The following is a 72089-nucleotide window of genomic DNA, read 5'->3' as shown; positions in this document are numbered from 1 at the left end:
CTACATAGTCACTTCAAAGAAAGATCAGATATTAGTTATGCTTTCAGAGAACAATTCTTTGAAAGCATGAAATGCGCAAAGTGGCTCATTGAAAGCCGCCAATTATTGTGATTCCTTTATTATTCCTGGAACACATTCACTACATGGGGTGATTCAAGATGTACCAACATGTCTGTGACAATAATTAGGCCTACTTATTCTTCTTGGAAAGGAAACCAGTGCTTTGTACAAATGGAAATTGCTACATATCACTTCACACAATGTGTCTATTCTTTCTGAATAACTAGCATTGAATCTGCTGTTTCTCCGACGGTAGTTGAACATAACTTATACAAACAAAAAAAACCATTTTCAAAAAAATGTAAAAAAAAAAAAAAAAGGGATGACACCTGAAAAAAAACAACAAAAAAAGGTAGGAATGACATGACATTATGATGCCACAACATGACATCACAATCCTCTTATGGATTACCATCACAACATCCTTTGCATCTTTTGACATTTTACTTTTGTTGTGGGGTTGTGATGGATGAAGAAGAAGAATGAAGAATAACATTGACGAATGACACCACATTATGATGCCGCACTACAACACCATAATCCTCTTCTGCTTTTGCATCACGATATCTTTTGACATTGTTCCATCACAACCCCACAACAAATATAAAATGTCAAAAGAGTTGATCATGGAAAATCGCATCATATAATGCATTGAATCGCTTCGCGCTGCTGATTTGAAAACTATAGCATTTACAAAAGCGATGTATACAATGATTCGTCGGTATGAAGATGAAGCTTTCGATGATATGAGTGAGGAAAGTTAAAAAAAAAAAAAAAACATTTTGAGCGCTTTATCGTTAATAAACTGTTTCGGCCTGTTCCATCTCAAGGCATTGTTGAGCAGACCAAACAAAATGGTGAATTAAGACCCCAGTGAGGGAGAGCAAGGTAACCGTGGATGCACCTGATAAAGGACATAATTATGTTAGGTCATTAATTATTTTCTAAACAGATGTTTTAATATACCCAAACAAGCAGTTTTCATTCATGTACCGCCTTGGAGTTCCCTTTGCATGCATGCAAAGTTTCAGGCTGATAGGTTTCATGGTTTTGGAGTTATGGAGTTATGGAAGACACACACCACACACACACACACACACACACACACACACACACACACACACACACACATTTATTAGTATCGATTACAAATCAATATTAATACTGATCATATCCCCCTCCCCAAGGGGTTTTCCTCCTTGAACAAACGCCATGTTAACTTGCATAAATCATTTATCGTGGTATTTCTAGCCTGAATCTACTGTAATCTATATACCCCAGAGAAGATAATAATTTGACCCTGCCACTGCAGGAAGGGAATGAATGCAAATGCTATATAGGGAATGGATGTACTAGTCTTACTGATTCCATCATTAGTGGGGCAACTTAGCGAAATATAGCATAACAATTGTGCATTTTGTGAGGAAAGCACCAAATTTGCCACACTAGTAGCCTATCATATTATCAACAGATTTTGATATTGGGCCATCTCAAATTCAGCCGCTGATGGCTGTGGCAGCCATTTTCCACTGCCATCAAAAATTTTGAGATGGCCCAATATCCAAATCTGTTCATAATATGATAGGCTACTAGTGTGGCAAATTTGGTGCTTTCCTCACAAAATGCACAATTTGTTATGCTAAGTTGCCCCACTACTTCCCGATACTGAGCATCTGACATTCAGCCCATTGCAGACCTCAGTTGGAGTCTGCAGACCTCAGTTGGAGTCTGCAGACCTCAGTTGGAGTCTGCAGACCTCAGTTGGAGTCTGCAGACCTCAGTTGGAGTCAGACTAATGGGTGGTGATGTTCAACTGCCGTCAGCGAAACAATGGGATGGGTTGAGTGCTGAACACTGGGATGACATGGATATTTTGCAAGTTGCATAACTGAATTGGAAAACCAACTATTTTTATACGGGATATGATCGGGATACGATCAAAAGGTCAGAGGTCAAACTTCTAAAATCATCCAATTTCATCTGAAAAATCGTAAATTTTCATCTGATTAACCTGAACATTAAGCAGCAATTACATTGTGCATTACTGAATTAGAAAAACAACTTTTTGTAAGATCAAAATGGTAAAAGGTCAACTCAAGGTCAAACTTATTAAATCATCAATTTCAATCTGAAAAATAATCAATTTGCATCCGATTGACCTGAGCTTTGATGAAGAATGTCAATTTTAATCTTAATGAAATGGACAATTTGATGCATCCATGGCAACCATTGGAGAGGAGGGGTGGATTTTGCAACTATCGTGGTCTGCAAGACGTCTTTTTCTTGTTACTTGCAAAATCGAAGATTTTTCAAGTCCATTTATCAGTCGATTTTGTTTTTCTGTCTGTCTGTCTGTCTATCTGTCTGTCTGTCTCTCAGTCAATCACCGACAGGTCACAATTCCAAACTGACGTCATGAAACTTTACCAAGTTGTAGAGATAGCGTCAACAGAGAAGCCTTTTGATTTTGAGGTCAAAGGTCAAAGGTCATCTTGAGGTCAAATTTCCAAAATCATCATTTTTCATCCGATTGACTTTAAATTTGAAGACGATTTGCATATTACATTACTGGATTGGGAAACCAAGTATTTTTGAGGTCAAAATGTCAGAGGTCAACTCAAGGTCAAACTTCTAAAATCATCAATTTTAACTGAAAAATCGTCAATTTACATCTTATTAAATTGATAGTTGAACAGGATTTGCATAGTCCATCACTTAATTTGGGGAAAAAAACTAATTTTGAGGTGAAAACGTCAAAGGTCAACTTCAGGTCAAAGTTCTAAAATCATCAATTTCAATCTAAAAAACAATAATTTTCATCTCATTGACCTGAGCTTTGATTAACATTTTCAATTTTAATCATAATGAAATGGACAAATTGATGTATCCATGGCAACCTTTAGAGAAGGAAGTGGATTTTGCAAGTATCATACTCTGCACGACTTGTTGTTGTTGGTTTGTTTGTCCGCACAAAACTTTCCAGTTTTTTCTCCACAACCACTTGTCTGATTGAAACAAATTTTTCACCATACGAGCCACGATTCATGTTGAATGTTTAATTGACAATTATGACATCAAAGGTGACGTTGTGTGGCAGCCATGTTGGAAAAATGGAAAAACTTTAGACCTCTGGATCTCTGAAACTGCACAAAGGAAAAAAAAAATTAAACTTGGCACGTGGCAAGTACTCATTTGAAACAAGAAAAATAGCAATCAGAGATTGCAAACCCTTGCCAGGACTTCTTTTGAGTGGTGTATTATTTATAGATTTTAGGGTAAATCCAATATGGCTACCAAACCATGTGACCAATGACATCATTTGTGTGGACCTTTTGTTCCTCATGGACAGGCAGTCATGCATGTAAAATTTTGCCTCGATCTGCTGAGCCACTTCAGAGAAGAAGTTTTTGAAAGTTTTTTTCAACAATATGGCTGACGAATCACGTGACCGATCTTGTCATCATGATTTTTTTTCTGTGGACGATTTTATCCCTAAATACCCCTCAAAAAGTTTCATACTGATTGGATGTGGCATTCTACATATGCAATTATGACATCATAACGAGGGCACCTATGATGTTGTAAAATCGCACTCATTCCACATGAGGACTACTTGCTATCTGCCAAATTTCAATTTTTTTTCTTAGTGTAGTTTCAGAGATACAGAGGTCCAAAGTTTTTCCATTTTTCCAATATGGCAGTCACATCACGTGACCTGTGACATCATAATTATCATTATAACATTCTACAGAAGTAGTTGCACCACTGGAGAAAATTTATTCTCAATCCGACAAGTGGTTGCGGAGAAAAACATGAAAGTTCTGTGCGGACAAACAAACGAACAGACAGACAGACAGACAAACAAACGGACCCAATACCCACTTCAAATCCTTTGGCGAGGGTAATAACTGTGATTTTTCATGACGTCATGCGTGCCTTTGTTATGATGTCATAATTGCATATGTAGAATGCTACATCTGATCGGAATGAAAATTTTTAATGGTCAGCTCGGGATAAAATGGTTCAGAAAAAAACAATTGATGATGTCATCGGTCACGTGATGCTTTCCAAAATCGGAGATGGTTACTGCCTGCGCATGGGCTTTCTGCATATACTTGGCAAGTTAAACGAAGATCCGATGAAAACTCTGGGTTGTGAAACAAAAAATGTCTAAAAATAGGAATGACGTCATAAAAATTGATATGACATCATAGTGATGTATCATATGTACGGTAATTCATCTCTCCTAATGCCCTGTTCGATTCCCTCAAACAGAATTCAAAAAACTTGCCTAGTTTCGGAAATAATTTTTTTTAGGCGATTTCCATTAGCGGAGATATTTTAACGTCATAACTTTTTTTTCTGGGAGGAATTTTCAAAATCGGAGATGGTTACTGTCTGTGCAGGGTATTTTTACATATATATGCCAAGTTTCAGGAAGTTTTGATGAAAACTGTAGGCTGTGAAACAAAAAAAGTTCACAAGAAGAAGATGAAGAACAACACCGTGAGTAAGACTAAGTGATCTTCCACGAGGATTTAAAAATAGCTTGACAGGACAGGCATTGACAAGAAAGGTTCATTAGAATGGCTAAGAAGAGGTCAAATAAATTTGGATGGAGAATGAGTCATAATCAATACCCAAGACCAAGGAAATTACACAAATGCTTTTAAGAAAATGGCGGATTGAGTAAATTGGACAAATGCAGGTTTTCTCGGGAAGAAACAGAAAGTACCAGCCATCTCTTTTCAGAATGTAAAAAAAACTCATGTTGGATCGCGGAATTTGAATCTGGATGGCCAACAAGCTTCAACAAGACACTAACCAAGAAAGTGACCCTGATGACTTTGATCAAAAAGAGCATCAAGCTGGATGGAAGGCCAGTATATGATACCAAATTGATCTACACCCGAGTCATATGTCTCCAACAAAACAGGAATATTGATATTAAGGATGTCCTCTCTTACGAACTGTCCCCTGTCCCAGCCTCCTTGTCTGATGAGAGCAGTGCAATGCGGGCTCAGTCAAAAGCAATCCTGAAAGACGAAACTCCAATTTGCGCAATCAAGTCGAATCCAAGGTGTTCCAGATGCTGTCATCATCGATGGATGCGCCATGTTATGGACTGTAAATTGGCCCACAAAATGGTACAGTTGAGGATTATGTGATCAACTTCATGGGAACCATCAAATACCACCTGGAGTGTTGTGACGTATACCTGATTTTCGACAGGTACATCAAAATCAGCACGAAACAAGTTTTGAGATCCAGTCGTGCAGGTCATGATTCAAGTCGAAAACATCAACTCAACTTACACACAACACTTCCAGTGCAAAAAGTGGTCCTAAATGTAGCCTACAACAAAGTACAACTGATCAATTTGATCTGTCAGTAGATGATGACCCACATTGTGGACAACCAGACCAAACTGGTGATCACTGGAAAAGATCCTACACCATTACAAATATGGAGCAATTCCACTCTCCAGAGACAGGATCTGAAAACACACCATGAAGAAGCAGATGTCATCATCATCCATCACTTAGTTAGAATTGTGTCGGGTGTGAGTGGTGACTCACACATCAAAGTGGTCTGTGACGATACAGATGTCTTTGTCCTGTTGATTCATTTCTACCTCGAGGATTAGATGACTGTGGATGTCAGCATGGAGCGTCTGTGTGCTGGGAGGGCGAACGTAGACATTCGTCAAACAGCACTGAAACACAAAAGCATCGTCGTATTTGTTTGGCATTGAAAAGGCCACAGCGCTGAAGGTACTAATGGGCAGACATCATCCCACCTTACTTGGTCAGCTGGAAGGAGACGAGGAAAAGATGATATCTGAGGCAACTACCTTCATTGCTGCCTGTTGTGGTTCCAAATTCGAAGGTGATATGTCCACACACCAGTATCAGTTGTGGAAGTCTCAAATGGCCAACTCCAAGATTACCCCTGCTCCGAAATTGAAGTAATTGCCCCCATCACATGATGCCTTTGTTCAACATGTACATCGCACTCATCAACAAGTCATATAGAAATCGGCCAATCAGTCAGACCCTCCGAACTTGGATCCCATCAAGTATGGATGGCAAGAAGGTGAGGACGGTGCGATGTTGTGTCCAACCACACTTCCACCTGATGAGTCTGCTGCACCAGTCACCATTCTGCAGCTGATCAAGTGTGGATGCTCCACCAGCCGGCCATGTTCCACTGGGACGTGTGGTTGTGTGGCAGCACAGATGTCATGTTTGATGTTTTGCAGTTGTAATGCTGGATCAGACTTGTTACGAACAAACAAGGGCAGTAGCTGCTAATCACGACGCCGATGACAAAGATTGAACATAATGTAGAACATTGCATCCCTAACAAAGTTAATATTTATTTGCCCAAAAATAAAAGGTAATTTCAAAATCATATACATGTACATACTTACTTTAAGACATAACCCAAAGTAATAGTCAACTATCCACGTGTATCCGGATATATTTGTGTAAAAATCGTATTCCAATATAATCATCAATTCATTAATCTTTGCAAGTAAGTTACTTCAGCTGTCATTGACTATTATTGTACGTAGTATTAATATTTGAGGGTTAATCAAATTCAATCTCTTACTCGAAGTGATCAGTGAAACTGCAAAATAGCTATTTTTTCATATTAAATTGGAGGCCATCTTGAAAATATGAGACAGGTCTTATATATATATATATACACCTTCAATTTTATCATTATTGGATTCCTTGACCATGAAAACATAGCAGTGGACACCAAGATTGTGTTTGTATGTGCATTAGAAGTGAAGTTATAGCCCAAAACAGAATTTATCGAAAGTCGGTGGTGGCCATTTTGTTTTTCTCCTCGAAAAAAAATTCCTCAAGGTTGCGAGTCTGGCACCTGGCTGATTCTGATTCAGGATAGCTCAGAGATGATGAATCAACCAAAAAAAAAACTTAATAATGACGCCACAACATGCTTTTTCACATTTCCGCTGGACTAGAACAATCATGGAAACACAAATCATATTCAATCCTCGAAAATGAACAAGTAACTCACGTGTGACAAGATGACACCATCAAATGTGAACATTGTAAACAATGCATTGCGTCCGCACATGGTGCTCAAACACAAAAATGAAAAAAAATGGCATTGTTGATCAAGGTTTCGGTTCCTAATGACTTTGGACTAAATGCTACAGAAATCAGGAAAATGACCAAAATATGAGGATCTGAAAAATGAGGTCAAGAGGATGTGGAAATTGAAAAAAAGCTGAAATTGCACCAGTGATAGAGGTACAAGAATGATGAAGAAAACCATTACTGAGTATTTAAAAAGAATTCCTGGAGCATCACTACAAATGAGCTTCAAGTGGAAGCTGTCAGAGGTTCAGTGAAGATTTTGAAAAGAGTCATTAGAAAGAAACTATGAGAACCAAACTTCACAGTTTGGTTTATGAATTACGATCCTTTACCAAAAAATATGAGGTGGAGACTGAGTTCTGGGAGAACTCCCTCCCACCTCATGAAACCTGAAAATGGAGATAACCAAGGAGGACCCTGTCGGTAACATGTAAAAACTAAATAACTGTCTTGGCAACCACTGTATGTTGTGTGCCTTTGTCTATAGATCTTGTTCTAAGAACCATCACAAATTCACATCACAAACCCAATCTGATGCCTTGCACATTGCTGATGTTCCCAGGACTATTTTATGGCACAAAAGGCTGATCATTCACCACCACAGCCTTTCAAGTTACCATGGTTGAAACTGGTGATCTCTCCTCTGATGCATTTTTCCAACTTCCTTGTTTCCCATGTCCTGCTGCTTTCAGCACTTTTCCAACAGGCCTCACTTGTCTCGTTTTTAATCCATCCACTGCCATTTGGTTTTACTTACTTCCCTGTGTTCCTTAGCTCTCCTGATGACCCACGGCATTGTAATTAATGATCATCATTGATTATTTATTATTCTGCATCATTTATTTCTGCTCTTGTACACTGAAAAAAACATGTTTTTTTTCACATCAAGGTCGTGTTACTACTTCGAAATTAGGTTCTTAATTGAAAGTAATTTCTAAAATGAAGAGTAGGTACTTTCTTGAGCCAATTTGGTCATCGGAGCTCACAATTACAATTTGAACTGTTATGACAACTGGTATCAGGAGTGGGATCATATCACATGTGTGGTAATGCATTTGTATATACGGTGCCTACAGAAAATCGACACCTTCTTTCAAATTTTTCACCTTTTGTTGCTTTACAGCCTGAAATTCAATTGCATGAAATCAGATGTTGTCCACCTTTATTTACACATCATAACCAACAACTTCCAAGTGAAAAACAAATTCTACAAATTTAAGAAAATAAATTAAAAATACAAAATTGGAATATCTCGGTGAGATAGGTGTCCACCCCCCACCCCCCTCCCCCTCAAATAATAGCAATTGTAAATTCGCTCAGGTGTGACCAATTACCTTTAAAATCACACAGCAAGTTAATTGGCCTCCACCTGTGTTCAATTGTAGTGACTGTGAATATTTCAAAATAAAATCAGCTGTTCCTGTCGGTTTCCTCTGCTGGGTAGTGCATTTCAGAACAAAGACTCAACCATGAAAACCAAGGAGCTTTCAAAAGGGTTCCAGGATGAAGTTGTGGAAAGGAACAGATCAGGGGATGGGTATGAAAATATTTCAAAGGCCTTGAATATCCCTTGGAGCACAGTCAAGACAATCATTAAGAAGTGGAAGGCGTGTGGTACCAAAAAGACCCTGCCTAGATCAGACCGTCCCTCCAAACTGGATGACCAAGCAAGCAAGAGACTGGTCACTGTGTGCATGTGACAACAATAACTGAAGCACTCTACAAGTCTGGCCTGTATGGTAGGGTGGCAAGAAGGAAACTGTCACTCAAAAAATTCCACCTTGAGTCCCATTTGAGGAATGCAAAACACCACTGTGGAGATTCTGAAGCCATGTGGCAAAAGTTTTGTGGTCTGATGGAACCAAGGTGGAACTCTTTGGCCTAAATGCAAAAGATTACATTTGGCCCAAACCCAACACAGCACTTTACCCAAAGAACCCATCCCTACTGTGAATAATGATGATAGCAGCATCATGTTATGGGGATTTTTCTCATCAGCAGGGACTGGGGCACTTGTCGATGAAGAAGAGAAAATGGATGGAGCAAAATGCAGAAAAATCCTGGAGGAAAACCTGCAGCTCTCTGCAAGAAGGCTGATATTGGGACAGAAGTTCACCTTTCAGCATGACAACGACCCAAAGCACACAGCCAAAGCTACACTAGAGTGAGTAAGGGCCAATAAGATAAATGTCCATGAGAGGCCCAGTCAGAGCTCCGACCTCAATCGAATCGAAAATCTTTGGCATGACTTGAAGATTGCTGTCCATCAATGTTCCCCCGCACCTTGACTGAGTTTGAACAATTTTGTGAAGAAGAATGGACAAATATTGCCCAATATTTGGGCCAAACCACCAATACTCCAGCGACGTGGCCACACCAAGGTGTGCGAAGTTGGTGGAGACCAATCCCAACAGACTCACAGCTGTAATTGCTGTCAAAGGTGCTTCCACCAAGTATCAACCCAGGGGGGTGGACACTTATCCAACCTACATATTCTAATTTTGTATTTTTAATTAATTTTCTGAAATTTGTAGAATTTGCTTTTTCACTTGGAAATTGTGAGTTAGAATGTGTAAGGTTGTAAAAAAAAGTCTGATATAATGCAATTTCATTCCAGGCTATAAGGAAACAAAAGATGAAAAATTTGAAAGGGGGTGGAGACTTTGTATCAGCACTGTATATATTCATTTATTCCCCCTTTTATTTTTCCATCCCTTTTGGCCATGAGGGCTTATACTTTCAAGTTTATCTTTCTCGGGGGGACTTGTTCACAATTTGTGAGCCTGGACTATAACCTCCAGAACCCTTTCTCTTTCCACGTGCACCAGCTCCTTCTCTCCCTCATATAATCTCACCAGTCTTGTTTTTTTTTTAGCTCACCTGGAACGTAGTTCCGGGGAGCTTATTGGATGGCACGTCATCCGTCCTTCATTTTCAACTTTCAAGTCCAAACATTTTCAACTTCGTCTCTGAAACTATGCATACGATTTTGCTGAAACTTTCATCACTGGGTATGTAGCAAAGATTATTCATGGCATTAAAAAATAATATTGAAATAAAAATTAAAAAAAATCAGCCCATAAGGGGGACCACGGGGGTTGCCCCCCAAAATAGGAATTTCACTTCTCAGAAACAACACATGCGATTCCGATGAAACTTGACCACAGCCTTCATCACCGGTGATGCACCAAAGTTTGTTCATGCCATATATATATATATATATATATATATATATATATATATATATATATATATATATATATATATATATATATATATATATATATATCAGCGTCTGGGGGGGGGGTTGCCTGCCCCCCCCCCAAAGGATGATATGCTTTCTTGTCAAAAACTACACCTAAAATGCCGATGAAACTTATCCACAACCTGAATCACCCGTGGTGTACTAAAGTTTGTTCACGGCATTACAAAAAATCTATAAGTATTTACTTTGTTCTCGGTTACATATTGTGTGGGTCATTCACTCCTCCCAGTGGTTCCCTGGTTTTCTTACCCAGCCATTACCATGTGAGCGTCAGGGGTATTGCCCCAATGTTTATTTTCCAAAAGTTTGTAATCTTTTACCACACAGACTTTCTGATGCATTCTCAGCTTTCCTCTTATACATATTTCATCAACAACTCTCTGTTCAATTTACCTGCGTATCCTTTATACATGACATGTCTGATTCTAATTCAATCGAGTGTCCATCATTTTCTCTTTATACTTTTCTCAATTTCAATCACATGTCCCATTGCGCTCCGCACTATTCTAGCTGCCCTTTTTTACAGCACAGATAATTTTGACACAATCCTTCTCTATTATTCATAGCCTTTACAGCTGTTTCTCTGTTAATGCCACCATTTTCAGACCTCACATATATGCTGGCACCACATATGCTTCCATAAGTCTTCAATCCACTGCCATTCTGTAAATCATAACTCCCCATATAATATTTGAGCCTCTGTCACCATACCACATTGAATTCTCCTCCTTTTCCCCATATCCAATCTTCTATCCTCGCTCACTTCCACTACCTGATACAAAGGATTGTTCTGCTTCCTCCTTTTCAAATCAATCCACACACTGTACATCTAGGTTGTGATTGCCTCTTCATCAATGTAGGTCACTGCAGTTTTCTTCAAGTTCTTAATCATTTCAACTTTTCAAACTTTTGTAAAATACATGGATTCCAAAAGTGAACCATATAATTCATCACGACCAATACATATCTTGGAGTATCACTTTTGTGAGTGACAGTCAACAACCATTGCCTGAGAATGGCACAGTTGCTGTTATATACTGATGAGGAAATCTTGCCATAGTGTATGCCTTCAACACGTGCTGAAAAGGAAGTACTGTATTTGAATATCATGAGAAGTTATGTTAAATCTGTCACCTGAAAATTCCCCTTATTTCACATGTATGTATTTCCTGGCATTTATTACATCCCTATTACAACACAAAACTCCATGAAGATGGTATTACCAGGTAATGAAGCAAATAATTGTTTACAGTTGGTATTTGGCTCATTCCGATCGAAAAATGCAAAACCGGCATATATACTTGATGGACGTAATACCACAAAGTGAACATCACAGGGATAAAATTATCTATGTTTTCATATTCAGCCAAAAAATGCAAAGGATAGTGTTTATTTACTCAGATACTCCCAAATACGTCCTATTAAATGGGGGTGGGGGGGATCAACAAAGAATCAGGTGTGAAACTTTAAAAGCATATTACAGGGGGTCCTCACTATACGTCCGAGGTACGTTCCAGAAAAGTTGGACTTATAACGAAATGACGGACAGCGGGGAATTTTTACCGTGTGGGAGGGGGGTGGGGGGATGGGGTGCATTAAACACTAAGTTTATGTCCAAAACAACACCACTCAACAAGCTTAGCAATCAACAAATACATATGAAACACACAAAACAGGAAGAAATACGACATATTTTAAAACCCAAACACCTTTTCATGTTAATTACCATATATTTTAACGATTTTATAATGACTAGTACATGCCCGTAGATGCGTGGCCGTACGTGCAAACCCTCCCCCCCCCCCCGCAAAAAAACTCAAACCGCGTGCCAGAAACAACCACACAAGCCGTTCCTTCGCTTTCACGTGCCCGTACGTGCGTGGCTGTACGTGCAAAAAAAAAATATATATATATATATATATATATATATATATATATATATATATATATATAGATATTTATATATATATTTATATATATATATAGATAGTGACATCCACGGGACTTGAACAGTCCCGCTAACGTAGAATGAGCCAAAACGATGGAGGCGGTTTATCCTCTACAACCCAAAGATGGCAGTTCTAATCGCTCTACCGCAAACGGGTCGAGGAAGGTGGCACGAGTCGCTTTTCACTGAGTTGAAAACGTTTATTTCTGTGACCAGAAATAACAAGACTCGGCAAGAAGAGGGATCCGGGGCGATTCGACGGGATGGTGGTGTGGGTTCAGGCGTGGGGGAAAACACAGACAATTCCAATGAATATACAAATCTCAAACCCTCTAAGGCGCCAGGTACACACACACACACACACACACACACACACACACACACACACACACACACACACACACACACACACACACACACACACACACACACACACACACACACACACACACACACACACAAACACGAAGCTGGTCCTGGTGGTCAGGCTGACCCATGGTGTGGACGCAACAGTCCCTGGATTGGCGTTGGACGAGCTGGCCTTGCTCTCGTCAGGGGGGCAGGAGACACCGTGGTGCTGTCGACCTCTTGGTCTTGGCCCAAGTCCGTTCACAGCCGCCAGGGAACCAGTTCTGGCGCCAAGTTGCGAGCAGGAGAGGGAGGCAGGTCCGCCCGCCGTTCGACCCCGTACTCCGAGCTAGCAGAACCCCAGAGCCAACCAAGGTGAGGCACGATGCTCAGCAAGGCTCCAAGACACGATGAAACCAGGATCGAAAACAGCCCAACAAAAAGCACACTCCCAGCACAACAACCTCCACCAGAACAGTTTTTCTGTCCCGATCTTCTTCTTCTTCTTCCTTTTCGACCCTGAACAGAACCTTTTTATCCTCCCGTCCTCGTCACTTCCAATCGAGCCGTTTTATTGGCCCTGTGCCGTCGCCTTCCGCCAATCGTGATCACGGGGCGGAGCCATCCGCAGCACTGTCCTGTGACGTCACGGCAAGCCTCCAGGGACTACTAAAAGGGGTTTACGCAGACACACTTACCCTATCCCGTGTCCCTATCTAATTACGTGACAATTATCATTTCCCCCTTGAAGAAATGGACATTTACTAGACAACTTATCACCACCGAATTGCTACTTATTACATCAAGATCCTGGTAAACTCGAACAGCATGGCATACCTAATTAAACATCCTAATTACCCTTTGAATGCATACCCCTCAAAAGGGGTATGCATACCCCTAATTATGCATACCCGCCCCCTCAAAAGTAACACTGCCCCATCCTCTGGTACCGCAGCTCCTGCAAGGTATATCACAGGCGCTACCGTACCAGCCTTAACACTTACTGACTCACACCTAATTAACCTAACGAAATAAAGTAGGAGGGGCAATGGGCAGCGAGTCGCAGCTAACTTACCTATCCTGCTTTATGTACTACCCCCTTATGGCCTTATCCTCACCTAAACAATCATTCATTTTTTTTTTTTTTTTTTTTAATCACTTGAGAGCACTGAGCGAAGTTGCACTCCATCCTCTGGATCATCGCTCTTGCCCAACACTCTTCCAGTGATCTGGGGAGGGGAAACAAAAGGTTCCACAAAAACACAACACTTAAACTTTACATTCCTACTCTAAGCCTTAACGACACTATTCACAGGATATTTACACTTGACCGCCTCCCCCAGTGGATGCTAATAGACCCAGCGTTACCTGGGGAGCCAATTTTCAAATTTGCTTGCCCCAAAATTATGCGGACATCATGCCCTTGCTGCACATGTCAAGTTGTGCGGGATTGAGTGGGACTCACACATCTTCACAACACTCACACCATGGTCATCATCACATTTCTAGGTCATGATCCTCATTTTAATCATGCAGGCTGAATCCCGTCATGGCCTTGGGGTGGGTTACCACAAGATAATGGGGGCATCTCAGGTGCAACCATGCCCACAGTTAAGCTTTAGTCCAACCCAGACGTTTCTCCGCCCCGCTCCCTTTGATTCACACCCCCCTGGTAGCCATCAGCTTTAACCCATACAACACACTGAAAGGGATCTCACTAGCTCCTCTGGCCTTCCTGGGTCGCCAAGGTCCTACCCACCTTGGTCGCCCAACCAGACCCTCTCCCAGTTGCCTCCAGACACTGTCACCATGAGCCACCAGGGGTGAATCTCCTTGAAGGGGGTCGCAATTCCCGCTCACCATGAGCTTCAGCAATCCCTGCGGACAAGCCCATCATCCCCACCCACAAAACCCACATGCCTCCCCCACCCCATCGGCTTTACATGTGACACCTGCTTTTCTAACACTTCACCGACCATGACCTTCCCTGTTACCACACCATGTCCAATAAAAAAAAATCAACGTGTGCACCATACATTTCACTTCTTAACTTGAAACAACTCACACAGCACTTCTCACCCGATCCACGCACCAGCCATTGGACAGCCACTTGTGCCCGCTTTGTTACCAATTACCCATTGTCCCTATTGTCACTCCACAACCAAGCAGAACTTACAAACCCATGCCAATTTTTCCACAATTCACTTTTTTCACCAAAGGAGGGCACTTCGCCACAATCTCAGCAGCCGAGCATGGCCGTATATGCTCAGCCCGATCTAGTCTCCCCGACCCCCAACCCGACCTATGAAAGGGCATCTCGGATAGACCTGGCGGTTCAGCAGGAGGATTCACCCTCTCCGAGTCGAAAAGTCTATTGGAGGGTCCCTCCATCGCCGGGTACCGGCAATATAGTTGCATGTGTCCTCTTCGCCCGCACCGGAAACAACTCCCCATAAAAGGCCCCCGTGAGTATCGGTGAAATGTCTCTTCCGGTTCTGCACCCCCTCGGCCATAATCGAATTGCTCTATTGGCTGGGCTGGACCCCACCGCTTTGGCGCACTAACTACTGGATTACCCTTTATGAAACTTGACAGTTTCTGGCAAATTTCCTGAAACATTTGGGTAATGCCAATTTCTCCCAGCCCCCCTCCTTGATCCTGGATCTCCGCCTGTCGGATCGTCACCGATGGCCTCTCTGGAACCCGACCCGGCCGACTCCATGAGGCCAGCCTGGCCACGCACTTGGCCACTCGGTGCACGGTGGGTGGATCCTGTAGCTCCACTGGCGCTCGGACCTAAGGGTCAGGAAGAGCAGCTAAAAATTTCTCGAGTGCCAGTCTGTCCCATGTCTCCACTGTTAGGTCCCGATACGCGATCCTGACTGATTGGTAAATGTCCTGTGCCAGCTCCTGCACTGTCTCAACCGGCTTTAATCTGCGGTGCTGGAGCTGAGCCCGCACCAGATCACAGTTCGCTGCAAACCCAAACCGACGGCGCAACGCCTCGCAAATGTGGGAGCTGGTCAACATCCCCTCTGCGATCACGTTTAACACATCTGCGGCTGGTCCCCGCAACGTTGCCACCAAATTCCCTGTACGTTCCCGCTCATTCCACCCGTTTAGTCGGGAAATACACTCAAATTGCGTCAGAAAAGCTTCAACGCTCCCTGACCCGTCGAAATTTACCAGGGGGATCACTTTCCCGGTGGCCCGCTTCCCAGTTTCTCCCTTGTCCGAATCCAGCCCAGGGATCAAACACCCTTGTGGCTGCGTATCCAATTTCGGAGCCCACTGTGGCCAAAGATGTTTTGTGGTGAGGGTCTCATGGGTCAATTTTGCTTCCTGTTCCAAACGTTGAATGGACCGATTCACCTCTTCCCGCAGGATCTTCTGGGCCCGCACAACCTCCTCCAAGGCTCCGTCGCGAGTTTGTAGCTGCTCCTCAACCAACCCGGACACTCTACTTACAAAAGACGGCTCTACCAGGCCTTTATCCAAGACTTCATCTTGGCTCATAATTTTATCTTGTTCGTCCAAACTAGCCTCCAATCCTTTTACCTCCTCCGCCAAATTCATCCCTTGCTTCCTCAGCTCTCCCCACTCTTCAACTTGCAGCTGCATACAAGCATCCACACAGGCACGATGACGTTCCAGGCTTTCATCCACTTTATCAACCCGAATGTTCGTTGCATCAATTTTATCTACCAATTTTTTTTGTATATTTTCCCCCTCCAATGTAATTTCTACCTGTTTCCTCCAATCTATCCTCGAATTTACTTTGTATTTCCCCCAATTTAACATCCACACACTCCTGCATCTCAGTTTTCATTTTCTCCATCTTTTCCCCCAATTCATCCCTTATTAAATCAATCCGTGCACCCAACTGTTCCCCCATTACCCCCAATTGATCTGTCATTTCTGCCATTTGTGCCGTCATGTCTGCCCTCTGTGCCGTCATGTCTGCCCTCTGTGCCGTCATGTCTGCCCTCTGTGCCGTCATGTCTGCCCTCTGTGCCGTCATGTCTGCCCTCTGCGCCGTCATGTCTGCCCTCTGCGCCGTCATGTCTGCCCTCTGCGCCATCATGTCTGCCCTCTGTGCAGTCATGTCTGCCCTCTGTGCAGTCATGTCTGCCCTCTGTGCAGTCATGTCTGCCCTCTGTGCAGTCATGTCTGCCATTTGTGCCGTCATGTCTGCCCTCTGTGCCGTCATGTCTGCCCTCTGTGCCGTCATGTCTGCCCTCTGCGCCGTCATGTCTGCCCTCTGCGCCGTCATGTCTGCCCTCTGCGCCGTCATGTCTGCCCTCTGCGCAGTCATGTCTGCCCTCTGCGCAGTCATGTCTGCCCTCTGTGCAGTCATGTCTGCCCTCTGTGCAGTCATGTCTGCCCTCTGTGCAGTCATGTCTGCCCTCTGTGCAGTCATGTCTGCCCTCTGTGCAGTCATGTCTGCCCTCTGTGCCGTCATGTCTGCCCTCTGTGCCGTCATGTCTGCCCTCTGTGCCGTCATGTCTGCCCTCTGTGCCGTCATGTCTGCCCTCTGTGCCGTCATGTCTGCCCTCTGTGCCGTCATGTCTGCCCTCTGTGCCGTCATGTCTGCCCTCTGTGCCGTCATGTCTGCCCTCTGTGCCGTCATGTCTGCCCTCTGTGCCGTCATGTCTGCCCTCTGTGTCACGAATTGATTTTCCATTTGTGCCGTCATTTCTGCCCTCTGTGTCACGAATTGATTTGCCATTTGTGCAGTCATGTCCCCTATTAAACGTTCCAACATTGTCTGGATCGACATCGCGCCGGTTTCCGGCACTGCCGGCCCCGTTACTGGCGATGAAGCACGGTCCACGCTCGGAATGGGGGAGGTTCCAACCCTACCCCCGTCTCTCCCTTCTTCCCCCGACTCGCTGCCAGACACGTGGCCTTCCTCCTCAAACATCTGCACATCCGCCATGGTGAAGAAGTCCCGTTTGCCGCCAATTAATTTTAATTTGAAAAATCCCGCCAAAATTTTCCCGCGCTCGCGCGCTTTCCTGTAGTAATTTTATATTCCAATTCGTGACGAGACTTTAATCTTGGTATATTCTCCCGATACCAAATATAATTTAGAGGGGTTCGAACATCCAACACCCTGACACCAATGTGACATCCACGGGACTTGAACAGTCCCGCTAACGTAGAATGAGCCGAAACGATGGAGGCGGTTTATCCTCTACAACCCAAAGATGGCAGTTCTAATCGCTCTACCGCAAACGGGATGAGGAAGGTGGCATGAATCACTTTTCACTGAGTTGATAACGTTTATTTCTGTGACCAGAAATAAAAAGACTCGGCAAGAAGAGGGATCCGGGGCGATTCGACGGGATGGTGGTGTGGGTTCGGGCGTGGGGAAAACACAGACAATTCCAAGTGATATACAGATCTCAAACCCTCCAAGGCGCCAGGTACACACACACACACACACACACACACACACACACACACACACACACACACACACACACACACACACACACACACACACACACACACACACACACACACACACACACACACACACACACACACACAAACACACACACACACACACACACACACACAAACACGTAGCTGGTCCTGGTGGTCAGGCTGGCCCGGGGTGTGGACGTAACAGTCCCTGGATTGGCGTTGGACGAGGTGGCCTTGCTCTCGTCAGGGGGGCAGGAGACACCGTGGTGCTGTCGACCTCCTGGTCTTGGCCCAAGTCCGCTCACAGCCGCCAGGGAACCAGTTCTGGCGCCAAGTTGCGAGCAGGAGAGGGAGGCAGGTCCGCCCGCCATTCGACCCCGTACTCCAAGCCAGCAGAACCCCAGAGCCAACCGAGGTGAGGCACAAGGCTCAGCAAGGCTCCAAGACACCATGAAACCAGGATCGAAAACAGCCCAACAAAAAGCACGCTCCCAGCACAACAACCTCCACCAGAACAGTTTTTCTGTCCCGATCTTCTTCTTCTTCTTCTTCTTCTTCTTCTTCTTCTTCTTCTTCTTCTTCTTCTTCTTCTTCTTCTTCTTCTTCTTCTTCTTCTTCTTCTTCTTCTTCTTCTTCTTCTTCTTCTTCTTCTTCTTCTTCTTCTTCTTCTTCTTCTTCTTCTTCTTCTTCTTCTTCTTCTTCCTTTTCGACCCCGAACAGAACCTTTTTATCCTCCCATCCTCGTCACTTCCAATCGATCCGTTTTATTGGCCCTGCGCCGTCGCCTTCCGCCAATCATGATCACGGGGCGGAGCCATCCGCAGCACTGTCCTGTGATGTCACGGCAAGCCTCCAGGGACTACTAAAAGGGGTTTACGCAGACACACTTACCCTATCCTGTGTCCCTATCTAATTACGTGACAATTATCATTTCCCCCTTGAAGAAATGGACATTTACGAGACAACTTATCACCACTGAATTGCTACTTATTACATCAAGATCCTGGTAAACTCGAACAGCATGGCATACCTAATTAAACATCCTAATTACCCTTTGAATGCATACCCCCCCTCAAACGTAACAATATATATATATATATATATATATATATATATATATATATATATATGTATACTTTAAAACCGCTTGCCAAAAACAACTACACAGGCCATTCCTTCGCTCCCGCGTGGCCGTATGTGCGTGGCCGTACGTGCGTGCCCATACTTGCGTGGCCATACATGCAAAAAAAAACAAACTTTCAAACAACCACACAGGCCATTAATTCGCTCTCATAAACGTCGACTGGATTGGGGCAATGTGTTTATCTGTAAATGCGGATAAGAAATGGAGAAATTATTAGAATATAGTGTCATCACTATCCAAAAGTAGTGCGTGCCCGTATGGAATGTTCACATCATTCCACAAATTATCGCTTGCATTGAAGTAACAACTGCTGTGATACTTACACACAGAGTTAATTAAAATCAAGTTTACCTCCCTGTCTTTGCTTGCCATGACATTCGCTGCCATTTAGCATTGGCACTCCTACCCCACGGTAACTAAGGCACTGATCGATCCCCATCGTAACCAGCACGGCACGTGACGTTATCGTCGGCCGGCCGTGCACCAGCCTACGCAGCTACGCCCACATAGCAACGTGTCCTGTGATTGGTAACTAAATGGCGCATCGGCCACGCCCCCGCAGCATGTGTCCTGTCATTGGTTGGTAAATAAATGGCCATAACTTGGGAATCACTTGTCCGATTAATATCAAATCTTGAAAAGACACATACTCAGGTCCCCAGCAATATAGCTGGCAAGTTTCAATTAGATCGGACCAGTGGTTGTCGGGAAACGCGGTCACACACACACACACACACACACACACACACACACACACACACACACACACACACACACACACACTTCTGGAATTATAGATAGATGAAATGAGGTCAATGAGATGACAAATTAAGGGGTTGAATGCAGACTGCAGAGCAATGAGTAAGGAAACCCGTCATTGTGAATCGTTTTTACCACCAAATTGAGATGTATTTCATTGGAAAGCATGTTGAGTGGAGCTGAATTCCTTAACACTTCCAAAGGCCCAGCGTTTTGACAATTGGAAACAAAAAAAAGTTGTGCACTTTTTTTGATAAATTATTTTCGGAGCAATTTTTCTTCAATAAATAAATAATAAAAAAATCGTATCCATGTACAGTGTACACACCTTTATGTCGTCAGCACCTCTTCATAAACAACATCGCTGAGGAAATGGCGCTTCTTCTTTGTTTCCTCGTCCAGGGCAAGATTACGGAGGCTTTTTAGCGCCAACGTATTTTGCCTTTTCGCAAGGAAAAATGAGAAGAGAAGAGAAGAGAAGAGAAGAGAAGAGAAGAGAAGAGAAGAGAAGAGAAGAGAAGAGAAGAGAAGAGAAGAGAAGAGAAGAGGAGAGAAGAGAGAAAAAAACCTGTAATGGCGAACACGGCTGAGTTTCTCTTCCCCATCGACCACGGCTACACAGCAACGCTTCCTGTCATTGGTTGATAAAAAATGGCCGCAGCAATGGTTCCTGTCATTGGTTGGTAAATAAATGGCCATAACTTGGGAAGCACTTGTCCGATTAATATCAAACCTTGAAAAGGCACATCCTCAGGTCCCCAGCAATATACATGGTAAGTTTCAATTAGATCAGACCAGCGGTTGTTGAGAAACAGCGGTCACACACACACACACACACACACACACACACACACACACACACACACACACACACACACACACACACACACATACACACACACACACACACACACACACAGAGATTGCTGGAATTATAGATCGATAATGTAGTGGTCTTACACCTTGGAAATCCCTATTCATCTCTGCCAAATTATCTGCATCAGTCCTTCACCCTCAACATTATCTTTCCCATTAAGTCACGTGGTTTCCCCGACGGACCCAGGCTCCAGGCTTTGTGCCAGCACACGCACTCGTGCCACGGACCACTCAAGCTGTGACCCCCTGCGTTCTCCACGTGGGACCTCACGAAGAACTCACTTGTTCACCATGCCCACTTCGGCTGTGCCTGCAGCAAGGGCCGCATTGCCCAAACGGCACGTCTCGTGTGCCACGTGTCATGCATTACCACCTGAATGGCCCTCGTCGGCATTCTTAAAAAATAGTTTGAACAGTTGCCGGTGGCAAACCAAGAGAGCGAGTGATATCGGCTGGTCGTTCACCATTATTATTTTGTTTCACTATGTCTAATGTGGCATTGGGAGTTACACGACTGCGTTGCTGCTTATATGCAGGTTCACCCTCTTCATTTCCACTTAGTTTAGTGATCATTGTTTAACTATTAATGTAGTAAAGAACACAAAGATAGAGTGTGAGAGGGAGAGGATGCAATGAATTGTGGGGTGGGTCACCTGGTAACTGGTGTTCTGTCCAATGGACGTTAGTGTGGGGAATTGTTGGATGTATCATGAAAATGTTCCTAAGCAGCTTATGGACATACACACGCATATATATATATATATATATATATATATATATATATATATATATATATATATATATATATATATATATATATATATATATATATATATATATATATATATATATATATATATATATATATATATATATATATATATATGATACTACAGATAATGGGGAGACTTATAGCGGGGACCCCGTGTTTTGGCAAATGCTGGAGTTGGTGTCCTGAGTACTTATACTGGACTTGTACTATACTTGATATCAGCTATCATTATTAGTTTATTATTGACATCATCTTAATGCACATCAGAGAGTTTTCACCATGGAGGCATTAGCAGAAAATGCTTACACATGAACCAACTTAGACTTGACAAATCACCAAAATAAGTGCGATTTGAACCTGTAATCACAACATCATGCGTCAAGTGCCGCGTTGGGGAATCAAAAAGTATTTCTTTTTCAAAATGGTTTAGTGAGTAAAACAAGATATTTATACAATCTGAGCAGAGTACCCACCCAACGGGCGATCTTGTTCCAAGCATGTAGCATGTCCTTCTGATGCATACATTTATTTGGGCAGTGTATCAGTAATTGACAGCTCTATATACGCAAAAAAATACCTTGGTTACGTGTATGAAGCAAAACACACGTACTGCTTATAATTCAAAACACCTCACAGGAATTTAAAATACTTGGGGACAGGAATCCTGGAATGTAAATGGTGGAGACTTGCAATACTCTCCCTCACCTGGAGGCGGCGCTACACGATACACATTTATTAGAGAATTTGCTTCCATCCTCCTCCCCCCAAGACCACTGGCAAAGATAAAAACAGCTCTACACATTAATTGCGGTTTGAGTTAGGGTTGATCCCATTGAGAATCTGTGGAAAGACTTGAAGATTGCTGTTCACCGACGCTCCCCATCCAACTTGACAGAGCTTGAGTAAATCTGCCAGGAAGAATGGGAGAAAATCCCCAAATCCAGATGTTTAAAGCTGATACAGACATACCCAAGAAGACTCGTAGCTATAATCGCTGCCAAAGGAGCTTCTTAAAAAGTGTCGACTCAGGAGGTTGAACACTTATTGACGCAAGACATTTCAGCTTTTCATTTTAAATTAATTTGTAAAAATTTCTGCAAAACATGTTTTCACTTTGTCATTATGGGGTATTTTGTGGAGATCAGAGAAAAAAATTTTTAAAAGCTTAATCTATTTTTAATTCAGACTGTAACACAACAAAGTGTGACAAAAGTCAAGGGGTGTGAATACTTTCTTAAGGCACTGCAAAAAAAAAAAAAATATATATATATATATATATATATATATATATATTTTTTTTTTTTTTATCGTAATTATCAGGAAAAAAAATTAATTTACAAGAAGTGGTATCAACACTAGTTAATTGGCAAGTGTGTTCGTCAAGAAACAAAGACAGGTATCTTGAGAAAGAGGAGGGGATGACTCGGTCATGCTTGGCAGAAAGATCACCTCTGAGGGTTTTGAATGAATGTCCAGACTCCGCTCTGCTAGCCATAAGGCTGTCTATCACTTCCTCTCGAAAGAGGGCACCAACTTGTTCTTTTTCAGATAATTTGACATTTAAAATTATTTTTGAGCAGGTTTAAACCAGATTGATTTTTGTAGTTGGATAAAATTTCTGTTATAGGTCAGAAGACCAATGTAATTTCCCCTTTTTTAACTGGCCACCTGGTTGGGTGACAGTATTGTCAGGTGCTCATTGCCAGGTGAAGGGAATTTACCATTGTTTTTAGGGTGGGAAAATTTGGCAGCAACTCAATCCTTGGGCGTATTAGTATCGCAATATTAAACTACATAACTTACAGCATTTTGAATATGCTGTTCTTAGTATGGAGCATCAGCATAGCTGTGCCACCTGTATTCACTTGTGGATGTTCGATTCAAAACTTTTGCATTTACTCCAAGGTGGTACACTCTGCAACCCTCTCTGTTAGGACGCGCGTAAGTTACGTGCTTTATGAGTTTAAAACAGTGAGATAGTTCCCTGTAAATGTGAATAGCTTGGCTGTTTCATTTTTCAAGTCAATGCTTTGTCCAAATAGTAAAAATACAGGTATCATGACACATGCATGATGGCATGAATAGTCTTTATCCCTGTCTGACTTTTTGGTATTTCAGTTTTATACTTTAACTACATTGGACAGTATCTTCCTCTACAGAAGTACGGCTGATTATGGCAAGAAAATTCAACGCTTGTGTCGTGCCTCGACGGCCGGAATGCACGTATTTATGGGCTGGATTGCTCACACTATCCACAGAGTCTGACAACACACCATGCTCCATGACGGGGTCGACTCGAAGGCTTCTTTTTATTGTGTATGTGTGAGGACTTGGCATACTACCAGGGAGTTGCTAATCATAGAACAAACGTACATTGACACTGAAGGGTTACATGATTTTACCATGAACTTATTAAACATATAATCTCAACACATCGTCCCCTTTTAGATCGATGCAAAACAATTAACTAACTTGTGATACTTTGTAATATAATGAGCAAACAATATTGTTCGAACCATGAGAAGCAAAAGCATTCATTACCAGAACATTGTTTTAAAATAATTAAGTCACCTACTTCAAAAGCTCCCTTTGATTTATGCTCAGCATTTTAGAATTTAACATCATAAAAGCCAGGGATGTCGATGAGCAGCTACTGGAATCTGGTTGCCTTCACGACTGCTCTGCCACTGTGAGTGTATAGTCAGGTTCCTTGTGTCCATAATTTTTATCTCTTTTATTTATTTATCTCCATCACTTTTAACCACGACAGGATCACCAGGGTGCAGCTCCGGTAGAGGGTGTGCTCCGCAATCAAAGTACTTATTTTGTTGTTGCTTTGCAGCACTGTCACACTCCCGCACTGCGTCATGGATGACAACACAAGGCATGAGCGGAGATGGTATGGTCGGTAATGTTGTCCGTAGTTTCTGACCATACATGAGCTCAGCTGGGCTCGCTCCCAGAGCTGGGATGGGAGTTGAGCAGGAGATAAGTAGAGCAAGGAAAAGGTCTTCCTGCTTGAGGATCTCTCTGCCTCTCCATTCACCTGTGCGTAGTATGGAATACTTGTAACATATCTGAAATTCCAATTTGGAGTGAATTTCCTGAACTCTGCCAAAGCAAACTGTGGGCCATTACCTGATATGATCATCTCAGGTATTCGATGTTGTGCAAAAATATTCTTCATTTTGTATACCAATGTGAATGATGTAATTTCTGAAAGAGATGATATGTTGATATATCTGGAATAGTAATCTACTGACACAAGGTATGGGTGCCCTTTAAACTCACAAATGTCCACTCCTATCTTCTGTAATGGTCGATCGGGCAACATCGATGGAAGAAGTGGCTCGCTTGGGTGTGATAGCTGTTTCTCAAAGCAATGTCGATATTTCGCCACCCGCTCTTGAATGTCTTTGCTGATGCCTGGCCACCACACGCACTGGTTTGCGTGCTCACAACACTTTGTAATCCCCAAGTGCCCATCATGAATGTGATCGAGGATCTCACGTCAAAGGGGATAAAGAATGACAATCCTGTCACCCCTCGTCAACATTCCGTCAATGAGGCTCAGTTCCCCTCTGATTGCAAACAGGTTTCAGGCGGCCAACTAAACCTTCTTTTTGTAAACAGGCCACCCCAAGATGGTGTATTCCAGAGCTCTCTTCAGATTGACGTCCTTTTGTGTTTCTTTTTGGATCTCTTTGAGTCTGGCATCTGATACTTGCCATGAGGAGACAACCTCACTGATGAAGACATTGACGTCTTCTTGAAGACTGATGTTGTCATGAGTAGACGCAGGACTTCCTGGCAATGTGTCGGCAACAATCATGTCCTTGCCTGGGGTGTGAATAGCCTCGGGCTTGAAACGCATGAGTCTCATAAGCATGCGTTGGCATCTCAAAGGTGTCTCTGACGAGTCTTTGGTGTTGACTTGAGTAACTAGTGGCTTATGATCTGTACACAAGGTGAATGTCTCAATTCCTACCAAGGAAAGTTCAAATCACTCACAATCCCACACTGCTGCCAAACACTCTTTTTCAATTTGTGCATACCGCCATTCAGCTTTCATAAGTGTCCTTGAACAGAAAGCAACTGATCAAAGTCCGTCTTCATGATCTTGCGGCAAAACTCCACCAAGGGCACAGCTGCTAGCATCGGAACTTACAGTTGTTGGATTGGCCGGATCAAAGTATGCCAAGCTTGTTGCTTTGGTAAGAATGTCTGATTTTGCAGAAAGCCTCTGCCTGATCTGGTTCCCATGTCCATGCAGTTTGTTTTTTCAGCACTTGGTTCAGTAGTGTCAAGGCCGTTGACAAGTGAGGCAAATACCTGCCCAGGTAGTTGACCATGCCGAGGTATCTCCTCAGCTCTGTAATGTCTGCTGGTTCAGCCATCTTTGCTATCACCTTAACTTTGGACGAATCTGGACGCACGCCCTTTTCACTGATTATGTGTCCCAGGAAGTTGATCTCAGACCTCAGATATTCACACGTTTTGTTGTTGAGTTTGAGACCTACTTCATTTAGTCTCTTTTTCACTCTGACCAAGAGTCATTCATGTTCTTCAGTGGTGGGCGTATGGCAGAGAATGTCATCGAAGTAACAGATAACTCCATCAATCCCTGCTAGGATTTCAATCATTGTCCTCTGGAAAATCTCCGGTGCAGATGATATTCCAAAAGGAACTCACTTGAAGAAGAACCATCCAAATGGTGTGATAAATGTGGTTAACTTTGCGGTTGTCAGGTAGAGGGGAATCTGCTAGAATTCTGATGCAGTATCCAGCTTAGAGAATACCAACGACCCACGTCGCTGGTGGATTAAATCATAAACTGCAGGAATGATGCATCTCTCAGGTTTGACCGCTTGATTGAGTTCCTTCAGGTCGACACGAATTCTGATCTCTCCTGAAGGTTTAACAACAGGAACCATCAGTGAGACCCACTCTGTTGCCTCGGTGATTTCTTCAGTCACCTCTCCATCCTCTTGTTCTCCTGCTCCACCTTCTTGAGTAGTGGAATAGGCACATGCCTAGCAGTTGTCACACTGTATGGCGTTGCCCCATCTTTAAGCATAATTTTGACTGGCTGGTACTTAACTTCACCAAAACTAACTGAATTGATGAGTTGGACCAGCCCCAAGGTAGTGGCTCTTGTTCTACAGAAGAGACTATCACTGTCATTATCAATTAAGTAAAATGGTGGCCGATTGCTCTTCTCCCACTGATGTGTCAAATCTTCCTACCACGTCCATTCTGCCTCATGGACTCAGGAGCACAACTGAGTTGGCAGGACATAGATCATGTTTTCCAAGGAACGTCCACGTTTTCTTGCTGATTACATTAATGTCAGCTGATTCCCATGTCAATCTTGAAGTTCACTCTTCTGCCACGTATCTCAAGATTTACCCTCCATGGTGGTTCATCATTGGTTTGTGCAGATCCAACGAAAAATGGTGTACGTGTTCGCGGTCCAGATGCATCAACTTCATTTAAAGTCTTTGTCCTGCAGACTCGTGCAAAGTGTGAAAACTTCCCACATAACATGCACTTCTTTCCTTCTGCCGGAGAAGCCCCTCTCGTGCACATAACCACATCTGCCACAGGTTGAACCTTTACCTTCACGCTTATACCTGTCCGTGTCACTTCTGTGTGGCTCATGCTTAACGCGTGCTGCATCTCCAGACAACCCTCTCTGTTTCTGAATCTGTAATTTGACCTGTTCATACTGCTGAGCCAGAGTCACTGCCATGGTCAAAGTCAAGTCACTTTGCAATTGAAGTTTTTTTTTCTGGAAGCTCTTTGTCATTTAATCCAAGCACAAGTCAATCTCTAATGTTTCCTTCTTTGTTTGGAAACTCGGCGCACTGACAGAGTTCATACAAACTTCTCACGTATTCTTCAACACTTTCCCCATCCTTTGGTTTATTTGAGAGAAGGTAGCTCTCTCATGAATCACGTTTCTTTTTGGCGTGAAATGATCATTTCATTTACCCAGCACTGTATCGAAATCATCGGCATTTTGATCTCGAGAAAACCTGAATTGGCTGAATATCTGTTTAGCCTACGCATCCTTTCCATACAACAAAGTATGAACCTGTACATTCCCTTCTCCCTTGTCAAGCTTTGTCGCTATTCTACGGCGGATAAATCTCTGGCGCCATTTTGGCCATGCCGTCGGCGTGGAGAAGGAAAAGTCTTTCGGCGGTTTGAAAGCCATCGTTCATTAATGTTCTTTGTGCTTCACGTCAATCTTCTGATATGAAATTGCCTTCCTTTCTCAGGTTTACTTCTGACACCATGTGTCGCACATCAATGGCCGTGATGTACGTACTTATCGACTGGATTGTTCACGCATTCCGGACAGAGTCTGACAGCACGCCATGTTCCAATACGAGCTCGACTTGAAGGCCTCCCTCGTATTGCGCATGCCTCCAGGGAGTTGCTCATCACAGAACAAACATACATTGACACTGTCGGCTTACATAACTTGTACCATTAGCTTGTTGTACTTATAATCTCAACACAATGCTGACGCTGATACGTAGAAGTCTGTACAACATGTTTAAAAACAAAAAAACAATTGTATACAAAGTTGAGGAAGAGTTCATAAAAATTGCTGGACTAGTTAATTCTGCCTGCAGTCTGTATTGTGTTCCACCTGCTCGGCTGCTTTTTGACCTGTGCAGGCAGCACTGAATGCTTTTTTCCACACGCATTTTCTTTGACTGCATTTGGCCACAAAGGGACAGGTGTATGGTCATACAAAAAGCCATTCTAACCTTGTCTGAATGCTCGATCCACAGGGACCATCGTGGGAAATGGCAATTAAAACATGAATGATCTGACGACACACCAGCTGGCTCTTGTTCTTACTTTTCATTTATGACTAGTATATTATACCAGCAAAGCAGGGAACATATTCCTGTCTTACTGAAATGGTGAGATTGCAAACGTTTACTTTTCATTAGAAAGATATATTTATTTGATGGCTGCATAGGACACATTGTACATCATTACATCTCAGATAATAGAACACACCATCTCCTTGTCTACCTTTGAAACAACATCCTTTTTTTATGGATTGCAAAACTTGCAAACAACATTTGAGTGATACATCGAAAACATTTTATATCACAGCACGATGTCAGAAAAATTCATGAACATCATAACACATGTATGATATGGTATATCAGTCTATATTGCATCACATGGTCTATGCATTGAGGAAGACAGACGGTCATAGTCATATACAGAAAGCAAAACTAGCGATGAGAAATAATAATGTGGGATATGTGGAGTCGAGCCATGTCAAAAATGGTCGTAACTTTGCTGACCGGACTAAGCTCCATTGATCTGGTTGTTGTGTAAGAAATAGGCAGAGATAAGTTTATCAATGTTAAACTCCAGGGTCAGCCTTAGGGGACAAATAAATCTCATTGTCTAATATCTGTTTGCATGTGGAGAGTTAAGTGGCTATTTCATTTTGTTTAATATGGGGCTTGTTGAACAGCTTGTGCCCTCTCTTCGCTCTCCCTCTCCACCCTTCAACCCAACAAGCAAAGAGGTCTTCAAAAAAAAAATGTACATGATTAATTTGATATATTCAATGTTTTCAAAAGCTGCTCTTGGGAGCAAACCAAGACCTTGCAAGGAGTACTAATTGGTTACAGTCTATGGATGAATAGATCTTTTGGAATGCTTGATATACCGTTACACGTGAATGTACAAAAGAAAAAGAAATGCCGACACAGAAGGATGCCATTCAGGACCATCATACTGGTGTTGCATTCACATCTTGTTTAAATGCACATTTCATTTTAATTTACCTTCCATCAACATTTCATCTCACCTAAAGGGTAACTTGAGGGAAGAAAAGGAAGAGGTCGACCTTGTATGTGCTGGATGGATGGGGTAGAGGCTGCAACAAAGCTGTCTCTGCTATCGTGCAGGACAGGGATGTTTGGAGAAATCTGATCATGAATGTCACCGGAAGTCAGACACTACTTAGTGGAACTTGATAACGAGATAAAGGGGGAACTGTAAATCAAACTTGAGTTGTATTCCATTAACATTCAAAATAATTTTGTTGAGCGCGTGAAACAAAATATGTTTTTAAAACCGAGGTCAGTGTTATCCTGTCATTAAGGAGATAAACCCCTGGTATCCATCCTTGGCATAAAATATATTGGTTTGACACTTCCAGAAAAATGCCACTTTTGTTACCTCTTTGCATCTGTTACCTCATAAAAATGCCAGCAAACCGTAGGGTTTGCAATTTCCTTTTGCAAAAATAATTTACATTGTATCGCAGTCAGTTGACCATCATGTCATCTGTATAACTGTTTGAATGCCAAGGAATACAAGGAAAAGTTGAAAAATAGTCCACATTTGTACAAATTGGAGCATATAAGTGGAAACCATTTTGCACAGGACCTTCTATGGTACAGAATGGAAGAGCACGAGTTCCCTGGCAAGTGCATCGTCAAAAGACCTATCGAAGCATGAAAAGCACAATAGCCAAATCATACTGCAGTGAGGAGAGGCAACAAGCTCGCAAAGAGATGCTGCCCGCAGATATCCAGACAGCACGTGGCGCCCTCAACACACTGAGGGTAACCTATCCATGATGTACACAGGTCAAACATTTGCTCATTTTTATCCAGTGAAATCTCTGTGTGCTCTTCAGAAGTACAAACATGCACTTTGCTCTGAGCGTTTTCCCTGTGTGATCACAACACCCAACAGTGCTCTTTGAAATTCCTTTCATGTCATTCCAATGTTCTTTTTTTGAACAGGCTCAAAGGCTCTTGGAGGAGCTGTGACACAAATCACACACACACACACACACACACACACACACACACACACACACACACACACACACACACACACACACACACACACGTGACAACACCAGACATGATTTTCATACAGACACAGCAACTGAGATTAGGGAAGTGACGTCACTTCCCAGAGCATTCCGGGTACTAGCGACGTCATGTCGATGATATTGCTTTTCTCTTCGGGCTATCAAGGAGGAATTTCCTCCTCCTCACAGATGTCAACCGATGAAGGGTTTTCTTTTTTCTATGCTCTGTGCTTTAAAATGCTGATGGTCAAGCAAGGAAGCAACACATACCATTTTTAAAGTCTTGTATGACTCAGCAAGGGGTCAAACTGCTGACTTCCCAGACTGAGTGTACGCTCTATCCATTACGCCACCGAGTTGTGGGAAAGGTATACAATGTTATAGTTACCAGTTTGTGTTTCAAAGAACATCACTGGGTTAACTCACTAGGATACCAATTCATGTGTAGAGAAAATGATGACATAGCTAAAGCTTTGTTGCTTTAAAAACCAGGACACTTCTTCTTGCCAGATTTGCCTCCGCCCACAATATTACAACATTAAAAAATACTTGTACCAAGCTTGATATAAATCTCTGAACCCAGATTCAAAATATTAAATAATTCTGGCTCCCAGACCATGTGTCCAATCAAGTTAAAATTTAAAACGTATATATCCCCATGACTACTAGATCATAACTTTGATCTTTCACATTGATTGATGAAACGATTTAAAAGAATTAATTTTTTTTTAATGTTATTGTTCAGTCCAATATGGTTGCCAGACCATGTGACCTATTAATTATTTGTGAACACCCTGGTGTCCGCAAGGCTTGGGGAACATGTGGGTGAAGTTACCCCTCAATCTGTCAAGCCATCTGGAGAAGAGGATTTTTAAAGGTTTATCCTTCAACAAATCATAACTGCCAAACCATGTGACCTGACTTCATAGGTGGAGAACTTTTTGTTCCTCATGGATAGTTGATCATACCTCTAAAGTTTTGCCTCAATTTGTTCAGCCGTTTCGGAGAAGAAGATTATTGAAGTTTTTTTTTTTTGACGTGAAAAACAATATGGCTGCCGAACCATGTGATGGATGTTGTCATAAATTTATTTCTGAAAATTTTTCATAATAATCAGATAAAGCGTTCGAGGTATGCAATTATGATGTCATAACGAAGCCAACGATGACATCATCAAAAAAAACATCACACTTGTTTTTCATGAGGAGTACTTGCTATGTGACAAGTTTCAATTTTTTCCATGGAGCGGTTTCAGAGATACAGCAGTCCAAAGTTTTTCCTTTTTTCAACATGGCTGCCACACCAGGTGACCTGTGGCATCATTGTAATAAAAGCATTCTACATGAGTAGTCACACTTATGGTGAAAATTTTGTTTCAATCGGATAAGCAGTTGCAGAGAAAACATAGAAAATTAGCACGGACGGACATACGGACGTACGTACAAACCCAAAAACGTAATGCCGTCGGCGACTTCGTCAGCGGAGGCAAAAAACGTTCAGAAAAAAATGTTTTGTTCCTGTTTCATTTCTTCTTACTTTATACGAATAGATGGTATTGTAAATAAAAACAATTTGCAGATCGTTACATTGATAACTTATTAGTATAGATCATGGAATTTGTCAAAATTATATTCCCAGCCAATCTGTTCATAATTCCATGTTGAAAGTAACCGCTAGGAGCTCCTTTTGCTATTGTGAGCCAACAATACACCCTGAGGTCCATTAGAAAATATACTTCAATTTCAAAAATGGCCTGTGGACATAGTGGCAGGACTTTCACAAGCATTCTTCTTTGATACTTCATGAAAACCTTCTTACATTTTTTTTTTTTACATCGACAAGGACAATAAAACAAATAGCTCTTGAATTTATTTTGTCTTTTTGAAACTTTGAAATTGAAGTATATTTTCCAAATGGACCTCAGGGTGTATTGTTGGCTCACAATAGCAAAAGGAGCTCCTCGCGGTTACTTTAAACTTGGAATTATTGTTCATTTTTGTTATCACACTGATATCATTGTGATTTTTTTCTGTTTTTTGGAATTTCCAGAATAATTTGGAAATCCTCATTTAGAAGACATCATTCGGGTGACAGGATAGTGCAAAAGTATCATCATCATCGTCATCGTCGCCCTTGTCGTCCATGCCCTATGCAGAGCATTGGTGCTGCCAAAGCAGTTGCTGGGTTCCAATCCTGGTCGGGCCACCACTCCGATTCAGGAAATCAGGGCAAGAATTTGTAATTTGTAATTTGTTCATGGTGCCAGCGATAGCTCAGCTCCTCTTCATGAAGGACACCGTGGGATCTTTAACATCTACCAACTAATACCGACAGACGGGACGTCCAGTTTAGCGTCCATCCGAGGGACGGCACAAACACTGATGAATCATCCTGCATTTGAAACACCAGGATGACAGTTCATAGCTGCGTCAGGACTCAAACCCAAGTGAGACAGATTAGAGGAGAGTGTGTGCTCTCGGCCATCCTACCTGCCCAGAATAGTGAAAGTAAAAAAGAAAGGTAAATCAAACTAAATAGACCAAAAAAAAAAAAAACATCACAGCAGGTGGAATTACTGATAACACAGAGGATCTCAGACATGTTCAGGAAACGTGTGATCTGGAAGTGGAAGGCAAACTCAAATATTCGGAACCAGGATGGCATATTAATCCAACACAAGTCATGGCATTTCGGCATGGTTAACAAGCCCTGGAGCTCTGTTCGGTTTTCACAGCATGCCACCCGCCAGTGACCGACCAGCAGTGTGTCCTTCAAATTGAAGTTGGAGTGAAAACGAAACAACGGAATAACAGCAATTGATTCCGAAGTGAACTCGCTAGTATATTTTATCGTTTTGCCATTACAGTCTTAATCGGGATTTTCTAGTTGTAATATTGTGAACAATTATTTCGTATAATCTTGTCAAGGATTAACTCAATAGTCAAATGGCTGAAACTTCTGTGTCAGATTAAAAAAAAACAAAATAAATCAATTCAGGCTGACTTGAGTCAGGTAAGAGATGTCAATGTGATGCGAGAAGGAAACTATAAGCGCATGGCTCCATGAATGGTTAACCTTTCATGGAAAACCAAATCAGAGGGAGGGGGGAGAAAGGGGGAGAGAGGGAGAGAAGGGAGAGGGGAGGGATAGAGGAGAGAGCGGAGGAAAAGAGAGACGAGGGAAGGGAGAGTGAGGGGAGAGGGATTGCTGGGAGAAAAGGAGGGAGAGTGAGGAGCCGGGGAGGGGAGAGTGAGGAGGTGGAGAGAGGAGGGGGGAGAGGAGGGGAGAGGCATGATTGCAGCAGATGTGACATCCAGTTTAATGTTCATCTGAGACAAGACACACACATTGATGAATTATCCTGCTTGTGAAACACCAGGATGACAGTTTATAGCTGGGTCGAGACTCAAACCCAAGTGAGACAGCTTAGAACAAGTGTGCATACCTTTCGGCTATCCTGCCGTGATGTGGCGATTCATTGCTTTGCAACAACTGAAAACATTTTTTACTTGTTGTAATCATCTCATTTATTTTGCCTTCCGAACTCTGGAGATGGCCTCATGGAGAACCACGCCATGGTATCAACATTGAAGATTGAAGAGCACTCGCTAAGTTGCTTAAGCACTCAAGTTAGCACTTCAATGAAACAGTTGAAGAAACCTTTAACAATACACTTTTTTATATGTACATTAATCTATGCCAAAGTGGTATGAGCCTGGTGTGGCTTAGTTGTTACGGCGGTGGCTTGGGATCCTTAGGGTCCTGAGTTTGAGCCCCGCCGGCTGCTGAGTTAGCATCAGGGGGTTGACTCAGCTTGTCATCCTTCTGAAGGTCAGTGAAATGAGTACCAGTATACTGGTAATTATCCCTGCAGGGTCGAAGGCGACTAAAGGGTTGGTGTCAGGAAGGGCATCCGGCCGTAAAAACATCGCCACAAGAAATGGTACCATGATTGGAGCCCGCAAAAAGCTGATCCCTGCTCAGGGATAAAGGCTTTCAAATGGTGTGATGAATCTATGCCAAAGTGGTGGGTTGTATAATGAAAGAAGATCGTACAAAAAGGGGAAACGTGGTGTAAAATAAAATTGCACCTTTTCAGCAAGCAAGCCACCGCCCAAGGCACCGCACAGTCAAACACAGGTGAGTGGGCCTTGAACTTTGTTCAAGTCGATCACTATATTAAGTGACAGTGTGGATATTGTAGAGCGATCGCCAAGTGGCTTAAGCACACAAGCAAGCACTCCAGCAAAACGGTTGAAAAGGAACGGCTGGCTTGGCAAGAGATTAGCAATTGCCGATCCGTCATATAAACACCATGCACCCAGAGATGCCGGGATTGTCAAGCAATTTCCGAATTGGACAAATGAACACTTTTTTTTGCAGTCGCAACTACTAATGAAGTCAATAAAGAAGTTAAAATTTTTGAAATTCGGCTGAGATCAAGAGATTATTGAGGTTATTGCATGTTCAGAAACAAAATAAAGCCACGAATGCTGGCATTTCCTGGTGTTTATAAGGATTGCAATGTATCCAGCAATTCATAGGTGCGATGGATGATCAGGCATTCGATGATATGAGTGAGGAAAATTTAAAAAATAAACTCTTTCATAAAGAAACTGTTGCGGCTTGTACCAAATCAAGGCATGTTGAGCAGGCCACAACAATAATGGTGAATTGAGACCCCAACAAGGGACAGTGAGGTGACCAAGGGTGAACCTTGATAAAGGATATTTAAGTAAGGCTGTTAATTGAACTTGATTTTAATTGAATTTTTAATTTTAATTAAATTTAAAATCTTAATTTTAATTTTGTTAATTGAAAGGGGTGTTGAAATTAACCAAAACACCCAATTTTCATAAATTCACTCCTTTGGAGTTCCCTGAGTATGCTTGTAAACCTGGTGTTGGCTGAGTGGTTATATTAGGGTGGCTGGCTTGGATTCTTCGGGTATTGCGTTCAAGCCTTCCTGGCCACTGGATTAATACCAGGTGGGGTTGACTTAGCCCGTCATCCTTCTGAGGGTGGTGAAATGAGTACCAGTGTAATGGTAGAGGGGCACAGCATCAGCAGCATAGTCATGACCCAATAAAATGATAGCCACCTGTCAGCAAAGCTGCCATATGCAAGAAGAAGAAGAAGCATGCCTGCAAGTTTGGGACCACTAGGTTTCATGGTTTTTGAGTTATGGAGGAGACACACACACACCGACACAGTCTGACAGTTGTTATTATAGATTTGAAAAATTGTAAAGAAAAATTAATGAGTCACAACACTAGCTCCCCCCTAGATTGATGACCAAAGAGAGATGATCGATAATGATGCAGCACCGAGTTCAGCCCCATCGACATCTGCATCAACCGCTTTGCCACTGACAATTACATCATTGTATTTTAAATGCGAGTGAGATTTATTTTGTTCTGTTTTTACACCATCATCATAACCAGTACACGGAAAGGATTAATCACCACTATTAAAGTGTACTTTGAGGTATTTGCTGCATATTTTAGCTCTCTGGAAGGACTCCACTGATTGTCGACTGGTGTTCACAAGTTTGCTTTATTATAAATATGAGCAAAATGTAAAAAAAAAATTAATGAGTCTCTGCAAACCAAATTATACACAGCATGGATAGACCACAAAAAGCTTTTGATATTGTGTCACATTCATTGGTCAACCCCTAAATAATCAAACTGATTGAGAAGGCAATTTTGCTTTGCAACACCACATTGATACTGCAGTACTTGGAAGGAAAGATCAAAACTCCAGGGGTGAAGAATGAAGATGCATCACGGGATCTTCCAGGGAGACAGCCTTTTTGCCCCTCCCATTTTGCTTGGCCCAAGACCCACTAATCAACCTCATTAATGAGTAAGGACATTGATACACCCTGACATCAAATTAGAGAATATCCAAAGAAACAAGAAAGGTGACACATGTATTTTCCATGGATGGTTTAAAACTATTTGCAGCAAATGATGAAAAATTGGCAGAACAACTCAAATTAGTGAAATGGTACTCTGACAACATGGAAATGGAATTTGGCCGAGATCAGTGTGCCAAGTGCACATTCGAACAAGTCAAACCAACAAAAATGGATTTAATAAAAATTGACACAAATACAACAATATAGGAGCGAGACAACGAAGCATTATGTATTAAAAAAATACCTCATAATAGAAGAGAGTCACCAAATTAGTCACAAACAAATGTGTAAATTTTTTTTCCAAAGAATACCTATGCATAATGGATGCTGACCCTGAAAACAAACATTTCTCCAACAAACAAAATCAATGCCACAAATTAACTCGCGATACCAGTTTTCCAGTCGAGCTGCGGAATGATAAACGAACCACAATTAGAAATCAATAAAACTAGATATCAAAACACAGAACCTCCTCAGTATCCACAAAATGCTCCAGAAAACGAATGCATCCTGAGAATGTACTGACAGAGACAATGAGGAGGTAGTGGCCTGATGGAACTCAACCAAGTGCACAGAGTGACTACAGTAGGATTGGCTGAGTCCACGAAAAGTGCAACAGACGACCAAATCCAATTTGTAATCAAACACGAAGACAACAAACCAGAGAAGGTATCCCTAACCCACCGAGCAAAACATTTCCAAAGACAGGTGCGAATGGAAGATGTCACACATGAAACCGAAGCAGCAACAAATGCAGCTCCAATGATAGCAAAAAAAAAAAAAGACAAAAGAAAAATATATAGTTAAATATCAACAGATATACACTGACAACTGGGAAAATGATAAAAGAGCAGGAAGGTATTATCATTAAAATAAATAAATATCTCTTCTGGATCTGATTTTGACAAATTTCCCTGACAATATCTGCTGCTCTTCCTTCGCTCCAATTGGTTCTTCTGACCACGTCCTTGTTAAAGTGGACATCTCTCTGGCTGTTATCAGAGAACCACCTCACCGCCGTCGAGTCTGGCATTTCACTCAAGCCGACTGGCAGGGTCTCCGAGCAGCCATCAAACTTACAGACTGGTCTCCTATCACTACTTTCTCAAACATCAACTCATCCTGGGAATTCTTTCAAAGAAACTTGCTCTCCCTCATGCACAGATTTATCCCCTCTCGTGTTCAGTTGTCTTACCCTTCCTCCCGCCCTTGGTTTACTGAAGCTTGTGGCGAGGCAGTTGTCCTGAAACAACTTGCCTTTGCCTCATGGAAAGCAAACCCAACTGAGGGCAATCTCAGTTCTTTCCACAAAGCTCGGAACAAGTGTGTAGCTACCCTCAGGAGAGCCAGAAAACAACATCTTTCTCATCTCAAGTCTGAACTCTCAAACCTCTCTCCCTCCTCAAAATCCTGGTGGCGTTTAATCAAATCTGTTTCTGGTGTATGTTCCCCCTCCATCCCCTCCCCTTACCTCAAATGGCCGCACTGCTGATTCCACACGTGATAAAGCTGAATGTCTAAACTCGGTGTTTGCAGCTAAATCTTGTGTCCCACCCCCATCACTATCTCTACCCACTTTACCCAGTCGCACCCAACTGTCCCTGGACTCTGTATCCTTTTCTCCTGACAAGGTGGAGAGCTTGCTTTCAAACCTCGAGTCAGATTCTGCAACCGGTCCAGACGGCATCAGCCCACGTGTCCTCAAAGCCTGCTCTTCTGCTCTTGCTCACCCTCTCTCTGTTCTATTCACCCTCTCATTTTCCCAAGGTCATCTGCCATCTGCTTGGAAATCTGCTAACATCACTGCCCTGCATAAAAAGGTGCAAAAACAGATCCCTGTAACTATAGACCAATCAGCCTTCTCCCAATCATCAGCAAGGTTATGGAATCCATCATCGCTTCAGACATGAAATCCTTCCTCTTCTCCAATGGCTTGATTTCCAATCATCAATTTGGTTTCAGACCAGGTCACTCTACCCTAGATATGCTGCTACTGCTCTCCCATCAATGGATGGAGGTCCTCAATGCCAGACAGGAAATCCGAGCCGTATCCCTGGACATATCACGTGCTTTTGACACAGTCTGGCACCCTGCCCTACTCACCAAACTCTCTTCCCATGGTATTCAAGGCCATCTCCACTCATGGCTCGCAGACTTCCTCTCCTGTCGCAGTCAACGTGTGGCCCTAAATGGAGTTCTTTCATCCCCTCTTCCTGTGCAGGCTGGAGTTCCTCAAGGTAGCGTTCTGGGCCCTGTTCTTTTTCTGGTTTTCATCAATGATCTCTCGGACTCTCTGGAAAATCCTCTATTTCTCTTTGCCGATGACTCCACCCTCTGCCGTACCATCTGTCATCCCTCAGACCGGCAAGCAGCAGCTTCTTCGCTCACTGCAGATCTGGATAAAATCACAAACTGGTCCAACACGTGGAACATGTCTTTCAATCCAGACAAATCTCACACTCTCACTATGTCTCTTCGAAAGGACCGTTTACAAAACCCCCATCCACTTTCTCAACAATCCTCTGGAAGAAGTCTTTTCTTTCAAGCTTCTGGGTCTCACTATCTGCCATGACCTTTCCTGGGAAAGTCACATTTCCAACCTTGCCTCAAAAGCCAGTCGCCGACTGGGAATCCTCCGTCGTGCAAAGTCCTTCCTCGGCCCTCTTGAGCTCCTGACCACTTACAAAGCTTTTCTCCGTAGCCTGATGGAGTACTGCTCTCCCCTCTGGGCTGGTGCTCCTGCCTCCCACCTTTCTCGACTTCACGCTGTCGAAACCAGGGCTTTTAAGATCATTGGCATCTCCCGCAATGAAGCTGAGTCTTTGGGCCTCTCACTCAATCACCGCAGGTTGGTCGGTGGTCTTTCTGTCTTCTACCGACTCCTCTCCAGCCTTGCCCCGTGCTCTCCCTGGGATCTGTCCCAACGACATTTCGACAGGCGGCTCAAGGTCCGGCAACAAGGGCCTTGTGGTAAAACTACCAAAATCACGAATGACTGCTCATCTTCACTCTTTCATTCCTCTTTTTTCGCGCCTTTGGAATAAACTTCCTCACTCTATTCTTTCCCATTCTTCCCTCCAGGCTTTCAAAACAGCTGTTCACCACCACCTCTTATCTTGCGCGATCCAAATCCTCGATCTTTTCTACCCCGATAATCCACCCAAGCCCACTTCCTTCAATTCTCCTGCTTTCCTTCCTGAAAGTCCCTTTAATGTCCATCTTCCCCTCGCCATGTTCCCCGTCCCATCCCCATCCCTCCCCCTTCCACAGTTCACCTGTGTCTGTTCCCCAATGTTTTGTCCCTTCCACTCCCGCCCCTCTTGTCTCATGCCTCCTTGCTGTGAGTTGTGTGTTAGCTCTCATACGAGCCTCGACCAAGGTATACAAAAAAAAAATAAAAAAAAATAAAAAAAAAAATAAAAAAAAAATAAAGAGTTGGACAGATTAGGCATCGACAAAGAATGCTCATTGGAATGGTGAAGAGGGGAGAAGCTCAACTGGGATGGAGAACAAGTCATTATAAATGCCCAAGACCAAGGACAAGACACCAATGGCTTTAAGAAGATGGCAGGACTGAGTCAATCAGACAAGTGTAGATTTTGCAAGGTAGAAACAGAAAGTACGAGCTATCTCCTGTCTAATCATTGCTAATAATTGAAAACAAGGAAGTAATGCTCACGTATGACCAAATAATCCCATCGAGCATGAACACAAAAAAAAACAGCAATCCTAAAAAAATGAAGTGGAAAGATCCTGGAAGCTGAAACGGTTGAGGAAAATTGTACCAGTGATATATAATTGGAGTAATGGGAATTATAATTAAAATGTAATGGGGAAAAAAACATCGTTGGGAAGATTACCACAAATGAACTGTAGTTGGAAGCTATTCAGGGCACTGTGATGACCGATCAAAAGAGCCCTCAGACCAAAACTTTTGAGAACAAGAAAACTTTACAACTTGTTCCATGAATCATGATCCCTTACTGAAATGGAGGTGGATACATTGAGACCTGGGAGGACTCCATTCCACATTCTGAAACCCCATATGCACACACACACGCACACACACACACACACACACACACACACACACACACACACACACACACACACACACACACACACACACACACACACACACACACACACACACACACACACACACACACACACACACACAGCTCCCGACTAAATAAAAATCAAGAAAACCATTAAGGGACATCTTTGGAATCCCGCTGATGGCCAGAGTCTACAGACCACAATCCACCACACAACATGAACTTACTATAAAGGAGAAATGGTGCAAAGTAACCACAATGGTTATCTAACAATATTTGGTATAAAGTCCTGCTAACATCTTCCGAGCTATGTTCCTTTCCTAAATCCAAGTGACACCCATTTTTGGAATCGATGAAACCGTCATAATTACCAACCCTGGATACTCACTTACTGTCCCAATACTTTTGGCATTATCGTGAATATAATTACAACTTTTCATATTTCGTTTACCTTCATCAAAAGCTGCTTCTGAAACCTCTTTGAGTCCGATTAACCACTCTTTTGATGGATCATTTAAAAATAATAAAATCATCGAGACCACAGTCTCGAGTCGTGTTGCATATCGAATTGACAAGTCCTGACTCATGGCCTCGCGGGATGACCTGCTTCTCGGTGGAATTTCTGCAAAGAGTTTAAGGTCACGAACCACACTTTACAGTACTTACGGCATTTGAAGGAACAGTTACACACAAATCGTGTTAGAGACAATTTGTGACTTTTGGCTTCAGCAATCTTCGGTCTGCACCCCGCGGCGCGTGATCCTCTATATGAAGAGGATGGAGATGTGAGGGGGCAATGCCAGAGCACGAGACTTCACGATCGGTGGTCAACGTGACAAGTTCTCCGGTATCCGAAGTTTGAAGGCCAAGGTACGTGTAATACCTTTAAATATAGTCTAAGAAGCGACCTTCCATCCACGAGCTCTTTGTTTTATCATCACATGGACTTTACGTATCGTAGCGCACACACTCAAACACCAATTCCTCCATCTCGATGTTCAATGTATCCTTCCAGTCTGGACGGAATCATGTACGAGATCATTTGAATTTTGTTGGGGGGGTGTGGGGGGGAAAGGGAGTTGTACCCCTTTTATATGTTTCATTTGTATAACCTTTTTTTGTATACGTCTTTCTTTTAAGCTGTTTTAATGCTTTTACTCTTTCATCTCTTTTACTTTCTGTCCCTCTCTTTCGTTTTCTATCTCTCTAAGAACTGAATTGTTGCAGAAATTTTTCTGTAAAGCTCACTTGGCTGTGCCTGGATGGGTTTGGGGGTTTTGGAGTAGTGGCTGAAACCCGAATCCTATCCAGGTTCCTCCTGACGACGACTCCATCTTTGCTCTTTACTTCTTCAGGTTCTTTGTTGGTCTTCCGTTTCATTATATCGACTATAGGACGTTGGTTCAATCATAGGAGTTAGAAGTGCAGATTCTTGTGACCTTCATCTGCCTCTAAGAAAGTTGAAATCACATTTTCTCTTGCAAACAGCGTACTGTATATCTGGGATCCTCACAAACCTTTGGCATGGCTTTCCTTTCTGCAGATACTTTGTTGGAGTGTTCCCTATTTTATACCATACCATGTTGTTTCCCACGTTGCACCAGAGTGTGCTTGCCCCTATTCATAGCAGGTTTCCCAGGTTATACCATCGTGGTACTCAGGTCTACACCACAAGATTGTTTCCCAAATTATACAATGGCATTCCCCAGGTTGGACAATAGTGATCCCCAGATTAAAATAAAGTGCTCTCTAAGCTGTATCTGGAGAAGTACGGGTGCAAAGAAAGGATGCTTAGGATCGAGGGGGTATGGAGAACAAAAGGCCATTTGGCCAACAGTGGAATAAGTTGGGGATTAATTGGGGCCATGAAAGTAGTAGTAGTCGTAGTATTAGTAGTAGTAGTAGTAGTAGTAGTAGTAGTAGTAGTTGTTGTAGTAGTGCTTTTGTTAGAATTGTCACAATTCTATTTAATTTCGCTCGCTCTCCTCAACCCTGCTAGTACACGGTCAGGACTGCAGTAGGTAAGGTGGAGCATTTTAAGAGAAAGCAGCACCAAGAGAGAAAGAGAGGGGAAGAAAGAACAAATTACCAAAATAACACATTTATATGAATAAGAGTAAAGTGCCTTGTGGAGAGATACTACAAAGTGCTTCGTTTGTGGTCCAAGTTTCCTTAAAAATTTGAACAGTGTTACCATATTCTGCCACCTTATATTCCGAGACAATGCATGAACATATCAAGCCTTTCAGGCTCACAGAACTGTGTTCACCACATTTCTCTCAATTTTTAACTTCTTTTTTTTTAAACAATTTTTTTACAATTTTTTACTAAATTTTTAACTGGTTTTAAGGTCAAATTAAGGTCAAGGTCAAAGATCACGGGGTCAAGATAACGTCAATTTCTCAATTTCATCCGATCGAGACGGGACCAACGCCATTCAACAGATAACTGTACCCGCCCATGGGCGGGTACTTTGCTAGTGTTATACTATGATAGAGGATGTCACATAAGTCTATAGATGATTTGAGCAATCAATGGTCTCAAATGACAAGATCGAAGTGCTGATCAGCAAGTCAGTGATTTGACAAAAGGGTCCATGCCAGTTATCGACGAAAAAAATGCTTTTATTACATGCTTCTTTTGCAACAATATCACTTTTTTAATGAACTAATACTGTTGCGAATCTGGAAACCATGAGCACACAACATTCCAGTCCTATAGCTCAGTTATTTTGATAAGTGAATGTGGATAGATAGCCCCCCTTTCCCTCATCTAATGGGTGAATAAATGCAAATGCGCTGTGAGTTACTTTGATAGTCAGGGTTTTCTTTCATTTCTACACCCCTCATAACTACGACAATGCCAGCAGCACCTTCACCTCACTCTGGCCGACGCCATCGCCGACGTGCGTGTCAGCACGTATGTGGGTGGAGGCCACGCAGAATACTATTCCTCTGCCTGTTTGATGGGTGGAGTTCAAGGAGGTGCCTCATGGTGGCCCTCGACCAATCAGCGTGCTACGGGTGGGGTGACACCACTCAACCAATCAGATCCTGCGACAGAGAGAAAGGGGTCCGCGTGACGTCACCATGCCTCCGGGCCAATCAATGGACTTGCCGCTCGTTTTTGCCAATGACAGGGTCACGAGCAGTTCTGCGCACCAAAACCGTCCAGTGAGGGAGGCGGGAGGGGCGGAGGCGTCCCCCCCCCCCGGAGACAGGGTGAATAAGGGTGCGGTGCATTCGGAGTGTGATCCTCTTCCTCTTCCTCCTCTTCCTCCTCTTCCTCCTCTTCCTCCTCTTCCTCCTCCTCCTCCTCATGATCAAGAGCTTGAGAGCTTGAGAGACACCATCCCCCACGAGAGCTGCAGGGGTTGTGCACCGCATCCCTGCTGCTGGATTCAGCTCGTCTATCGCTGGTGCCCGGTTCAACTCAGCGCGAAGACCACACGAGGTGCACAGGTCCGAGGCAAAATCTGGTCTTCAGCTCGCCCTTTCCCTCCGAGCTGGAGGCCTCAATAAAGACCACTTTGGGTCCGTTTCTTTTGGGTGTGTGCGTGTGTGTGTTTGTGGCACCAGTCCAGTAAGTAATAAATTGTATAAGTGCCTTGCTGTACATGCGTGCCTCTTATTATTCGGATAACTCTGCTTCTTACGTGCCCCCCTGCTCCATTATAAATTAACCCATGTGTTAAATGTATCGGTTCGTTTTTGTCTTTATTTTATTGGTTTAACACGGCGCATGTTGGAAAATTAGCCAGGCTGTTGCCGCTGTAAGGGACATTTGGACCGATGGAAGCTCGGTGACCATCCGCTCGAGTCGCACACGATTCGAGTACGCTAGCGGCTCGTTTCATACGAGCATCGGCGAGGGTGAATTTTCCCGGTAGTTGGACGATGTGAGTATTTAGGTAAATTGAAATTGGCAAGCCACGCTATCCCATGTGGTCTATATATTGGCGAACTTCAGTCCGATGAGGGACCCGTCAACTCCGGAGTTATCCGGGGTGACGACCTATAAATTCCGGGTGATCGGTGGAGCCGACCCTACTGCTCCATCTAGCGGTCGTGCTCGTCCCCGATACCCGACCCCGCAACAATACCATCTTTTATTTATATACAGTGCCCATAGACATTCCACACCCCCTTTGAAAAGTTTCACCTTTTGTTGCCTTCTTGCCTGGAATTAAACAGCATTAAATCACACCTTTTCCACCTTAACTTACACATTGTAACTCACAACTTCAAAGTGAAAAACAAATTCTACAAATTTCAGAAAAAATTAATTAAAAATACAAAACTACAATATCTTGATTGGATAAGTGTCCACCCCTGGGTTCATACTTGGTAGAAGCCCATTTGACAGCAATTACACCGGTGAGTCTGTTGGGATTGGTCTCTATCAACTTTGCACACCTTGATTGGGCAATATTTGTCCATTGTTCTGCACAAAACTGTTCAAGCTCAGTCAAGGTCTGTGGAGAGCGTTGATGGACAGCAATCAACAAGTCCTGCCACAAATTTTCGATTGGATTGAGGTCGGCACTCTGACGAAGCCACTCAACGACATTTATCTTTTTGTTCCTTAGTCATTCCAGTGTAGCTTTGGCTGTGACCTTCAGGTCGTTGTCATGCTGAAAGGTGAACTTCCGTCCCAATTTTAGCTTTCTTGCAGAGGTCAGCAGGTTTAACCTGAAGGATTTTTTTTCTATTTTACTCCATCCATTTTCTTTTCTGTCCTGACAAGTGCTCCAGTCTGTACTGAGGGGAAACATCCCAATAACACGATGCTGCCACCACCATGCTTCACAGTAGGGACGATGTTATTTGGGTGATGTGCCTTGTTGAGTTTGTGCCAAACGTAATGTTTTGCATTTAAGCCAAAAAGTACCATCTTGGTTTCGTCAAACCACAAAACTTTTTTCCACATGGCTTCAGAATCTCTGGAGTGGTTTTCTGCATACCTCAAATGGGGGTATGCCTGGTGTTGGCTTAATGGTTAGGATGGTGGGTTTGGGATCCGAGGGTCCTGAGTTCAAATCCTGCTCAGCTGTTGAATTAATACCAGGTGGGTTTAACTCGGCCTGTCATCCTTCCGACGTCGGGAAAATGAGTGTCAGCATACTGGTACACTGTGTCGAAGTGGCGACCCCTCCAGGATTGTGCCCAAAGGCAAGGAGACTGCTTCAGCAGCACCAACGCTCTGCACAGAGTATTGGCCCAATGGATGGATTGAAATGGGGATATGCCTGGTGTTAGATTAATGGTTAGGGTGGTGGGCTTGGGATCCTTGGATCCTGAGTTCAAATCCCACTCACTGTTGAATTAATACCAGGTGGGGTTGACTGTGCCTGTCATCCTTCCGAGGTCGGCAAAATGAGTGGTATCCTGTGTGGGAGTAGCGACCAGTTCAGGATTGTGTCCAACAGCCAAGGAGACAGCTTCGGCAGCACCAACGCTCTGCACAGAGTATGGTAGCAATGGATGGATGGAAATGGAGGTGGGCTTTTTTGAGCAATGGTTTCCTTCTTGCCACCCTACCATGCAGGCCAGACTTGTGCAGTGTTTGGGATATTGTTGACACATGCACACATTGACCAGTCTTTGCCATAAAGGCATGTTCCTCTTTCAGAGTTGCCATTGGCCTCTTGGTGGACTCGTATGATCAGTCTCCTCCTTGCTTGGTCATCCAGTGTAGAGGGACAGCCTGATCTAGGCAAGGTCTTGGTGGTACCATACGCCTTCCACTTCTTCATGATTGTCTTGACTGTGCTCCAAGGGATATTTAAGGCCTTTGAAATATTTGTATTCCCATCCCCTGATCTGTGTCTTTCCATAACTTTATTCCGGAGGTCTTTTGAAAGCTCCTTCGTGCTCATGGTTGAGCCTTTGCTGTGAAATGTTCTCAACAGAGAAAACCTACAGGAACAAGCTGATTACCTCCACCACCGAATGTGAAGGAAGTTATGTTTTTACCTCTGTTTGTTTGTTTCTTTGCCTGACTGTGTGCAGGAAATATATCAAAAAGTTGTGGATGGATCTGGATGAAATTTGGTAGGCAGGTTGGGTGTGTAACAAGGACAATCTGATTGGATTTTTGTGTAGATCCGGATCTGACAACGAGAATTTTAAAGTGATTCTTCACCATTGAGAGATAGGGCCAAAAATGATACACAGCACGATATCTCAAAAAGTTGTAGACAGATTCGTACGAAACTAGTTGCACAGATTGGGTGCGTGACACGGAAGAATTGCTTCAATTTTGGTGAAGATCCGAATCCGGATCCGATAATTTTTAAAGTGATTCTTCACCATTGAAAGATAATACTAAACATACATATTGTTGTGGTTGACCAAATTCGCAAACCACCATTCAGGTCCCTTAGGTGAGATATCTCGGTAAGTATATGTGTAGTTAGGCCCAAACCCGTTGTCTAGAGGGAATAAATGTCATTCATGAGGGCTGCGACTCTTCAGGATAGCCGTTTTTCTTTTACTATCTTTATTTTGGACCAACCGCCATTATTACCACCACCAACCACGTCTCAACAGCCATCACAACAACAACCACCAACCACAACGCCGCTTCACCACAACCGCCACGACCTTTACCGTCACAACTCGCCACCATCGCATCACCGTCATCTCGCGCCACTCGTGGGCACCGATGCTGGACTCGTGTAGAGCACGCACCGAGCAGCGTGTTCAAAGGCATCGCGGACTTTCCGCAGAAAAACGGATCAAAAACGACTCACGCCCACTTTTGTTCCGTCCAATCGGTGAGCGAGGGGCGATTTGGCCCCGCCTCCAGGGCGTTGGAGGGCGGTCGCTATAAGCAAATTCATAGATCAAAAAGCATTCACGCCCACTTTTCCTCGGGCCAATGGGGAGCCAGCAAGAGAGATGAAAGGTCGGAGGCAGAGGGTCAAAGATGAAGGAGCGAGGCCACGGGGGATATAAGGGGCCGCGTTCGTCAGTCGAGGCAGTTCAGTTCGCAGGAGGAAGAGTTCAGTTGGAAGCGTCAGAAGGGTTGAGTTGGAAGTGGAGAAGCAGTTTGCAGTTGGCAGTTCGCAGTTGGAAGTTCGCGGAGTCGGTTCGCGGAGTCGGAGTGAAGAGGACGGAGCTGTGGAGAGGCGGCGGCGGCGAAGGCGGACGAGGGGGTGCTCGCGTCAGATTCGGGGAACTGCGGAGAGAAAGGCCGGCGGCGCGACCGAGGTCGTGGTGGAGACGCTCGTCGCGGGACCCGCGATTTTGTGAAATCCTCCTTTCCCCGAGCATCAGCAACCCCCTCCTGTTTCCCCCCGCGCTGAGATAGTGCGACAAAAGGGGGTGGGAGTGCCAGGGGGGGCACTCCTTCCCACCCCCTACCAGACACTGTCCGCGAGGCCCGCGGAGTTGAGGCACCACCGCCACTTCGCGTCTCATCATCAGATGGGTAGGCCCGACACAGTCTCGGCCCCAGACCCGCCTACCCCCCTCATCCTGGAGGGTGGTTCTCTTTTCTTTTGCTTTGGGAATATGTGTTGTCGGCGCCGTCTGTGAAGTAAAATTGTATAAGTGTTGCCGTGTGCTCGCGTAGTCGGTATTAGATCTGCATTGTCGCATTTGCTTTTTGTCTTCTTCTTTTCCATGTGCTTTTGGTGGAATTGTATATGTGTGCTTTCCGTTCATCGCGAAATAAATGTGCTTATTATTGAACTGTTTTCCCGCTTCGCTTCGTCATTTCTTTCATTGAATCCCCATCTTGCTTCACGTAAAGGGTTGGTCGTGGGCTAAGACGCCCGATAATTAATCGAACCGTCGAGGCCGACGAATAACACCGCTCAGTTATCCCGATAGTACGGAACGGGTCGCTTAAGTGGCCCGTGTCCGAAGTCGACCTGCGGCGAGGTGCGATCGCCCGGTCTACCCTCCGTGTGGGTACTTAGGTAGGTCGAATTTGGCGAGCAACCCTATCCCACGCGGGGGCCGATTGGCTCGATCGCGGTGAGACCGAAAGGTCCACCCGTGACTGGTTCCCGGCGTTAGTCCGAGAGGGTCACGACTGGATTGTCCGTCCGGTGGGCGACGTGCCGCGATTCGAGTTACGAGTTACGTGGCCGTTCGCACGCCGGCGGGCGCGAATCCGCAACACTGGTGTCAGGTCGTGCGATATAAACTCATCGCCCTCCTCGCAGCACTGGTAACGGAGAACGGGAAAACAGGCTCTCCTGTCTCCAATTAAATTCACGGGAATCGGTCCAGGGGTGAGAGAAGCGACCCCCGATTCCCTCCAAATTACGAGCGAGCTAAATTAACCCTTTAAGAGAAGCAAGATGGCGTCTCAAGGCGAGCGGGAGCCGGGGGTATTAGAAATGTATATGTGTAGTAATGTAGAATCCATGGCTCAGGATGAAATCCCCGTGCAGGAAATGTTGGTTGTACAGGAAAACGAACTCGCCCAACTGAACCCAGAGCCCGAAATGGGTGCGGCAGCGGCTGCGGTGTATGACACCTCCCCTCCCCCTCTCCACCAAAACCCTTCCCCGACCCCTGCCGAAACGGCTCACCCAAGCGCACCCGACATGGCCCAGCTATTCACCATGCTGGCACAAATGAATGCGGAAATGACAGCGAAGATGAATGCGAACATGAACAAGCAAATGGACGAAGTGAAAACGAGGATGGATACAAATACAAATGAAATGAAAAGCATGAACGAAAAGATGGATACAAATACAAATGAAATGAAAAGCATGAACGAAAGGATGGATACACATACAAATGAAATGAAAAACGAAATGAACAAGCAAATAAACGGAATGGAAGCAAACATGAGGGAAGAAACGAAAAAGCTCCGGGGTGAGACGCAGAACATGGGCCGATGCCTGCAGGCGGGCATGAAGGCCGTGACCAGGGAGATTAAAATGGCGACTCCACGTGTAGAAGCGAACGAACTGGGAGGGGGTGCAACGGTGACCGAAAGGGAAAAATTAAAAGGGGAGACCAAAACGTGCGAGACGAGACACAAGGCCGTGACAAAGGAAATAATAATAGTTGAGACAAGGGAGGTTAAAGGTGAAGAGGTGACCGAGTTGGCAGAGACACGGGAGACAGAAAAAAATAGAGGAGAGACTGCACGATGAAGACGGGGTAAGTGACGCACACACACACACACGGAGGTAGTGGAGGACAACGGGGGTGAGCTGGTGGACTGGGTAGGGACCCAGTGCGAGCACCTGGATGGCCTCCTCCAGGAACGAGGGGAGGGAGTATGCCCTCTTGAGGCGAGTCACGACCAGGTGAGTTCGGTCGTGCTTTGCGAGTTCGGGGGGAGGAGTGCTGCGAACGGGCGCTTGGAGAGCTTGGGGGGTATAGAGGCCCCGGAGACCCTTGTGGGGACACGAATCCCCAGTGTAGTTGTCCCTGTGTGTGTGGTGCAAGGTGTGAGTGCGTCCCCGTGTGTGGAAGCGACCCCGTGTGTGAGTGGTGTGGTGGCGATGGTGCCAGAGTACGTGCTTCCCAGCACGCCGTGTGTGGATGAAACGGCCAGTGTGGATGAGGCACCGCGGGTGAGTGCCCCCGCGTGTGTGAGTGAGGGACCGTGTGTGGATGAAACACCGCGGTTGAGTGCCCCCGCGTGTGTGAGTGAGGCACGGTGTATGAGTGAGGCACGGTGTGTGGATGAGGCACCGCGGGTGAGTGCCCCCGCGTGTGTGAGTGGTGTGGTTTGTGTGAGTGAAAGGCCACGAGTGCGTGGAGCCACGTGTGCGAGGGAGGTAGCATGCGTGAGTGAACGGCCGAGTGCAAGGGAGACCGTGTGTGTGAGAGAGCGGTATGTGAGGGAGATGTCGGTTGGCATGCGGGAGCACGCAGCCGCGTCTCCCGGTGTGAATGTGATGGAATGGAGTGTGAGCGTCGTAACACGCAGGTGTGCGTGGGTGGAATGGAGGCGACGACGGAGACATGTGAAGAAAGAAAGCCGAGTAGCGGCTGTAGTTGTTTCGGGGACCGTGCCGGGTTCACCCAGCAGTGAGCACGAGGTCCGTGCTGTGCAACGCACGAGACCACCACGTGCTCGCTTGCGAGAGTGAAGTCCCGGTCCGGAAACGCCAGCGGTGGATTTGCCGATCCCGCGGACGGACAAAGTTTAGGCAGGATTACGGATTTGGACCGGACGGGTTCTCCACGCGATCGTGTGTGTTAAGCTCCAACGGGCAAAGCACATGTGTTCGCGTAGGGAACCCCTCGAAACGTGGGGCTTGTGTTTTTTTTTTATGCGCACGGTGACGCCATGGCTGCACATGGGGTTGGAATCCGGCAGGAGGGGTATCCCTGCCGGATGGTACCGTCCAAGGAGGGACGAGGTACACGTGCAGCTGCATGACGTCACGGGCAGGTGCAAAGTGCGCGAGTTGCCGCGCTGGTGCTGCGCATGTAAAAAAAACAAAAAAAACAAGCCTCACTTTCGGGTGCACAGGATTCCTGGGCAAGGGGTGGAAGACCCCCTTGGCCAAGGGCACATGATGGAAACTAGTTAGGGGGAAGGGTTAGCTTAGTTAGACCGACTTCATGGGGCAGGGGTAAGTCCTCATGGAGTCCGTGGAATGGATTAGTTAGAGGGATGATAGCGAGATTTAGGTTGGGAAATTATTTTTGAGTTAGGAGACAGTGACAGACTTGTGAATGTGTAGCGGGGACGTAGCTTAGCTACGTAGTGTTAAAAGGAACGTGCTGTAGTTTAAGGGACGACGTGGGAGCACGAGTTAGTTAGGGGATGCAGATAGAAGGATGGCAGAGTTCAGCGGTGAGTGTGTTGAAGAGTTGGTGAGTGAAGTGGAAGCATGTGCTTGGTGAATGAGTGAAGCCAGCGGGTCTGTGTGAGTGGAGCGAATGGGAACTGCATGGTGCGATGAGTGATTGGGGGGAGGAGTGACTCCCGCCCAAGGGACCCCGGGGTCAGTATAAAGTGAGTTAGGGGGTTAGTCAAATTTACAAAATGGAGGTCGTTTTGTTGTTGGTGGGAGTGTAGGCTCGAAACCCGTTTGGAGGGGTGCAGGAGCCCTGTTGACGGGCTGGGAGCGTGGCTGCGAAAAGTGAGTATCGCTGAGTGGGTACCCCGGGCACCAGGCTAGTCGGCCGTGGTCGGCCAAGGGCCCATGGGGGGCCGGGATAGCGTAGTGGGCACGGGTGTGCCTGCTTGGTGCGGGGGCCCGGGGCGCCATTAGCCGCGTGGGCAGGGTTGTGGGCACGGGTGACCCTCGGAAAGGGGCCCGGGAAGCCAGCCTGCCACGTGTGCGTTTCAGGGGAGGTGCCAGGGGGGGCACTCCCCGGTGTTAGGGAGCTGGTAGGCTCGGAGGCAGTGTAGTGCCCGGGGGTGCCATCGTCGGAGAATCGGCAGAGGGTCGTGCCTGCCAAAGGGGGCCACGTGTCCCAGCCATGAGACCGTGTGAGGGCACGGAGAGAAAATTGGGGGGGCGAGGCCCGAAATTGTGAGGACACCAACACAGGCGACGGGAATCTGGGTTGTTAGAACCAATAGTTTAAGCGAGAGGCGCTTGTTGAAAGCCCCGGGGTAGTTTAACAGTTAAATGGTTAGGGTAGATAGGAAGTGTACCCCTCCGCACCATCCATCCCCTCGCTCTCGTTGTGGGCCGCTGGACCCACTTTGGGTTAGATCGCCGAACTCTGGGGAGGCCATTCTGAGGCTTCGTTGGGCCTCGACACAGGACGCTTGCTCTCCCTTATTCCCCTCCGGGAAGGGAACGTAGGGGTTGGGAGTAGGCTAGGTGACAGGATAGGTTAGCCGAACAAGGACAGTACAGGGGGTTAGGGGACGATTTATAGTGGGGAAGTAAAAGAAAAAAATAAATAAATAAATAATAATTAAAAAATAAGTTGGGGCTAAATTGGGGTTTGACAAATTAAGGGAGTGGGTATGTACAGTGACAGGCAAAGGCGATAGGTGGGAGGGAGACAGGTAGGTAGGTCCGAGCCCGCCTTCCAAGTGGCCAGCACCACCGCACTCCCTCCACCAACCTCCACTGAACGGCAAAGGCTGGCCAGCTTCATCTGCTGGCTGCGTTGCTGCAAGGCAAAGGCCGGCCCACTTCATCGGCAGCTGTTGTGTTGCTGCAAGGCCTGTGCTGGCTGGATCGTCTGCAGCTGTGGTACTTCAAGGCCTGTGCCGGCCAGTTCATCTGCCGGCTGTGTTTGCCTGCAGCGGCCTTCTTCTGCGGGCTGTGTTTGCCTGCTGCCTTTGCCATGCCATGCCCACTGCCCCTGTTCACCAGCCCCGTTCAATTTTTGCTTTGCCCCCCCCCCTGTTCACTGCCATGTGCGCCAGGATCGTAAAAGCAACAGTTTGCAAGCTGCAAGAACTGCCCTGTTGGCAGCTACATCACGGGCCTGCAGTGGCGGCCCGTGCACCGTGTTTGCGTTCAGTTCAAACCATTCATCCATCCATTCGTTGTGTTCATTGCGTGTGCCACTTGAGCTGGCACGGAGACTACGTTTGTGCAGCCCATGCACCGTTGTGGTTCACTGCGTTCAGTTCAAACCATTCATCCATCCATTCGTTGTGCTCATTGCGTGTGCCACTTGAGCTGGCACGGAGACTACGTTTGTGCAGCCCATGCACCGTTGTGGTTCACTGCGTTCAGTTCAAAAGGGAAGGCCTTGGACTGCGTGTGAGCAGCCAGCCACGTTCCCTGTCACCTGCATTGTTTGAGTCAGAGACTGCATGCGAGCAGCCTGGCTCCCTGTTAACTGCTTTCTTTTTGCAGAGCTCATTGATCCTGGGCCATGGTTTAGTGTAAAATTTGTAAGTTAAGGTTAAGATGTACTGTAAATATGAGTGCGCCCCCGGCATGTTTGTCTTAGCGCCGGCAATTTTATTTAAGTCGTCCGTGTGAGTGAGTTTGTTTAGGTAGTTACTCAGCCCTTAGGTTATTTATTTTGGGGACACGAATACCATGAATGTCGCACTCAGGGATCCGTAGGTAAAATGTACTAGGGGAAAACTACACATGCTGACACACGAAAATTTGACGACTCGGGACGAGTCTGTAAAAAGGGGAGGGGGTAGTGTTGTGGTTGACCAAATTCGCAAACCACCATTCAGGTCCCTTAGGTGAGATATCTCGGTAAGTATATGTGTAGTTAGGCCCAAACCCGTTGTCTAGAGGGAATAAATGTCATTCATGAGGGCTGCGACTCTTCAGGATAGCCGTTTTTCTTTTACTATCTTTATTTTGGACCAACCGCCATTATTACCACCACCAACCACGTCTCAACAGCCATCACAACAACAACCACCAACCACAACGCCGCTTCACCACAACCGCCATGACCTTTACCGTCACAACTCGCCACCATCGCATCACCGTCATCTCGCGCCACTCGTGGGCACCGATGCTGGACTCGTGTAGAGCGCGCACCGAGCAGCGTGTTCAAAGGCATCGCGGACTTTCCGCAGAAAAACGGATCAAAAACGACTCACGCCCACTTTTGTTCCGTCCAATCGGTGAGCGAGGGGCGATTTGGCCCCGCCTCCAGGGCGTTGGAGGGCGGTCGCTATATGCAAATTCATGGATCAAAAAGCATTCACGCCCACTTTTCCTCGGGCCAATGGGAAGCCAGCAAGAGAGGTGAAAGGTCGGAGGCAGAGGGTCAAAGATGAAGGAGCGAGGCCACGGGGGATATAAGGGGCCGCGTTCGTCAGTCGAGGAAGTTCAGTTCGCAGGAGGAAGAGTTCAGTTGGAAGCGTCAGAAGGGTTGAGTTGGAAGTGGAGAAGCAGTTCGCAGTTGGCAGTTCGCAGTTGGGAGTTCGCGGAGTCGGAGTGAAGAGGACGGAGCTGTGGAGAGGCGGCGGCGGCGAAGGCGGACGAGGGGGTGCTCGCGTCGGATTCGGGGAACTGCGGAGAGAAAGGCCGGCGGCGCGACCGAGGTCGTGGTGGAGACGCTCGTCGCGGACCCGCGATTTTGTGAAATTCTCCTTTCCCCGAGCATCAGCAACCCCCTCCTGTTTCCCCCCGCGCTGAGATAGTGCGACAAAAGGGGGCCCCCTTCCCACCCCCTACCAGACACTGTCCGCGAGGCCCGCGGAGTTGAGGCACCACCGCCACTTCGCGTCTCATCATCAGACGGGTAGGCCCGACACGGTCTCGGCCCCAGGCCCGCCTACCCCCTCATCCTGGAGGGTGGTTCTCTTTTCTTTGCTTTGGGAATATGTGTTGTCGGCGCCGTCTGTGAAGTAAAATTGTATAAGTGTTGCCGTGTGCTCGCGTAGTCGGTATTAGATCTGCATTGTCGCATTTGCTTTTTGTCTTCTTCTTTTCTATGTGCTTTTGGTGGAATTGTATATGTGTGCTTTCCGTTCATCGCGAAATAAATGTGCTTATTATTGAACTGTTTTCCCGCTTCGCTTCGTCATTTCTTTCATTGAATCCCCATCTTGCTTCACGTAAAGGGTTGGTCGTGGGCTAAGACGCCCGATAATTAATCGAACCATCGAGGCCGACGAATAACACCGCTCGGTTATCCCGATAGTACGGAACGGGTCGCTTAAGTTGCCCGTGTCCGAAGTCGACCTGCGGCGAGGTGCGATCGCCCGGTCTACCCTCCGTGTGGGTACTTAGGTAGGTCGAATTTGGCGAGCAACCCTATCCCACGCGGGGGCCGATTGGCTCGATCGCGGTGAGACCGAAAGGTCCACCCGTGACTGGTTCCCGGCGTTAGTCCGAGAGGGTCACGACTGGATTGTCCGTCCGGTGGGCGACGTGCCGCGATTCGAGTTACGTGGCCGTTCGCACGCCGGCGGGCGCGAATCCGCAACAATATATATATATATATATATATATATATATATATATATATATATATATATATATATATATATATATATATATATATATATATATATATATATATACACACACACACACACACACACACACACACACACACACACACACACACACACACACACACACACACACACACACACACACACATAGTTGCCGTTCTGCGAACCGCATCCCTCAAAAGCAATAGCAACCATCATAGAGCGGTCCCAAGACAGTTATGCCATTAATATACCTTCAGATGGTGCCTTCCATTTTGTCTAGTGGGACAATGGGACAGTGCTTTGTGTGGATCTCATAGCTCGGTCTATTTACACCATTCTAACATCATTTCAACTCTTCTTTTCTGCTTATTCCTGAGGTAGATCTGAATTTGGGTCCTCGCGGAGGCCAACACGTGCAGCACGTGCCACGGCCGGGAGAGGGGAATATGAAAACCATGACAACACCACACGAGCATTGACAGCGCAGCTGCGAGGATACAGCGATACTATCAAAGGAACCTCTGACCCAAGCTCGAGATGATCGTCTGACGTTTCCAATGATCTGGGATGAGATTGTCGGTTGCATTGAAAAGGCATATGAACTAATATCTATGAAAGAGGCTGCACGGATGTTGTTTTTCACAACACAGAAGCAAATGATCCAATATCGGCGAGAGCATGGCTGGCACCTTGGTGCCAATAACTATATCGTCAGAGGCCGATAATAGGAAAGCAAAACCACGCCACATTGTACAGGACACAAGTGTGCTAGATATGGGTGGCGCATTCTTTTCAACCCCTTTCTGGATTTAATTACATCGGCATCCTCTTTTCCCTGCATTTCTCCATCTGATACTCGTACCTATAGACTTTTTCATTCCAAACCTCCATTTAATGATTATATCCGATCGTTCCCCTCAATTCCTGACAGAGATCTTATCGTTGGTCCTCGCTGGCAGCCGTGGGTGTTCCCCACGGATGGCGGACATCTCCTTGCCTCTCCGCCCGGCGAAGCGGCGATCAGGCAGAGGCGCGTTGTGCAGTTCAGATCTCTCGGGCCGCATGGTGCATCCAAGAGCAGGCATTGATCAGTGCTCATCGGGGGTGCGTGGGTGGGCATTCGGGGCCGACGCGATCCTCGGCCGGTCGTCAGGGCATAGTCCGGGAGATCGCTGCAAGGCAATTCATGTTGCGGAGTTCGGTGTGGGGCGATACATATCATGGGGTTCGGAGCGAGACGATTCCACAGCTTGGAGTTATTTTGATGCAAGTGGAGTGGAGCTGCTTCCGGCCATCACGGCCACGCCATGCACTGGTCTGGCCCCAATCAGAGCGGCCGATTCGGGTGACGACACATTGCTTCGGGGTAATGCCCCCACCCTACACCCCAGTGTCGATTAAGAACGGGTGGCGAGGCCGTCCGGAGTTCCGGTTTTGGTGTCTTGCCCATCACTGCCATCAAAATGCTCGTCTTGTTCTATGCCTGGCCTGGGATCGATCCCTCCGCCCATCTGATAACTCCGCCTTCTTCACCCACTCACTCTTGACTCTGCCTTCTACTCCCGCCGTTCTGTCGACATCGCCTGCGACTCCGCCTCCTCCTTCTCCCACCCTTCTCCGCCCACACATCACTGATTCCACCCACCCACCTGGTCCTGTCTAGCACTCCGACCACTCGCTCTCGACTCCGCCTTCTTCACGCAAAGTCCCTCCTTCACACCTCATGGTCGTGCCACCATTCTCTGGACCAACGCGAGCTGTAGTGAGGCAGATAACAGCAATTTTTGAGAGGAATCGTGCAAATGATGATACAAGCATCAAATTTGGCACATTTGTTCTCCAGGGGATTCTAATCAAATCTGCCTGATTGGCCATTTGAAAACCCAAATTTTGAAAAATTTGAAAAAAAAAAATTCAAAAAAGACAAGATCACGAATCAATGTTGGATGCTGGCTGAGATTGGTCAATGTTTCAAAAACATCATCAAAGACGTTCCACGTCTGCCATGCAGTTTTCATCCCTTTCCCGCGGAAGGCAGACACGATGTCGCATCCCATGAATGCATGGAAGTATGGGTTCCCTCTAGCTTTCTCAGGCCCTATTGCAGAAACTACCTCATGGACTGGGATCCATCGCACCTTGACTCCTTGGCCAAAGGAAATCCACATGTTCTCAAGACCTAGTTCCTGTAAGGATGGCAGTACAGATATTGCTATGACTAGTACGTTCGTGTCATTAGCCTTAATGATAATGGACTTGCTACCATCCGCCGTTGCATCCCTGGCGTGTACAAATATTCGAGGGTAAGCTTCTTCGTAACAATATGGAGACACAGCATCCAGTGTCTTCCTTGTGTTGCTAATGGCATCTTCTCTTTTTGTGACAATGACTGTGCTTGCCGTCTGTGCTTCACACATCTTTTCCGCAAGGAAGTGAAACAGCTCAGTCTTGTTGCTGTCATCTCGAAGAAAGCTTCTCCAGTTACTTGGGGTCTTACTGGTTCCTGTCACTCTTCTTCTGATTCCTTGCCCCCTTTTCGACCTTGCCTCGGACTTCAGACTTGACTTGTACCCATCAAACACTACGTCCACCCTCTCGTACCTGGCACCATAGGATTCCACCTTTGGGATAATGTCATCTTTCGCAAAGTCATCAAATATCTTTGAAGTGCGTGGTGATAGGGCATTGATAAGTGCTGAGCCATCAATGATGACTGCATCTCCCCTTGGTTCTCTGTCTGGGATGTTCACTTGTGCTTCAAGAATTTCAGCCAGCTGTGACTTCATACTTTTTTGAAGTTTTTATTTTTATTTTTGATGGGCAGATTTTTGATGGCCAATCGGGCAGATTTGATGAGAAAGCCCAGCAGAACAAAAATGCCAAATTTGATGCTTGTATCATAATTTGCACGATTTTTCTACTATCTACTACACTAGTGCATGAAGTGCCACAAAGCAAGAGACGACACGCCAGCTCTCAGGGAGGTATCGCCCAGCGGAGCATCCCCCAAAAACGTATTGGTGGCACGATCGCGCAATCGTGCAAGGTATTGAGAGACCATTAGCCTCATCTCGTCTCCTCCTTTTTCTCTTCATTAGCTCCTCTTCATCGGGTTGTGCGTGCGTGCGTGTGTCCTGGTGCCTGTCCTCGTTTAAGTTAAGATTGTACAATAATTATGTCAGGATAACTCTGCTCTGTGTCTGCTTTTGTAAGTTGCCTGTATATTGCCGCACCTTTCACATTTCTTCCTATCCCTGCATTACACACAACAATAAAACTATACACTGTGCCGCATATCTTTCCTCGCCTGCTTGTAAATAAATTATTATTAGAAATGTTCCCTGCTCGTTTTTGTTTGTTCTTTCATTGATACAACATGGTCTGAATCTTAGCTTAGCCAGGACTTTATTCCCAACCATCCATTCCCTTTAGCCGGTACATCCTTAGCATTGTCGATCGGCTGCATCCGATCCGGTAAGGTGATCCGGTTCAGATAAGGCGTACTGAGGGCATGTTCCCCAGTAATTAAATCACGTAATTAATTAGGTTAACCCGGTTAACCCATAGACAGGAGTATATATACATATATATATATATATATATATATATATATATATATATATATATATATATATATATATATATATATATATATATATATATATGTATTATATAGCACGATATCTCAAAAACTTGCGGAAGGATTCGAATTAAATTTGGTGGGCAGGTTGGGTGTTTGACCACGGCGAATTGATTCTGGTGAAGATCCAAATCCCAATCTGGATATGAAAATTATTTAATTTCAAAGTGATTCTTCCCCAATGAGAGATCGGGTCCCCTGGTCTGTCTCAGATAAGTTCCCCATATATTTCCACAGGGCGCTCAAGATCCACCAGCAACTACCTTCTGGTAAAACTACCAAAATCAATAATCACTGCTCACCTTCATTCTTTCATTCCACTTTTTCCCTGCCTTTGAAACAAACTCCCACACACTCTTCAATCCAAATCTTCCCTCCAAGTCTTCCATCAGCTGTTCCCCACCATCTCATATCTTCCCCCATCTAAAATCTTGATCTTTTATACCCCCGTTAATCCACCCCAAGCCCACCTCTTTAAAATTCCCTGTTTTTCTTCCTGAAAGTCTCTGTAGTGTCCATTTTGTTTACCCCATGTACTCCTATTGTCTGTTCCCCACTATTTTGTGCTTTCCTCTCCTGCCCTTCTTGTGTCCTGCCTTGGAAGATGTGTTAGCTCTAACATGAGCCAAGCCATGGTATACAAAAAAAAGGGGGTGTAGACTTTTTTTAGGCACTGTACTTCAATGAATAAGGTCAAAAACTTACTGGTCATCGATTTATATAATTACAAGGGGGTGGGGGTACCCACGCATTGCTTGGGGGAAAAGAAACTACGTAGATGTTCCGGCACATGTTGGACAATGAAAAGGTATGGAGCTATACATTGTCCTCATGATGGTTACCTTTTGCATTCTGGTCGGCAGCAGCTCTACCTGATCACAATTACCAAATATACACTTTGTAGCAGCAGGTGTTGGCCGCAAAACGGACATAACCTCCACTCAAAATTTTGTGTCTCCAGGTGCTACGGTTTGGCGTGAAAAAATAACTTCAAAACACACAAACACTTTAATACATTTATAAGATTACTCTCCCTCAAAATTTTTTTGTTGTCGATGTGAAGACCATTTTGGCAAGTTCATCGATCAAACATCCATGGTCCTCTTTACATATTCGACCTGCAGTAGCTGCAGATGTCATATATATCTCTCTCTCTCTCTCTCTCTCTCTCTCTCTCTCTCTCTCTCTCTCTCTCTCTCTCTCTCTCTCTCTCTCTCTCTCTCTCTCTCTCTCTCACCAAGTGCATTGTCTGCATGATATTGATATACCTGCGTTTGTACACCTGTTCTGTACATCATTTTCCACCTGGAGCCTGCACTTTGTTTGTGTTTGTTGCACTTTTTCCTTGCAGCGAAGCGTCTTGCTCGCAGACATGTCTGCTATGACTCGCAATCGTGCACTCCTTGTGCTGCTCCTGTTGTGCATCCTGACTCAACCTCGATCCGCCACAAAGGAGTCTCGCTCTCAAGAGCCAATCTTATTTCAGGGCTCCCTGCGGAACTGGAGGAGCAGCACAGGGCCGGTGAAGAGAAGAACTCTTTTGAGCCCCATAATCGAATTCCCTCCAGGTAGGATGTAATATTGTGCACGTAAATCAGAATAACCAGCAAACTCAGGTAGTCCGTGGGCAAACGTGGAGATGGAGGTACAAAACAAAGGATTGCTCATTTTAGAAGATTCAATTGTTGTGAAATACTAGAACAAATGAAGTTGCAATTTTGGAGAAGGAAATTAATGGAAAATAGAGAATACGAATCGTTTTGTCCATCCCTTTACGTCAGGCAACAGTTTAATCAGTATTCTCGGTAAGATTTCCTAATTTAAGAAAGTACATCTCGGGATAAATGAGTGTTTTCTTCTTCTTGCTGCAGGAAAGAATCCAAGTGCACAGACAGTGTTTGTGAAGCACATCGCCACCCTTCCTCTCGGCCGTGAGAATATGACATGATAGTCACTTCTCTTATCTCATGCAAAAAAACCACAGAAATTAACCTTTATCAACAATAATTATTTGTTTATATGATTGATTGACAATTCCATTTCCTTTGTACATGTGTGTTCGACCAAGAACATCAGAAGTAACTGGCACTGAATTTTAACACAGCAATTTGCAGTGAGGATGTAACAATGCGGAACTATCAATGTATACCTCGGGCTGGCAGGATATCGTGGGTTGGGCCTGGGTTTGAATCCCAACTCACCTATAAACTGTCACCCTGGTGTTTCGCAGGCTGCACAATGCATGAATATCACTCGTTAAGCCAGAGGACTCATCTGCCAGCAATGGGGGGATGGGGGTGTCATTGTTGGATGTTAAAGGTCTTATTGTGTTGTTCACGAAGAGTTGGCAAATTATTGCTGACATCCTGAACAAATTACAAATTTGTCACATTCAGTTGAAAGTAGGGACTGACCAACTCGAAGGTGGAAATAATTGCAGCTGTTTAAGTAGTAGTAGTAGTAGTAGTAGTAGTAGTAGTAGTAGTAGTAGTAGTAGTAGTAGTAGTAGTAGTAGTAGTAGTAGTATTACCTGGAAAAGGAAAAAGATGCTTATATATTGTTATGTTTGTGAAGTAGATGGAGGAATTTCATCGTAAAGGTAGTATTGTATAGTGTAGCATGGCCCGTGGATGGGTAGGAGACATATCGATGTATACTAAGCAGGGAAAACTGAGATTAAGATTGTTATGTGTCTCCACATGGGGGTGGTGCTGTGTTAACTAGGTAGGGTTTAAGGCTAGTTTCTCTCAGTATGTGATTGCCTTTTGTGATCTTTTCCTACGTTTTTTCATTTGAGTCGAAATTCGCTAATGCATTACAAATGCGTGACAGCCGGTCAGAAAAATCATATTCAAATAATTCCGCTCAATTTGTCACTTCTGGAATCATTTGATTCCACATTTTTGGGTTTCACTCATTATAAACGCTTCCAGTCACTGGAAAACGAAGAAAATATAGAATGTTTGCCAAAAAAGTGGGGTTAACATGCGTCAGGTTTGACTGAAATATGAGGGAATAAAATGCCGTTTTTCACATAATAGCAGAGATATCACGGCCATTACGGGCTTCTTCATCGGAAAACAATGACGTGTTGTTTGTGCAGTGCCACTAGGCACACGTCTATTGTGTCATCACTTCTGTTGTACCTCGTTCACGTGTCCTGCAGACCACTTTCACGTGCGTAAGAAATGGACAGACCTGCATCATAAGTTTCGTCGGGATTGTTTTGCACGATCGGCCATCAATGGAGACGATTCCTGCAGATCGGTATCCTACAATTACGATGTAATACATATAATTGATGTCTTTATTGCAATGCAGCTATATAGTAAAGCTTATCATCATTTATGCTCCCCCGTGAAACTTTGACGGACACATCTTACGCACGTTAACCGAGGAAACCTCGCTCCGTACGAGCAATTTGTCGATCTTTCCGGTGAAACGTGTTGCAGAACAAAGGATTCTGAACATATTCTATGGGGGAAAGGCGATTAATATTCCAATAGACGTATGCGAGTACGGCTACTCGGGGTATGCAAATGCGTTCTACGCGGACGTCACAAAACTACTGCATCGGAATCAACGTTTTTCGGAACAAGATATGTAAAATCGGACAAACGATGAATTTCGATGCGCATACTGTATTACGGACGTGTCCTATGATATGTAACTACGTAGTGTGAATAGAATATTCGACACAGAGCAAAGGTATCCAAAAAAGAGGCAAAATTATAACGTACCAAATTCAATGAAGGCAATGTAACGCATTAGCAAATTTTGATTCATTTACAAGGCTGGCTATAAAAAGGAATGTTGATTTAACAACAACAACCTGCAGGCCATGCCCCCAAAGCTTGGGGATTGGTCTGTGTGACGTCAGAAGGGGCTAAAGAGACAGAAGGGGCTCTCTCTCTCTCTCTCTCTCTCTCTCTCTCTCTCTCTCTCTCTCTCTCTCTCTCTCTCTCTCTCTCTCTCTCTCTCTCTCTCTCTCTCTCTCTCTCTCTCTCTCTCTCTCTCTCTCTCCCTCTCTCCCTCTCTCTCTCTCTCTCCCCCCCTCTCTCTCTCCCTCTCTCTCTCTCTGGGCAGTTGGTGTGAGAAATGTGGTAGAGACAGAGGGTCTCGTTTCCTTGCTCTCCTCAGCATGACCAAATAGCAGGGTGATTCTTGTTCTTCGTGTTGTGTGAATTTGTTCACGTGCTGGAGCAAGATGCTAGCGATTGACTGTTTGGCTGGGTCACAAAGTTGTACGTTTCTGAGGAGAAGGAGAGAAGAAGAGGAGCACGTCTCTTGGCCATATCTCAGAGCCGTGGCAGTCGCCCTTATTACGTGATTGAGCAGCAGGCGGCGCCATTTGGTGAGTGGTCCTGATACTGAGAGGAGCGGTGTGGTAATCTCGATCACAAGAAACTGCTTGGCAGTTATGGGCCCCAACGAAGCAAGACCGTCCACACAAATCACCTCACATATGTGACCGCAGAGAACGACTTGGCGCCATTTTTCTGTGTTTTTCCACATGATGGCAACGTGGTTTCAAGGATCGTCAGGCTCCTAAAATATCATCTCTGGACACACACCTAAGTGCCAAAATAAAGGGAGGATTTTCTTTTATTTTCATCTTTCCCCTTGTCTGTGTTTGTCTGAGTGGAGACGCCGCAAATGAGGCTTTAGTTTATCTCATGCTTGAGATATTTTCATTAACTCACGCTTTGATTATTTCCATTATAAGTCGTTGATTTATGTTCATTACAACCTCATTTGTTTCATTTACTTGTGCTTGTCTATTTGTTGTGGGTTGGAGTATAAACCCGAGTGCTCCCATTCTGGTGAATGCATCTGGTAAACGCCTTCGCCACCTTCCATCCCACGTACATCAGAATCTCCAAGAACCTCGGCTGTTCGCCTCCAATGTAGAACCGTTCGGCTATTCGTCCAGGTCTGCGTTAACCAACCATCCATGACAACTGGGTCGGGAGCGAGTCATTTTATAACCTAACCAGCTGGACATGACAATATGTTTGTTAACTAATATTTCAATGAAAAATTTATAATGTAAAACCATATTTCTACAGGGAGGTGTCGAAAAATGGATATACCCAAAAGAGTGTTGAATAGTTTTATTGTTATTCGAGATACTGGCATAAATTTGTTATGAATACACGTGCCTAATAGACTTGTAAGTTTTTGGTTCACGAACGCCAGCCAGAGTGACCACTATATTCGTTATGTCTGTATGTCTGTCTGTCTGTTGGGTAGTCAATGTAGTAGAAAAAAAAATTGAGATTTTTTTTTCTACCCTTATTATCAGTATTTCCGTCGATATGTTTGTCTGTCTGTGTGTCTGTATGTATGTCTGTTCGGTCCAGTGCTCCGTTAATACAATGGTGATTTCGATGAAACTTGGTTGGTAGGTTCATATCATGACCGAGTTGAGAACCTAGTTGAGCAAATGAGAACCGTTGCTATGGACCCATCCGTTGCCGAGCAACTGACCTTTGAAATTTTCAAAAAAAATCTCAAAAATTTATTTTTTCGAAAATCAAAAATTGGGCCACGAGCGTCTGCAGGCAGTGCATTCAGCCATATTGTCAAAAATTTCCAGCCGGATCCAATGAAAACTGTCGGAGAAGATAGACTTTGAATGAACCCTGGTCGAAAACAATAAAAAAACGAAGTCTGTTATGTCTCAGAGACTATGAGTAAGATATACATGAAACTGGTCTGGTAGGTTCATGGTATGTCCTAGTTATGTGTGAGAAAGAACCGTTGCTATGGACCCCTCCGTTGCCTAGCAACGGCCGAAAAACCTCTAAATGTGGGGGTATTTTAACGAAAAAACAATCTGCAGCATTAACCCTTGAAGCTAGAATCATGAATTTTTTTGTGCTTAATCCTCAGGTCTTTCCCCATCGAACGGGCCCATCGCATCAGGTTATACTGGGTAGGCGACTACCCATGTCCGCCTACCGGCTTGTCTGTTTATCTGTTTGTCCAGAGCATAACTCAGTGGACTTTGATCCGATCTTGATGAAACTTGGTTATGTGTTCGATAGTAATGTCTACTTGTGTTTTCCTGAATGACTCAACGTCGTGCTACGCCCATTGTGGGCGGAGCCACGCCCCAAAAATAGCCATTTTAGGGGGTAGTAGGATTAAAAATCTATCTTCTTCTAGGGAATTGACTGAATGGAATGGGTTCTTTGGTATTTGAATAGGAAAATGAATTATCTAAAACTTGTCGTTGTCCGATTTTTCATTTTCGTCCCAAGGTCAAGGTCACAAGGTCAAAAACTTAGAAAATTGCGAATTTTGACATAAAAATCATACAACCACCCAAACTTTGAGAGCTAGGATGACAATATTTTTTTATGCATAATCTTGGTCATTTCCCACTTAAAGTCTTCAAACCATTTTGCTCTATCTCGAACACCTTGCCCATAGCGCCCCATTCAAGTTTGTTTTTACGCTGATTTCATCAAAGTATGGATAATTCTGAGGAGTGCGAAATGCCATATAGCCTATATGACATTATATTGTTCCTGGAATGTTCCAGAGGAAGTTTTGCACCAAAGGTCATAATCCTTGACCTTTGACCTATAAAGGTCACCAAGTTCAAATTTTCAAAGTTGTGGGAATCGAACCAGGTATTTGACCTTCTTCGACGAACTAACTCCAATAAGCTATAGCACGTATCCTGTTTCCTTATTTTAATGTGCACAACATTGTTTTGTGACCTTTAAAGATTATGCAAAGGTCAAATTTTGAAAGTTGTTGAACGAAACCGGGTTTTCGACATTTTGCAGCTAATAACCTGTCACCCGTACCACATCATGTTGATCATTTTTATAACTTGGTCAAAAATTATGACATTGTCTCATCCTTGACTTCGGAAACAATGTACATCATCAAATACCACTCATGGACCATTGTCGTCTTCAGACTTGTAGTTTTTTTATTTTATAATGGTATCGTTTGGATATTTTCGAATTATTAATAACCATCTACATGTCGTCCATCATTGACTATAACAAATCCCATATGGCGTTCAAATTCTGAGAAAACGTTTTTCAACACAACTGTAGATATGGATGAACATCCATCCATCCATTGGGACCATACTCTGTAAAGAGCGTTGGTGCTGCTGAAGCAGTCTCCTCCCATTGGGCATAATCCTGGATGGGTGGCCACTCCGACACAGGATACTATGGATGACACATCAACAATACGATGTTTAAGTTATTCAAGGTCCCTTGGTTTGCGAGTGTGGAGTTTACTTTTTTGAAAAAAAACCCCAGGGATAAAAAAAATATAAAAAAATATGTAGGTATAAATTCAGGTTAATCAGGGAGCCATTTCATAGATCCCCCTCAACCAATGCAATGGTCTGGCCAAGTTTGATTTAAAAACACTTTAACATTTCGAGCAAAGTGACGTGGTGCTCTGTCCTGTTGGAAGATAGCTCTTTGCAACAAGTTGTCATTTTCTTGGAGTTATGGAATAAAGAACTCTCGTAGCTTGTCGATGTGTGAAATGCTGCTGACAGTGCGTTCATCAAAAATATAGGGTCTCGAGATGTGAGAACGTGACATGGCATATCAGATGTTTACTTTTGGGTGAATCCCTTTCATGTTCATATAATTCATGTCGATTTTATTCTCCCTTTATCCTACAATTGTGACCATTAGCTTCAGCTGAAATGTGGAATGTAGCCTCATCCCTAAAAATGTTCGTCCGATTCTATCCTCACAATTAATTATTGACAAACATTTACTCTTGTTTCATAATCCTCTTCAAACGGTTTATGAACTGTTCGTATTTTGTCACATTTAAAACAATTCTTTTTGAAGGATATCATGAACAGAACTTTATGGAATGTTTAACTCAAATGATATTCTCCTAATTGAATATTTCGGGCAGTTGGTAAATACCTCCTTAACAGCATTCGTCCTTTCATTTAACTTTGTTGGCCTTCCAGAAGATTTCCCCTTCAGGACAGATCCTGTAGCCTCAAAATTATCCACCTATCTTCCTATGGAGTGTCTTTCAGGTGCTGGTTTGTGCATATCATGCTGAAAACACCTTTGTGCTAAAATGATTCAATCACATTCATGTACAAATGTCACAATTTTTGCTTTCTCTTTATGATTTGTCATTGTATCAGAAAACGGGGTCTTCCCCTGAAACAGAAAAAAAAACAAGTCGAGGTATGTTCAAAGTACACCGCTACATGCCAAATAAATAAATAACATAGCCCCCAGGGCACAACATTGCCAGGGCGCCTTATGTGCCCCGCAATGCCGCCATGTAGCACATGGAGATGGAATTGGAAGGGAGTGGTGTACAATAATCTTATATATTATTTCCGAGTTTGTGGTTTCGTGTCGCGCTATCTTCGACTTTGTTCTGCGCTCGAGTAACGTGATATTCGGCTTACATTATCTCAAAGACCATATGAGGTGCATGGTACAAAAAAAAGTAAATAAAATGGTTCTGAAACAGTGAAATCGTATTCCACTTACTGCATTAAAGTAAAATTACTACTGATACTCTGCATCAGTTCCTTTCTCAGACACCCACCCCAACATGTCGCGCAGAGCGCGGGTTATGCAAGGTGATCAATTAATTGCAAAATAAAAACAACGAAATTAAAAAAAATTGGAATTTGGCCACGGTGCTGGCAACAACTTGTCTAATCTTCACAAAGGATATTGTGGGATTTTTAACATCCACCTACTAATGGTGGCAGACGGTACACTCAGTAAAACGTTCATCCTAGGACCGGCAGACACATTGATGAATCACTTTGCCTGTGAAACAATGGGAGGAGAGTTTATAGCTCAAACAATATTCAAACCAAGGCGAGACAGCTTAGAGGTGAGTGTGCATTACTCTAGGCAATCCTGCCAGCCCAATTGCACGATACCACAGACTATTTGTACTATACTACCTGTCTGGTACCATGATGGCTGAGCTTGTTTTCATACGATCTAAACATATTCAAATTGATCAAATACACTCCCCCCCCCATCCCTTCTTTTCTTCTTTGAGGTTTGCTGTACTCTTCGGCTGAATGCACAAAACAGTTTCATGATTTGTACTATACCACCAGAGACTGCTTGGCTCCGATGTGTAAGTAGAACTAAACCACATCAAAACATGCTTGATGATAAAAAAAAAAATAATGCACATAGTCTGCATTTGTTCAGTAATCTCTGGAAAGGAAATATGTCCAAATTTTGGCAAATCCTTACCGAGATGCTAACCTTGATGGAAGTTACTGGAGCAGACATTTTTGAAACAAATTTTAAGGTTTTCTACATATAATGAGGTCATAAAAAACAAAACTTATTTTTCCTTAAAGAATGTTTAAAATATGTGATTGGTTTAAATTCCAGAAATGAAAAAAAATCAAAGAAATGCACCATGACATGTATGTATATATATATATATATATATATATATATATATATATATATATATATATATATATATATATATATATATATATATATATATATATATATATATATATATATGAAGTGTGTTCAAAAAGTATCCAACCTTAATTTTTCATGCATAAACAAATGAAGCTAGGGAGGCGTGGTTTGGTGCACGTATGTAGACAATCCTAATCCGTATGTGTGAATATTTTCCCACCTGCAGAAGCTGTCAGTCGCCGACAGACCACCGATGAGTGAGGAAGTGTAAGTGAGCGCCGTCGGATTTTCGTTTTTGACAAAATGACGGATCACTGTGGTTTCATCGCCAGTGATCACAGTGTTGAAGAAGTTGGGATCGCTGTTCACAGTCTCCAGCATGTCCTGTGCGATCTCCAAACGGAGTTGCTTCTGCTCGATCGTTAGCAGCTTTGCCACGAAATTCGCTGAGATTCTCCTTAAGCCCAAATCCTCAGTCACAATGGAATGAACGGACCGAATGCTGACGCCCGCCTCGTCTGCAAGTTCTGTGATCGTGATTCGACGATCCTGCATCAGCAGGGTCCTCATTTGGTCAATGACGATCTCATTTCGGGATATTGAGGGCCTACAAGAAAGTGCTTCACTTTCCTCTGATGTGCGACTATCTTTGAAGCGGTTGTACCACTCTTTTTATCTGTGTGGTGCCCATTGCTTCGTTCCCGAAGGCCCGTTGAATCTTGCGGATCATTTCCACTTGGGAATCGCCAAGCTTTACAAAATTTGATGCAGTAGGGTTGTTCAAGGTTTTCCATCATTTTGTCAAAAACTAAAATCTGACGGCGCTCACTTACACTTCCTCACTCATCGGTGGTCTGTCTGCGACTGATAGCTTCTGCAGGCGGGAAAATATTCATGCATACGGATTAGGATCGCCTACAAACATGCACCAAACCATGTCTCCCTAGCTTCATTTGTTTACGCACGAAAAATTAAGCTTGGATACTTTTTGAACACACCTCATATATACATACAGGGGGTCCCAAAAAAAATATACAACTTTTCACCTGCAAAGAGGATCGTCACAACATATATTTAAAAAAAAAGATATATGGCTGGATAGAAAGCTGAAAGGTTGAAGTTTATTGTACCAATGTCAAAATTGCCACCAAAATTTAAATTTTGGTATAGAATCGTCATTTTCTTTTAGACCACATGTTCGATGTCGGCTCCACGTTGTTGGATCACTGCCTGCAAACGCGTTGTCATGTTCTCCATCACTTTGGGAAACGTTTCCTGAGGAATGTTCTGGATTTCTCGGTGGATGTTTTCCTTCAGCAGATCGAGAGTCTGAGGCTTAGTGTTTCCATAGATCCTGTCCTTGAGATACCCCCACAAGAAGAAGTCTGGAGGAGTAAGGTCAGGGGAATACGGTGGCCACTCAACGTCTTCGTAGAGGGAGATAAAGCGGCCCTCAAAATGTTGGTTGAGAAAACGCCTTGTTTCCCTGGATGTATGGGGCGGTGCCCCATCCTGCTGGAACCACTGGGTTCTAATCTGGATCAGGTTGTTTCTCCTACGGGCCTGAGTACGTACCTCAGGCAGATAGAATTCCTGAATCATTTCACAATAGTTCCTCTTGTTTACGGTGCGAGTGTTTCCCTGGTCATCTTCAAATAAGTATGGACCAATTATCCCATACCAACCAACCGCCACCCACATGGTGACTTTGAGAACAGATCGAGGCACCAGTTCAGTTGATGCATTACCAGGATTTTCAGTTCCTCAGTACCGAAAGTTTTGCTTGTTTTCCTCCCCGGACAAGTGAGCATGGCATTCGTCCATCATGTGAAGTTTTTTGAGAAAGTCTGCATCTTCCTTCAACTTTCCTGAGAACCAATTTGCAAAGTCTCGTCGTTTGCGTTTCTTTTGATCAGTAAGCACCGTTTCCGTTTAAATTTTGTATGGAGAGGCATGAATGTCATGGCAAAGGATCCTCTGAACGGTGCTCTTATGAATGTTTGTCTCGGCAGAAAGTCGTCGAATCGATTTTTTTGGACTCTGAACGACCACCTGTCTCACCATTTCCACATTTTCTTCACTACGACCTGTCCTCTTCCGACCACTGTGCCCTTGTGAAGGTCACAGATGGTTCCCACATTGGTAAACTTTGTGATGGTGCACTTTATTGTCCGAAAATTTGGTGCATGGCGCAAGTGGATACCGAAATGTCTCGAGTAAAGACGTTGCACCTGTATGACACTTTTCGTCTGGTGCCAAAGTTCAACAATTTTCGTCCGTTGTTGTACGGTCAGTCTTGGCATTTTTCTGGCACTTGCTTGGTATCAAAATAAACTTCAGGGTCTCTGCAACAATGAATGAAGCATTAGTGACAAAATTACTGCTTTTTTAGGATCAAACGAAACATTTTAAAAGTTGTATATTTTTTTGGGACACCATATATATATATATATATATATATATATATATATATATATATATATATATATATATATATATATATATGTATGTATTTTTTTTTCGATGCTGAATCTGAAAACGTTGGAATTTTTTTTTTACCTCCGATGACTTTTGACCCCCGGAACTTTAATTTATTCAAAATGACGACCAAAAATGATATTTTAATCAATTTCTGACCAAATGAGAGAAAATAAGGTTTGTAATATATAAATTTATAGCTTTTTCTGATCAGGAAATAGGAAAATGACACTTATGCAACGATTTGATGATTTTTAAAACACAATTTTTGAAAACAGCACAATATTTTGCTAAAATTAAACTGTTTTTGTCATTATCAGATCAACATAAGACCGAGATCACACCAGTGCTGCCAACAAAAGTTCATTACTGTTATCCTGCATGGATTCATCGGGTTTGATAGCATTCTTTATAGAGTTGTGAAGCTCGGTCAAACTGAATTTTTGAGTGCGGAATTTCCCTGCTCCATCCTTCACACGTCTTTGTTGGCGTAAATATGTCACTCCCACTGGAAGTTCTTTCTCCGATAGTGTACTCGATAAATCTAGACTGTCTGGGGTCAAAGGTCCTTTGTGCTTTTTGCAAGTTTGTATAGTATTCAATAGCCTAGTATTTTTCTTTTTCTTCAAGTCTTCCTTTTTCCTTAGGACCAGTCCTTTTGATGCCCGCACAGTCAAAATTAAATCTTTCTCCAGCTTTCTAACAGCAAGAGTCTGTTCTGATTTACGTGCCCATTTAAATTGTTCCTTTGTCTCTTCGTGTGTCATCTCCATGAATGCTGAGTCGACCAAAAGCCTATTCGTGGCAATGATATTCTTCCTGAACATGGACATTACTGATTCCGGTCCTCCACTGACTTTTATTTGATTATCAAGACAGGCGAATTCTGATTCACAACCTCAGTTGGTGACGGGGGCTAGTTCCATTTTTGAGTAGTTAGGAGATGGCATATCCTCTGTTCCTTCTGCAATAGGTACCCCTGGTATTTCTGAGAAGAATTTCATTTCAGAGAGCAGCGGTCTCTGGCATTTCAGAGAGGTAAGGAATCGATGACTTTGTTGACCACAGCAGACAAAAGGCGTTCTTCCCCACTCCCATTCCTTGAATTGTCATGGAT

The 72089-nt window shown here is 44.2% G+C and overlaps 1 pseudogene; it reads left to right on the top strand.

The window, feature by feature from the left end:
* Nucleotides 1-28041: 28041 nt before the first annotated feature.
* Nucleotides 28042-68194, top strand: LOC147035138 (uncharacterized; annotated as a pseudogene).
* Nucleotides 68195-72089: the final 3895 nt, after the last annotated feature.

This window comes from Eptatretus burgeri, chromosome 1 (assembly GCF_056783735.1).
Source record: "Eptatretus burgeri isolate ZD-2024b chromosome 1, Ebu_testis_v1, whole genome shotgun sequence".
NCBI classification, from domain to species: Eukaryota; Metazoa; Chordata; class Myxini; order Myxiniformes; family Myxinidae; genus Eptatretus; species Eptatretus burgeri.
The sequence above is the reverse complement of the archived record's forward strand: the minus strand, read 5'-3'. Positions and strand labels throughout refer to the sequence as shown.